We start from the raw sequence: 72,089 nt of genomic DNA, 5'->3' as shown, positions 1-72,089 counted from the left end.
CAAGATGCATTACTGTCTGACCAGCAGGTTAGTGAGGCCTCCTAAGGCCTAATTACATTAGATAAGATTAGATATATCTTTATTGTCTGATATTTGCTCACAGATATTTGCGTCATAAGATGAACGACACATACAAAAGAATGAATAACAAGACAAAAACCACAGCTTAAAGGGTCTGAAAAGTCGACATTAAATGATCCAATTGTGTTTTAAATGGTTCCAATTGTGATTTGTGTCAGAGTATCATTTTAAACATCCACCAAAAATGTTAACCCCCAAAAACATCAATAAGTATGATAAAACACAGTTGCTAAACCTTCAGGTCAGACAGTTCAGAGGGCTGTATGGGTGTGGACTTTGCATGCTTGATTGACAGCTCCCTTTCACAGCCTTCTAGTCGCACAAACAAACAAACACACATGGCTAGCTACAGATGGGGCCAGCAGGGAGAATCGGTCTGATTCAACCATATGTTATGTTATGTTATGTTATGTTAATTTTATTTATAATGCGCCCCCCATCCAACTTTTACATCGGCCCGGGGCGCAGCCCGGGTAAAGGAACAGATAAAGACAAGGACAAGGACAAGGAACACAGAAAGCAAACAGACACAGACGACTTAAACGTACATCTCAAGGGATACAATTCACGACAAATAGGGAGTAGACTTAGGGAACATCATTGACGAAGAGGTGGGATTTTAACTTGGCTCTAAAGGAGTCCAGAGTGGGGGCAGACTTGATGGCGGAAGGGAGCGCGTTCCACAGGGTCGGTGCTATCACCGCAAAGGCACGGTCACCCTTCCTCTTGAGGTTGGTGCGGGGGACCCTCAGGCTGAGTTGGGCGTCGGACCTGAGTCTGGGCCTTGAGGTGGAAGACAGGTCCAGGAGGTCCTTGATGTAGGGTGGGCGAGACTGTTGAGAGCTTTTTAGACAAAGGTGCAGATCTTGAACTTCACTCTCTTCTTTACTGGGAGCCAGTGAAGGGAGATGAGGACAGGGAAGATGTGGTCCCTCATTTTAGTGCCTGACACCAGCCTGGCAGCGGCATTTTGGACTAGCTGCATGCGGTAGATGGTCTTATCAGGAAGTCCAGCATAGAGTGAGTTGCAGTAGTCGAGCCTAGATGAAATTAGCATGAGGACGACCCTCCTCAGGTCACTGGGGGTGAGGAAGGACTTGATCTTGGCTATGATGCGTAGTTGGTAGAAACATGACTTCACGACGGAGCTCACTTGTCGGTTAAGGTTGAGCTCGGAGTCAAAGATGACACCGAGGTTCTTGACATGTGGTCTGACAAGGGTGGACAGGCTTCCCATGTTGGTGCTGAGCTGAGTGATGGCGGTGGTGTTGCCAATGAGGAGGATTTCCCCCTTGCTCTCATTCAGCTGTAGGAAGTTCTGGGCCATCCACTCCTTCACATCGTGGAGGCAGTCCATCAGGCGCATCAGATCGGCGGGGTCGTCAGTGTTGATTGATAAGTAAAGCTGGGTGTCGTCCGCATAGCAGTGGAATGAGATCTGGTAGCGTTGAGGGATTATGCATGAACCTTCTGACTCTGATTTCGAAGAAGAAGTCCTACCCCAACGAAACTTGCATTCTGCACAAATTGTTACCCGATATTGAGTTACCACATCCAACATAGCCTAGCATGTGATGTGAGGGATAGTAAATACTATGATTAGCTAAATAATGTTAGCTAGTGCAGTAGTATGATGTTTTATTCTAAAATGTTAATATATATATAGCTAGCTTGCTGCGTTATAATACATTATATTAATCTATTAGATGTGCTTATAGTTCTATCCTTTAATTACCAATGATTTAGCTACTGTTGAAATGTGTAAATGCTGAGATAATTCAATGATTTATAGATTAGATTAGGTAAATGAGTCGGAAAAAAGTGTGTCTCAGACGTTAAGAAGCATATAAAGAGGGACCGAGGAGTTTTATGACTCCTGTTTTGGGTGGAGGATAATGTGCAGAGACAACTTTCTGCAACTGAAACATGACGATAGGTTTCTCCCTGTGTTGATCCCGCCTAATTTAGGCCGAGGGATTGTATGTGATGGGAAATGTTTAGATTGATATGTGTAGAAATTGCAATGTAATACATTCTCATACCTTTTTGGTGCTTATTATGCATAGTCCCCAAGTAACATAATTACAAGGCAATCAGGCAATTGACTTTCCAGATATTAAAATGTTTGCCATTTAGCAGACGCCTTTATCCAAAGGACTTACAACAAATACATATGTCTAAGTAAGTGAATCATCTATCCATCAGTTATCGCAAGAAAAAGTAATCTATGCTTGGGCCAGAGGCCATTGGCAGTCAAAACCCTTTAAGGGCATTACCCCTTCCTTCCCATAACATAACATAACCATAACACCCCTCCCTCATGTATTCAATATTGCACATCCCCCTTATTGTCCAGGTCCCTGAACATTGCAGATAATGTTATTGCACAATACTAGCTTTCAAAGTCCATGAATCCACATTTCAGTATTGTACGTTCCCAAATGAGCATTGTATTGTATCTTGTGATTTTTTGGTTTGTCACAATGTCCATCACTATGTCACACATACTGTAATAACCATTGCTCTTTGTAGGTGTTAGACCAGGTGGCAAGTCTGCTTGAGGAGAGGGAGAGCTTGAGCACTAAGACAATGGAGCTGGAGGAAAGACTGAAGGCAAACACTGCTGAGCAGAACAGGGTAGCAGAGGATACAGAGACACTGAGGAGTTGGCTGGATGCCTGCCAGGTATTTACATGTTTATATGTACTGTAAGATATTAAGTCACACATGCATTACAGTGCAATTCAATACATACAGAAATGGCAATAGTGACACATCCAAGCAACCAATTGTACAGTTAAGATACTGTAGCTAGTCTTAAGTGTTCTACCACCCAGTATTGAGATTTCATTTTGATCCGAACGTCCCCTTGTTAGCAAACAAGAAACACAATTGGTTCTCTGGTATGTCGATTGTCTACTCAGAGTCGAGCACAGGAGGCATGCTCAGCAGCTCTCCTTGAGAGGGCGATGGCCACACTGCTGGAGGAGAGTGTGCCTCCTTCTCTGGCCTGGGTACAGGCCTCAGCCCTTGCTTTGATGGGTACTCATCTCTCACTGCTGCAGAATGCCACCCAAACCCTGATGGAAGCTGGTATAGATGCTTCAGATGCCACAGAAGGTGAACATGGTGAAATAGTTCAGCTGTTTACACTTTGTTCCATGTCCAGCATGTGGCCCACAGTGATACGAATAGTTACAGTACACACTCACACACAGTAATGCAACCTTGCTCTATTATGTATTTTATGATTATGTACATGATGCAGTATGGAAGATAGTAACAAGAATACAGAGGGGAACTAAAAAAACATAATTTTGAGGGTTAAAATCTCATCTAAGCCATATGACTTATTAGTCTATTATTGTATCCCCCAGGAGTCATAAGTGGCATCAGAACCTTGGGCTGTGCGTACCAGGGATACAAAGATGAGCTTCAGTGTCTGAAGGTAGTCCCATCTCTCTGCTTTTCACTGTCTAGAAAATCATTGTTAAAGATTCAGAATTCAGAACACTTGGGGCCCTATTATGCACTTCATAAGTCTTAAGCAATAAGACGAGGCGGTAGATCTAAACTTAAGACGTGGAGGCGTGGTCAAGGCCACTTTGCTATTATGCGTGCGGTAGTGGGCGCCTAAGACCCGGCGCTAAGCCCAGAAATTAGTCATGGGTGTGTTTTGGGCGTCTTCTCAATCAACCCAATCAGCGTGCCAGGTGCCATTCCCTTTAAGAACCGGCTGCGTTAAGTCATAAGCGCTATGCTATTATGCAGTTCATAGGCGCTAGACTTCATGCACAATTTGAAACACGAGCGCGCCTCCGCGGTTTGCGCATGCGCGCTGACCCACTTCTTAAGAAGTCGGTCGGCGCGCATGCGCAAACCGCGGAGGCGCGCTCGTGTTTCAAAACGTGCATGAAGTCTAGCGCCTAAGAACTTTTCAAACCACTTCTTAGCGCTAGGCGCAAAGTCAGATCGCATAATAGCAGGGGCGCCTAGCGCACTTCATTAACATATGAACACTCCCACAATGAGTAATATATGCACGGGAGTCTTACGTCTTATGTGTGGGCGCCTAGCGACACCTGCATAATAGCAGTAGCGCGTATGAAGCGCATAATAAGGGTGGCGGTAGGTCTTAACCTGGCGGTGCGTCTTAATTAAGACTTAAGACGGCAAGTTAAGAAGTGCATAATAGGGCCCTTGATGTTTAATGTTATTAAAATATGTGTGGGATATAAATTGGGGGAAAATTAGATTCGACCTGGTAGGTTAAGCCTGGTAAGCCACACACACACACTGTCTCTTACTTTTCCATATTTTAAGTGAAACGTTTAGCTCAGGACTGATGAAGTAGGTAGGACTATCACTGCATTACTAAAAATGTAAACATTACATTTACTTAAATGTAATGGAGGCCTTTAGTTTTCCATATAAATTAACATTCAACACTGGTCGTACCATGATACTCAGAGAGGGCACATGTGGAGAGAGAAAGACAGCGATGCTGAGCTGGGAGGTGCATTGCTGGTCAAGGAGGCCTTGTCTTGGCCTGGTCTATCTGGTCCAACCAGGACTTTAACTTGTATCATCGAGGTCCAGCTTACCCTTTTCTAGACATAGCTGAGTCAATCAATTTAATTTTGTAATGAAATCATTTATTAATATTGCAATATCTTTTCAATGCTTAAATATGCTTTATCGGTGAAGTCGGTTTAAAAAGTCTGGATCTTAGCCGCTTGGAACTCAAGATGGGATGTGGCCAGATTTCTGTGCAGCCTCCTCAGCCCACTGGGCCTCCAGCACAGTGGCATCTAGCATGTTGTGGATGGATGAGATGGGACTCTTACCTGGAGGGAGGGAGAGTAAATATCAGTAACAGTAACTAACAGCTAATGGGGATCCATAGAAACAAACAAATAGACTCACATATCATCTGCTTCTGGTCCTCATGGGCAGCGACAGCCAGAATGGAGGCAGGGAGAGGCTCTTGGTCCTGGACATGGACAGCAGGCTGCTGGGCCTGTGGAATGGCAGCCATGAAGAATCCAGGTGGGGGAGCAACCTGGTAGAGGTTGATGTCTGGGTTGGGAACGGTGCAGACGCTGGCCATCCTCTGCATGTGCTGGTTGGTTCTGTGAGTCTGGCCCTCCTTGTTGCGGTGGGCCAGGGCCACGTTCTGTACAGCCTCCTCAGCCCACTGGGCCTCCAGCACAGCGACATCTAGCATGTTGTGGATGGATGAGATGGGACTCTCACCTGGAGGGAGGGAGAGTAAATATCAGTAACATTAACTAACAGCTAATGGGGATCCATAGAAACAAACAAATAGACTCACATATCATCTGCCTCTGGTCCTCATGGGCAGCGACAGCCAGAATGGAGGCAGGGAGAGGCTCTTGGTCCTGGACATGGACAGCAGGCTGCTGGGCCTGTGGAATGGCAGCCATGAAGAATCCAGGTGGGGGAGCAACCTGGTAGAGGTTGATGTCTGGGTTGGGAACGGTGCAGACGCTGGCCATCCTCTGCATGTGCTGGTTGGTTGTGTGAGTCTGGCGCTCCTCCTTGCTCTGGGCCAGGGCCACATACAGGGGCTTGGTGGCCACGATGCGGCCGTTCATCTCAGTCACAGCCTTGGTGGCCGACTCAGGGGAGGAGAAGCACACAAAGCCAAATCCCTTGCTGCGTCCACCCTCCATCATCACCTTTGCACTGGTGATCGTTCCAAAGTGGGAGAACTCTTTGTGCAGCTGCTCATCAGAGAGAGAGTTGACCATACACATAGCTGCAACATTTGCAGGAAAAGCACTATGCAAATAAAAAGTTATTATTATTATTATGATTATTATTATGATTATTATATTTTTTTGGTAATCAGTATTTTATTGAATTTTTCAATTAACACATTTCTTGACTTATACAACTTTTGTATAAAATGGCAACAATATCACCGAATAAGTCTTGCTGTCATCAAACAGAAATAATACAGAGGAAAAAAACTAAATATAAAATAAAAATAAAAATAAATAAAAAAGCACCCCTAGATTACATTCATCACTCATCCAATTTGTCAACTTAAGTCTTACAACCGACTAGCAATATATCTCAAGTAGCCTCCCCATTTTGCTGTGTATTGTTCATTTCTGTCCATAGTCCTGAAGGACATTTGTTCGTATGCTGCCACCTTTGCCAACTCCATAAGCCATTCCTGGAAAGACGGCTCCCCTGCGTTCCTCCAGTGTCTCATAATGATTTGTTTTCCAACCATTATACTGGTCTGAATAAATTCTGCAGCTCCACTGACGACCACATATCTGTCGTCAATGAATAACTGTCTGCCCCCGACAGCAGCACGTGAACCTCCTGCTTAACTTTATTATAAAGCTCCGGAATGGCCGTTTTAGAACAATATTTCCGTCCAGGCAGCTCGTACTGGGGGTCCAGAGTTTGTATCATGGCCTTAAACGATGTCTTATCCACCGTCTGAAAAGAGACCATTTCTTTAGCCAAATACCTGGTCACAGCAACAGTGCAGGTTTTCCATCGCATACTGTCCTTTTTATATTTGCCTTTCCCTGCGAACGCACCCATTATTTTTGGCTGTACCAGTGAAGTGGTAGGTCGCGTGGATGGGCCTGCTTGAGCAGCGTCGGCCTGTGAACACGAGACCATCCTTGCAGCAATAAGCGGGTGATTTGTTTTTAGATGGCGACGTAAATTCGAAGTATTGCCATCTTTGGCTACCACCTTATTCATGCAGTGTCGACACACTGCCTCGTCCACGTTTGCTGGCTCACCTGTGTCATTTGGTACAAAACCAAAATGAGTCCATACAACAGAAGTCGTGTTTTTCTTGAACACCAACTCGTTCACGCTAGCCATTGTTTTTTTTCTCCTCACTCTCTGCTCTGAAGAGAAGCTGTCACGTGACCCGTCTTTTTAGACATGTCATTTATTTGACAAGTTATAACAAAGTTAGTGTTTACAAAATCACTTTTATAGCATCTTCAACCACACACTCTTGTACACACTCTAGGCATGTATTATATAGCAATCTATGATATTTAGATAAAATGTTGAAAATATATATATATATATATATAAATTTTAAAAAACGGTTTTGATAAAAAAAACACGTTTCGGTATAACCGAAAAACCGTCCATCCCTACAGTCAACATGACACCATATATGTCGTTGACGTATCATACAATTACACCCGAGTGGAAACTGGAGTCGAAATGCCTTCAGACCACGTACTTTCCCGAGAGCCACACAGCGGTCAATCTTGCTGACGCGCTCGGAGACGCACTTCGGGAATGGCAACTGGACGAGAACAAACTCTCGGCAATAACCACGGACAATGCTGCCAACATTGCTGCCGCAATCAGGTCCCTGCATTGGCCGTGGCTTAACTGTTTCGGCCACAACCTTAACCTGGCTGTGACAAACGCAGTGCAGGACCAAAGACGGACGACAGACCGTGCCCTTGGACTCTGCCGGGAAATCAACGGGGCATTTTCACACAGCTGGCACCGTAAGAAAGAGCTGCACAAAAAACTGCTGGAATTAGGACTCCCAGAGCATAGTCTCATAACGGTAAGCCAGCATACACCAATTTATTACAGGCCTAATGTGGTGCAGAATGACTAATAAATAATCTTACAGGTTAATACAGTCAGTGCATGATGTTGTTGATCTTGTTGTTCATTATTGCCTACTTCTTAAATCATTGTAATTAATTAAGTAATGAATTAATTTTAAAATGTTTTTTTAATCGACAGGATTGCGCTACTCGCTGGGGTTCTAAACTCTCTAAAATGTAGTGGAGACTTTTGACAGCAAGCACCTCTACGACATGTTCTCTGAGTTTGGGGACATCCTTTCCTGCAAGGTAGCATCTGATGAGAATGGCTCTAAAGGCTTTGGCTTTGTGCAGTATAATACCCAGGAGGCCGCTGAGAGAGCTATTAAGAGATTCAATGGCATGTTATTGAGTGGCAGAAAAGTGTTTATTGGACACTTCAAATCTTGCGATGAACGAGAGACTGAACTTGGATCCAGGGCTCGAGAGTTCACTAATATTTACATCAAAAACTTTGGAGAGGATATGGATGACCAACGCCTTAAGGAGAGGTTTGAAAGATTTGGACCAGCCCTGAGCGTCCGTGTCATGACTGATGGCGCTGGTAAATCCATGGGTTTTGGATTTGTCAACTTCGAAAGGCATGAGGATGCCAAGAGAGCCATTGATGAGATGAATGGGAGATGGATCTACGTGGGCCGTGCCCTGAAGAGAGAAGAGCGCCAGACTGTGCTGAAGCGCCAGTTTGAGCAGATAAAGCAGGGCTGCAGGACCAGATACCAGGTGTGTGTTTATGAAAGAAATATACATATACTGTATAAGTAAAATAAGGTGATAGTCATGGTAAACATTGTTGATGTATTTGAGGGATGCCTTCAGACCACGTACTTTCCCGAGAGCCACACAGCGGTCAATCTTGCTGACGCGCTCGGAGACGCACTTCGGGAATGGCAACTGGACGAGAACAAACTCTCGGCAATAACCACGGACAATGCTGCCAACATTGCTGCCGCAATCAGGTCCCTGCATTGGCCGTGGCTTAACTGTTTCGGCCACAACCTTAACCTGGCTGTGACAAACGCAGTGCAGGACCAAAGACGGACGACAGACCGTGCCCTTGGACTCTGCCGGGAAATCAACGGGGCATTTTCACACAGCTGAGACTTTTGACAGCAAGCACCTCTACGACATGTTCTCTGAGTTTGGGGACATCCTTTCCTGCAAGGTAGCATCTGATGAGAATGGCTCTAAAGGCTTTGGCTTTGTGCAGTATAATACCCAGGAGGCCGCTGAGAGAGCTATTAAGAGACTCAATGGCATGTTATTGAGTGGCAGAAAAGTGTTTATTGGACACTTCAAATCTTGCGATGAAGGAGAGACTGAACTTGGATCCAGGGCTCGAGAGTTCACTAATATTTACATCAAAAACTTTGGAGAGGATATGGATGACCAACGCCTTAAGGAGAGGTTTGAAAGATTTGGACCAGCCCTGAGCGTCCGTGTCATGACTGATGGCGCTGGTAAATCCATGGGTTTTGGATTTGTCAACTTCGAAAGGCATGAGGATGCCAAGAGAACCATTGATGAGATGAATGGCCAGGAGATAAATGGGAGATGGATCTACGTGGGCCGTGCCCTGAAGAGAGAAGAGCGCCAGACTGTGCTGAAGCGCCAGTTTGAGCAGATAAAGCAGGGCTGCAGGACCAGATACCAGGTGTGTGTTTATGAAAGAAATATACATATACTGTATAAGTAAAATAAGGTGATAGTCATGGTAAACATTGTTGATGCATTTGAGGGATGCCTTCAGACCACGTACTTTCCCGAGAGCCACACAGCGGTCAATCTTGCTGACGCGCTCGGAGACGCACTTCGGGAATGGCAACTGGACGAGAACAAACTCTCGGCAATAACCACGGACAATGCTGCCAACATTGCTGCCGCAATCAGGTCCCTGCATTGGCCGTGGCTTAACTGTTTCGGCCACAACCTTAACCTGGCTGTGACAAACGCAGTGCAGGACCAAAGACGGACGACAGACCGTGCCCTTGGACTCTGCCGGGAAATCAACGGGGCATTTTCACACAGCTGAGACTTTTGACAGCAAGCACCTCTACGACATGTTCTCTGAGTTTGGGGACATCCTTTCCTGCAAGGTAGCATCTGATGAGAATGGCTCTAAAGGCTTTGGCTTTGTGCAGTATAATACCCAGGAGGCCGCTGAGAGAGCTATTAAGAGATTCAATGGCATGTTATTGAGTGGCAGAAAAGTATTTATTGGACACTTCAAATCTTGCGATGAACGAGAGACTGAACTTGGATCCAGGGCTCGAGAGTTCACTAATATTTACATCAAAAACTTTGGAGAGGATATGGATGACCAACGCCTTAAGGAGAGGTTTGAAAGATTTGGACCAGCCCTGAGCGTCCGTGTCATGACTGATGGCACTGGTAAATCCATGGGTTTTGGATTTGTCAACTTCGAAAGGCATGAGGATGCCAAGAGAGCCATTGATGAGATGAATGGCCAGGAGATAAATGGGAGATGGATCTACGTGGGCCGTGCCCTGAAGAGAGAAGAGCGCCAGACTGTGCTGAAGCGCCAGTTTGAGCAGATAAAGCAGGGCTGCAGGACCAGATACCAGGTGTGTGTTTATGAAAGAAATATACATATACTGTATAAGTAAAATAAGGTGATAGTCATGGTAAACATTGTTGATGTATTTGAGGGATGCCTTCAGACCACGTACTTTCCCGAGAGCCACACAGCGGTCAATCTTGCTGACGCGCTCGGAGACGCACTTCGGGAATGGCAACTGGACGAGAACAAACTCTCGGCAATAACCACGGACAATGCTGCCAACATTGCTGCCGCAATCAGGTCCCTGCATTGGCCGTGGCTTAACTGTTTCGGCCACAACCTTAACCTGGCTGTGACAAACGCAGTGCAGGACCAAAGACGGACGACAGACCGTGCCCTTGGACTCTGCCGGGAAATCAACGGGGCATTTTCACACAGCTGGCACCGTAAGAAAGAGCTGCACAAAAAACAGCTGGAATTAGGACTCCCAGAGCATAGTCTCATAACGGTAAGCCAGCATACACCAATTTATTACAGGCCTAATGTGGTGCAGAATGACTAATAAATAATCTTACAGGTTAATACAGTGCATGATGTTGTTGATGTTGTTGTTCATTATTGCCTACTTCTTAAATCATTGTAATTAATTAAGTAATTAATTAATTTAAAAAAAAAAAAAAAATCGACAGGATTGCGCTACTCGCTGGGGTTCTAAACTCGCAATGGTTGAGCGCATCCTGGAGCAAGCACAGGCGATCAGGCACGTCCTGTCTGATGACAGAAGGTGCCACCTCCAACTTTCATGGCAGGACACTGATGTCCTGCAGGCTGTGCAGGCTGCTCTCAAGCCAGTCAGTAATTTTACTGACATTTTGTCTGGAGAGAACTATGTCACCAGTTCCTCTCTCCTACCCATGCTCCAGCTCTGCAGGGACGATGTGTTGGCTGTGTCAGATCAGGGATGTCTAGTTGACAAAGTCCATAAAGGCTGGAATTCTTATTAAGCTTCAGGCCAGGTATAATGGTGATGCGGTGCGCGAGCTGATGCGCAAATGCACCTTCCTTGACGCTCGGTACCATGGAGGATACGAGAGGGATGACACTGCTCTGGGTGAGACAAAGTCCGCGTTAGAGACCGAGATGGTGAGACTGGAGAGGCAAGGAGGTGCAGCAGCCGGTTCAGTGGCCATCAGAGTGGAGGAGGAAGAAGGAGAGAGAGATGCGCAGCCTGTACCCCCGAAAAAGAAGAAGACTTTGGGCAGTCTGCTGCAAAAGAAAGTTCGGGCTGCGGCAGGTCCCCACATCACCACAGAGGAGCGAGCAGAAGCAGAGATGACTGCCTATTGTCGCGAGCCTGTGGTTGACGGGGACGAAGACCCTCTTCTGTGGTGGCAATCAAATGGAGCCCGCCGTTTTCCACTGATGTCGCGGGTGGCCCGAAAATATTTGTGCGTGTGTGCCACAAGTTCACCTTCAGAGCGGGTGTTCAGCGCAGCAGGCAAAATTGTAAGTCCGTTCCGAGCGCAGCTGAATCCTGAAAAGGTGAACATGCTCGTGTTTCTTGCGAAGAACCTCGATTAACGGACTATTTAATAGCCTTTAATAGCTTTTATGCTCATTTTTTGTTACTGCCGGTTTTTGTTATTTAGTTATTAGCCATAGGTTGTGAATTAGAATTAGAATGAATGTGATCAGTGATATCTTTGCACAATTGTTTTACCTGCTTGCACTCAATTTGCACTCGTTTGTATTTATATTTATAGATGTTGTTATTTACGTTTGCTATTCTATTCTATATTATTATTATTATTTAATAAGCCGTTGTGAATTAGAATTAATGTGATCCGTGATGTCTTTGCACAATTGTTTTACCTGCTTGCACTCAATTTGCACTCGTTTGTATTTATATTTATAGATGTTTTTGTTTACGTTTTCTATTCTATTGTATATTCTATGTTGTTCAAAGAATAAAACTGGAACATGTCACATGTTTGTCGTGTGTGAAAATAACAATGATACAGTCTGAATCTGCCGCGCAATGAGTGAGAGGTTTGGTCAGTTGTGAAGAATAACTGAGGATTAATATTTAATTGGGATTATATTTAAGGGTAACGAATCACTCTATGGGAAAGATAGTTGCCTTCAGTTATTGGTAGTGTTGTTCCGATACCGATACTGGTATCGGCATGGCCACCGATACGCACAAAAATGCTGGTATCGGTATCGGCGAGTACTAACAAATATATAACACCCGATACCAAACTTTCACTATCGCGGAAAAACAAACACGCAACTGTGGTTGTCGAGGAGAGGAGCGGTGGAGCAGCGAGGCTCACCTCAGGTAACCTGCTGTCCCTTCCAGCTGCTCAGAGCCCAAGCTAAGCTATGCTACCGGGGCAACGTTCGGAAAGTCCCCCTGAGAGCGCCGGAGCGCACACTGGGCTCCGACGTCATAAACGGACCGAGGAATCCGATTGGACAAGAGGCGTTCTACGAGTGCCGATCAGTTTCCCAGAGCGACTTTTACCAACGCAGCCCTCAGACATATAGACTACGCCACTCCGCTTAAAGCGATACAACCCACAGCCAAGATAGGACACATTTTACAGGAAAAACATATCGACCTTAATCGATATTTATTTCGGTTGCACAGTCTAGCACCGCCACCGGCGTGCTGGAGAGAGTTCAAATAATAATAATAATGTCCGCGCGGCCGCTTCTCCGAGTCCCGCCCAGCTGTTCCCCTTTCGGGATAGTTCTCGGCTCCGTCTCCGCGCCACACCCCCTTTCGGGATCTGCTGTTGTGGCTCTCCGTGTCTCTCTCTCTCTCCGTCTCTTTCTCTCTCTCTCTCCGTCTCTCTCTCTCTCTCTCTCTCTCTCTGTCTGTCTCCGTGCGGCAGGTACTTCCTGCCTCCTTCCTTCTCCCGAGGAGAAGTTTTCTCTATGTTTGTTTGAATTGTTTACATATGCAGAACACAGAACACACATGCATTAGTGGTGCAGGAAGGCCTACTGTCACAGCGGAGTGTGTGCGACGCGCTGGCCAATGGGAGAAAGATCATCGGCCACTTCAAGCATTCCCCACTGGCCACTTCACGTCTGCAAACTGTACAGACTGAACTTGGAATGCCTAAAAACTTTTTTTTTTTTTTTTTTTTTCAAACGCGTGGTATCGGATCGGTACTCGGTATCGGCAAGTACTGCACGGTCAGGTATCGGTATCGGGATAAAAAAATGGTATCGGAACAACACTAGTTATTGGTAGATAGGAAAGGTTTTTTACAATTACTCGCTTACATTTAATAAGATCATTTTCGCTGCTCTCTGTAAAGCGCATTGGGTCACTTTTGTGAGAAATGCGCTATAGAAATAAAATGTGATTTGATATCAATCAAACTTTATTTATGTTCTATAGCACAAATCATGCATTGAATGTAACTCCAAGTGCAGTATTTACTATAGTGTTGTTCCGATACCATTTTTTGATCCCGATACCGATACCGATACCTGACCGTGCAGTACTTGCCGATACCGAGTACCGATCCGATACCACGGCGTTTGAACAAACAAAACAAAAAAACATGTTTTTTGAGCCGCATACTCACCTCGATGTAAAATTATTGCTAACACTTAGTCTGGCACTGCTCAAAACCTTTGTAAAACTCATAGGGCCAGTTTCACAGACAAGGCTTAAGCCTAATCCTGGACTAAAAAGCATCTTCAATGGAGATTTTACATTGAAAGTGTGATTTAGTCCAGGACTAGGCTTAAGCCTTGTCTGTGAAACCGGCCCGTAAAGTTTTTGTAAAACTTAAGTAAAAAAAAAAAAAAAAAAAAAAAACTTTTTGTAAAGTACTCGCCGATACCGATACCAGCATTTTTGTGCGTATCGGTGGCCATGCCGATACTAGTATCGGTATCGGAACAACACTAATTTACTAAACCACAATATAATAAAACAAGAGCTATACGGATCAAGAGTGTTTGTGCACAGCGCCACTGTGTGTGAAGGCGCTACTGAAAGTGATGACAGAACGCATGTCTCAGAAGATACGCGGTCACTTAGTGACGCAAAGGTAGTTCTGTATTTATCTCTATCTGTATTAGTACATTTATTTTGAAAGCTCTATTTTGACAGCTCTACCATGGGCACTTTTATTTTGATGGGGCATTCTTTGTTGATTGACTTACGACAGTTCAGGACGAGTCAGTCTCGCGGCATGTGGTTTTTATGAAAAGCTTTAAGTATGTTCACTGCATAATTCTAAGTCTAATATTTCAGTGATTATTGAGCAGTATTCAAATATTTAAATACATTGAGCAGCAGCTGAAACTTTGTCTAAGAACCAAGATATTGAGAAAGCAGTTCATTCAATGAAGACGCTGTTCCAAGAGATGATCTTCCGTGCAGGCGTGCACCCTGGATCAGCGGAGCTGGTGTGTTAAGTGTTCATGTGTTTTCATGTAAGGTGTAGCTTACAAAAGTCTGCCTTTCCACTTATATTTGTGAAACTAAGTAGCCTAAATGTGTTGCGACTGTGCTTACGGTGTTTTAATGGTGTTCGACATGAGTGTATTGTAGCAGTAGGGCTCAATTATTTGAAATTGGCGCTCTTTTTTTTTTTCGGTTAACCGGAAAACCCCGGTTTTAGTCTTTGACGGTTTTTCGGTTTCAATAATTGGAAACCGTCCATCCCTAATACCTAGGCATTTTATACCTTCCATAGGCCACTGAAAAGACCCTGCCTGGAATAAAGTCTTAGGGCAATACGAAGTTAGTGGAAGAGCCTCGGACTTAGACCAATTGACCTTGTACCCTGATAGCTTGGAGAAGGACTCGATGTTGTCTAAAAGTGCTGGGACAGATCTACCTGGGTCCGAGGCAAGCCATATGTCATCCGCATATAACATAAGCTTATGCCTGGACTCATTTATTCTAATTCCTGGAATATTCGGGTTGTTACGAATCATTACTGCAAGGGGTTCGAGGGCTAGACAGAAGAGACCTGGTGACAGCGCCGAGCCCTGCCGAGTGCCTCTACCAAGTGTAAAATAGGATGATATTAGACCGTCTAATAAAGCCCACTTGGTCCGGATGGATAAGTGACCCAAGTGTTTTATCTAATCTATTAGCAAGTATTTTAGATAGTAGTCGACAATCGACTGAGATCAAACTTATCGGACGATAGCTTTTGCAATCAGTCGGATCCTTCTCTTTTTTCAATATAAGTGTAATAATTGCTTGATTTAGAGACTGAGGTAGCCTACCACTTTCAAATGCCTCCGTAAGCATCTTTTCAAACAATGGCAAGAGATCTTCAGCATAACATTTGAAAAATTCAGCTGTAAAGCCGTCATGGCCAGGCGATTTGCCTGCTGGTAGGGCCTTGATTGCTTCAATAATCTCCTGTGAGCTAATAGGTGACTCTAACTCCTGTTGTTGTGCACCACTCAGTTTAGGGAGGTTCAAATTATCAAGGAAAAATACTATCTCGTCATCCGTGGCAGTGCTTTCAGACGTATAGAGGTTTATATAAAAGTCTTTGAAGATGTCATTTATCTTACTAGGTTCAGTTGCCAATGTCCCTTCTGCATCCCTCACTGCTGCTATAATAGATTTAGACTCTTTCTGTTTAATGTATCTAGCCAAGAATTTTCCCGCCTTGTCCCCAGATTCAAAAATAGTCTGCCTAGCTCTAAACAGAAGAAACTCCGTTTTCTTAGATATTATAGTATTATATTCATACTTAAGATGAGTCAGTTTTTTACAAAGCACATCAGATATATTCCTTTTTAATTTATCCTCTATATTCTTAATTTCCCTTTCTAAATCTAGAAGTTTAGCAGTGGAAGCCTTTTTTTTATGAGAGGAGTACTGAATAATGAATCCCCTGAGAAAAGCCTTCATGGCCTCCCATGCTACTATGGCGGAGGGAGCCGTAGGGACATTGGTCTCCAAGTATAGATTGATCTGTGCCCTAAGCTCCTCCCTAAAACCAACGTCCCGTAGCAGCGATGAGTTAAAGCGCCACACTCGTGACCTCATGGTCTCTCGATATGGAGTCATATCTAATCTAACCATAGCATGGTCGGTCAACAGAATGCTGTCAATAGTGCAGGCCAGTATGGAGGGCAATAAGGATCTCGAAATAAGGAAAAAGTCTATTCGCGAGTATACTTTGTGTGCTCCTGAATAGAAAGTATAATCCCTATTCCCTATCCACTGGATGGTTCAGCCTCCATACATCTACAAGGCCCATGGAATGACATATTCTCTTAATAATTCAAACAGAATCAGTCTCTCTACCTCCTGTTGGCTTACTGCGATCCAGGATTTTATCTAGGGCATTATTGAAATCTCCCCCTAAAACTATAGGGTACTGTCCAATATCACACAATTTACTTTCCAAGTCCGCAAAGAAACTAGGATTATCTGCATTCGGTGCATATACATTGGCCAATATCAGGGTCTGACCTTGTATGTCAGCCAATATTATAACTAATCTGCCCTCCTCATCTTTAACCTCCTTCCTTAGCTTAAATTGCAAACCTTTGTTAATTAGTATGGCTACCCCTTTACTGTTAGAAGACCTAGCACTAAAGAATACATGCCCCACCCATTCTCTGCATAGTTTAACTGATTCCTGATGAGAGCAATGTGTTTCCTGCAAAAAAACTATATCCTGTTTTTTAATTTTCAAATGTCTCAAAATCTTTTTTCTCTTAGCTGGACACCCTAATCCATTTACATTCCAGGTGGAATAGCACAAATTCCTCTGATTGCTAGTCATAGATAAATGTTTACGTATTTAACCAGAGAATGAGTGCTGGTTATAATATAATGTAAGACCCCTGGTGCATTAACAAAGTAAATAATAACATGTAACTTATAAGACACAAAACCAAAAACGTGGTGATCTCTATAAGCAGAGAACAATATGACTAAGAACAGTATCATAGTAAAACAAAACAATAACCTTCCTAGGTCCATGACTTAGAACAAGTCAGCCCAAAAGCCCTCTGCTTTGGGTAAATTGTCCAAGATGTGTTCAGATGATGTGTCCATCCGAATTGTACGGGGTTGTACAGTTAGTAAAATAACCCACTGGGGAATTATGGCCATAACAAGCTTACATGTTGGTCACATAGCTTAGAACAAACTCAAATAAACTGTACAAGGTGCCAAGCGGGTAATAGACCAATACGCATATTGCGTTAAATGTTTAAAAATAATCCCCGCACCTATTCCATATCCCAAATTAAGGTTTCTTGAAAACGCACCGTTACAGTAGGCCTACCGTCCTCAGCGATGTTCAATAAACTGTAACGCTGTCTCCGGGTTGTCAAACACCCGTGGGCCATTTCCATCGGTGGAGATCCTCAGACGTGCAGGGTAGAGCAGGCTGAATTTGATCTTGCGCTCATGGAGTGCTCTCTTGCAAAGGTTGAATGCTTCTCTCTTCCGCTGGGTCTCCTTCGAGTAATCTGGGAAGATCATCACCGGTTTGTTGTCCCACGTTATGCGTCTCTTCTTCCGTGCCTCCTCGAGGATGTTCTGGCAATCTTTGTAGCGCAGAAAGCGGGCGACGATGGTTCTCACTTTGCCCTTGTCTCCGGTATCCAAACGTGTTCCAATCCTATGAGCGCGATCCATTTCGATTCCACCTGGGGGAGGGTTGATGTCCAGGGATGTTGAGATGAGTTTGTTCAGGAAGGCAGTCATGTCGTTCTTTTCAGCTCCCTCTGGTATCCCAACGAATCTGAGGTTATTGCGTCTGGATCTGTCTTCAGCGTCAGCTAGCCTGCCTGTTAGTTGTTGCAAGTCCGCTTTAGTGACTGCAGGAACGGCACTCCTGTTAGCTTGTTCGTCCTCCAGCCTACTCACTCGTTCCTCCACCTCAGTAGTGTGTGTGCCGAGTGCGGTCAGTTTAGCGTCCATGGAACACACAGAACGTCGGATTTCTTTCATTTCTGCCGTGTCCTCCGATATCTTATTCAGCATCTCGAGTATTTGAGCCATATCATACTCAGTGGCTCTGCTATCAACAGGAGCTTTGCTAGCTAGTTCTACCTCGTTAGCATCATCCCCGTTAGCTTGCATGTGGAGTTGCGTTTGTGTGGCTGAACGAAGTCTCTGTCTTGACTCCTTCGCCGATTTTTTTGGGTCTTCTGCCATGTCTCCCGTCACTTAAACATTTCCCCCCTCAAATTGTTAACAGTTGAACACTATTAAGGATAATTTAAAGGAGTTTAGTCCCAAAGTCGACGAGAGCACGCTTTAGGCTGCCATCTTGTATTCCTGCGTCACGTGACTCCACCTATTAGTATTATATTAATCACAAGTCATTTCACAGCAATCGGACTGGTTGAATTATGTCTCAAAACCACCAAGGTCATGTCCTCTGTGTGTCTCAATGGGAGCTACAGTCCTGGTCCATCCATGTTGGCAGAGCCTTCTGAAAAATCATTTCATCGAACACTTTGAAAGAAGTTGAAACATTTGAAACAATGTAACTATTTATTGAACTAATATATATTTATTTGTTCATTCTCTAAACAACTGTTCAACTTAAGTTGAATTCAGCACATTGTCAAATGTTTAAATAACTTTAACTTTCCTCCACTTTGCACATAACTGTGTAGACAGAGAGCTTCAGATGTAAAACTGACAAACAGTCAGATATTGCTTCCAGCTGTTTTACTTTTTCTTTTCAGTAAACCTCATTATGGTTTATGGATACCCAAGTATATCAAAGTTAGCGTTGTTTTGGGGCCCAAAATACCATAACTGTCCCATCTCACTGCTGTGTAATACTTATATAACTACATCTCACTGCTGTGTACTACTGATATAACTACAGTAAACTGTGTAATACTGATATAACTAGGGTTGGGTACCAAAAACCGGTACCGGTATGGTACTGGTTACTTTACATTCGGTACCTACCGAACCGAATTGCAACGGAGATTTCGGTTCCTCGTTTCGGTTCCTCTCTCGCCCCCTGGTGTCCGAAATGGACGTTACATGCAACAGTCAACCGCACGTGACATCGCCTGTTAAAGTTCCACTCAGTTCACGTAATCGAGACTGAATTGCTCTCAACATGCGCGAGGCGACGCGCTTGCAAAACAGTTTTGTAATTGGTCAGAATTTAGCGGGAAATTTGGATTTAACAACGACAAAATATTGGCAGGGGAAATTAATTGGAGTCGAATTTTTATAGACAACGGATTTACATGCTGGAAAAACATGCAGCTAAAATTCAGGGAACATTTGGACAATACGAGACACAAGGGAGCTGTGGTCGCATGCTCTTATTACAGGGCAATATGTGCGGTGCAAAAATAATCTAAAATCATCACGAACAGAACGGCGGAGGTACGGGTAAACAGGGCTCATGTCGATGTCATCAAAGGTAAACGTTGTTTTTCTCAGCTGATAATATGCATTACCTTGCTGTTGGTTGTTTACCTAATGCTCCATCTGACTGTCACACTGTGATTTGACTGACGCTGTTGTGTAAACAGTTAATGAGTAACGTTAGCCCATTTTGTGCATGTACTCTCATGTAGGCCTACTTCGTATTGATGAGCTGATAATCTTTCAGTGTGTGTGTGTGTGTGTGTGTGTGTGTGTGTGTGTGTGTGTGTGTGTGTGTGTGTGTGTGTGTGTGTGTGTGTATGTGTGTGTGTGTGTGTGTGTGTGTGTGTGTGTGTGTGTGTGTTCAGACCAATTACAAAACTGTTTTGCAAGCATGTTGAGAGCGATTCAGTCTCGATTACGTGAACTGAGTGGAACTTTAACAGGCGATGTCACGTGCGGTTGACTGTTGCATGTAACGTCCATTTCGGACACCAGGGGGCGAGAGAGGAACCGAAACGAGGAACCGAAATCTCCGTTGCAATTCGGTTCGGTAGGTACCGAATGTAAAGTAACCGGTACCATACCGGTACCGGTTTTCGGTACCCAACCCTAATGTTTAGTGGATGAGGGGTCACAGTTTTGTTTTGGGGCCCTCAGGCAGAGCTAGAACAGCTCCAGGGGAGTGAAGCACAGTCCAAAGAGCTTCAGGACCAGCTGAGCTCTACCAGAGAAGAGCTGGAACAGCAGGTGGTGGCACCCACACACACCCACACACACCCACATACACACATATTATCCAATTGGTATAAATGCACATGGCACATGATGAAATATTATTGAAATATTATTCAATTTATTGAATAACAAAGATGATATGTTGATCATATAGACACCACACACACACACACACACACACACACACACACACACACACACACACACACACACACACACACACACACACACACACACACATACTCCAATAGGTATAAATGCACATGGCCCATGTGATATAAAACATTATTAATAACAAAGATGATATGTTGATGGTATAGATATAGACCAGGAAGTGTCTGTAGCTTGGTCCTCTTCTTATCTCATCTCAGATGGCTGGCGTACAGCATCAAGAGGGGGCCAAAATGAAGGAGATGGAGGAACTGAGGGGGGAGTTGGATGTGCTCAGGCAAGCCCAGGTGAGAGAGGCAGTGACTGGGACTGTGGATGCTTTGCTATTTCACTGAATCTATCGTAAGGTCGAGTGATATACAGTATATACAATATAGCCTGTGGTCTGTGGTCAGCGGTCCCTCATAACCAGGATACAGAATCACTATTACACACTTCCCTTCCGTCAATCCACTTTGTTAACTCCATAACCCAGGCTTCTCTGCATCAAGAAACCCAGACCCAGGAGGCGGGCTGGCGTGCCAAGCTGGAGGAGACAGAGAGGAGAGAGGAGGAGTGGCAGGAGCAGGTGAAGGGGGCCCAGGAGAGGGAGGTGGAGGGGAAGAGGGAGATGGAGCGCCACAGGGTCCAGGAAGAGGAGTACAGGGAACAGGTGTGTTGTGTTTTTATTTTCTTCCACTGTTTTAAGTTATTCTTCAGGTAAAGGGCGTTGTATTGTGTCTCTCGATGAAATGTACTATACACATAAAGTTTTATTTTATTTTATTTGATTTGAGGTGCGTCAGCACGCCCACACCATTGTGGCCATGGAGCAGCGCTGGCTCCAGAGCAGACAGAAGGTCCAGGGTCTGAGGCAGGAGAAGGACACTCTGGAGGAGAGGATAAGAGGTGAGGAGGAGGAGTGAGGCAATTCAGAATGTTGGCTGGCTGGCAGGCTGGCAGGTTGGCTGGCTGGTCTTGATTGGCTGCCTTAGAGTTCTAATAAAGATGTATTGTGCTGGAATATTGCACACAATGTTGCATTTGCCACTGTCTGATTTGCACTACAGTGCTACTTTACACCACTAGATGGTAGTCATGTGTATAGAGATGGGATCAGTGTTGATTAAGGCATCTCTTTTCCTCTTGCATATAGACCAGGGGTGGGCAATTCATTTTCACAATGGGCCACATGAGAAACCGGGACTATTGTGGAGGGCCGGACCAGTAGGCTGAACTTAATTCTGCTCAATATTACTTTTATCACTTTATAAAAAGCAGTAAATTATATGGTTTTGACTAGCTGCTACTGGTAAGAATACATGTTACGATAAGGCTTTGAAAATGTGGAGTAGGTCAAATATAGAAGAGCAAGAGGACTCATTTAAACACAGGGAAGTAAATGCAGCTATAGTTTTGACCTTTTGCAACATCAGTTTGTGCCTATTATTTATTAACATTACATACATACAACATTACGAGGCACAGTGTAGTATTTCTACCTTCTGAAATGATGGCTAGGACTGGTGATATCAAGCGAAAGGTTCTTTATATGCAAATCTGCTGACATACACTTGTGATCACTTTCTTTTTCAATAAAACGAGCTATTAGATATTCACTTTCAATTCAATGTACAATTCACATTTCTAAAAAACAACAAACTGTCAACTTATATGACGTCTTTCTACAAGACATTCTGGAACCTGCTGTTCTTCTTCTTCTTAGCTAATACAACAGAAATGTACTTCTGTCAATCAATCATGTAACATATTTATCAATCTCTTAACTGTGAATCAATCATGTAACATATTAATCAATCTATTTTAACTGTGAATCAATCATGTAACACATTAATCAATCTATTTTAACTGTGAATCAATCATGTAACACATTAATCAATCATGTAACATATTAATCAATCTATTTTAACTGTCTAACTAACTATTAAGTTACAACACACAGAGCTAAGCATCTGAGTAGAAAAAGCAACAAGTGCTTTTGATATTTTTCAGTTCTTTTTTGTGTTCAGTGAGAAAAGTCCAGTCTGCCTTGGGCTTGAACAAGTGCACTGAAGTCTGGTTGAATGTCTGAGGTGGAGATGCGAAGGACAGCTGACAGGTGATCATCAGTGAGAGAGGATCTGCATCTGGATTTGTTTAACTTCATCACTGAGAATGTTTGTTTGTTTGAATGTGTAGGTAGATCCAAAGAGAACTAGCATCCTCTGAGCATGCCTCCTCATGTGTGGAAAGTTCTCCTCTTTGAGAGAAGAGTAAAAGTCCAGCAACGATGCTGACTTAAAGTACTCTGCCAGTAGTGTATCAGACTATAGGTCAATGAGTTCGAGCTGAACGTCGCTGGGTGTATTATCCACACTGCAGAGTAAGGGAGAACAAATCATGTTCATTTAATTCTCAACTGTTTTGAAGTCTTGAAATCGCCTTGAAAACTCACCATGCAGAGCTCCTAACATGGATGAGTACCTGCAGAGGTGATCAGCTGAGGGTGTGACTTGCTTTAGTGTTGGCAAGTGGGTGAGAATGTTGTTCTCAATTTGGCTGGAGAGAAACTGCAACTTTCTCATGAAAGCCTTCACCAAGCTGTACATTTCATGTACAAAAAGGCCCTTGCATTTAAGTTTGGTATTTAGTTCATTCATTAGTGCAGTCACATCTACAGCAAATCCAAAATCTGCCATCCAGTCTGCATCTGAGAGCTCTGGGATGTCCTTCCCTTTCTTCTCACAGAACGCTTGAATCTCTGCTCTGAGGTCCCATACTCTTTTATGCACTTTGCCCAGGCTGAGCCATCTGACAGCTGTGTGGTAGCCTATGTCACGATGTTCAGTCTCATGCTCCTCCAAAAGTGCAACAAACTGTCTGTGATTCAATGCCCTTGCCCTGATAAAGTTAACTATTTTAGTTACAACATACAACATTTCTGTTCAGGGTCCATTTCACTCACTTTGTCTTGCATTCGCTTCAAAAGTCCTAAATGTTTCCCCGTCAGATTTGGACACCCGTCTGTTGTAACACCTGCCAGTTTGTCCCATTTCAGTCCCAGCTTGTCCAAGCATTCATTTACCTCCGTGAACAAATCACTCCCTGTAGTCGTCCCTTTCATTGACCGCATTGCTGCCAGCTCCTCCGTAATGTCCTTCGTTATCAAAGACGAGTAACTGGGCTGTGTCGCGGACATCGCAGTTCTCATCCAAAACCAATGAGAAAAAGTAAAAATTGTCCGCTTTTTTTTGCAACCGAAGTTCCAGATTTCCCGCGATTTCCTCGATATTTTTTCTTTATTAATATATTTTTTTTTTTCTGACTTTTATTCAGAAACTTTTTGGGGGGGGACTTTTATTCAGAAACTATTTTTTTTAAACTTTTATTCAGAAACTATTTTAAATGACTTTTATTCAGATACTTTTGTTTAGGACTTTTATTCAGAAACTTTTTTTTAGGACTTTTATTCTGAAACCTTTTTTTTAGGACTTTTATTCAGAAAAAAGAAATTCAGACTTTTATTCAGAAATCTTTTTACCAGTACGGTATGGTTTGGTACGGCACACATTTGTATCCTACCCGTACCATTATTTTCAGAAACGCCTCTCCATTATACACAACATACCTGGAGCGACCCGGGACAGTAGGAGGAGTACTTCATTTCCAATCATAGTGCAGGTATGATATATGGCATATATATATATATATATATATATATATATATATATATATATATATATATATATATATATATATAGGCTATACAGTACATACAGGTGGAAAGGCTGAGTCAAAACACGAAATTCCCAGCAGAGTCCCAGCAGAGTCAAACTCCCAGCATGAGTCCCAGACGTCAAAACACGAAATTCTGTAATCACTACCTTTTCCAGTTGAACATAAACTAAACTATTTAAATGTTGCTATTGTTTGCGAAAGATACTTACATCCCCCCAAAAATGTTCAGAGGATGCAAAGTTATAATGTAGCGTAGGCTATGGAGATGTTGTAGTTGATCCCAAAGTCTGTTCAAACCCAGGCAGCGAGACCAGCAGGAAAACACAACTAGATCTTCTATAATTCTAACTGGATAGTAGCCTACTTCGTTTCCAATCATAGTTAGCTAGATTACTTACTTAGCTAGCTTACCTTTACTTATCAAATGTACATTTTGTGATATAAACGCAGTGCACACACACCGACAATGCATGTCTAGCAGTGGCGGCTGGTGATAAAAAATGTGGGTGGGGCACAGGTTATGGGGGCATGCTCCACGGGGAAGAATATCAACTACAGTCGATTTTAGCATGAGAATATATATATAACTTAATTATTTTTATATATAACTTATTAAAGGGCAAACTGCAAACACAACAAAAATATAATGCACAACAACTGACAAATCAACTGGAATAGTCTTTGTTAGCAGAGTAGACCTAATGTTAACAGAATGGACTTATACCCTTTGTCTATCTGTGCAGCGGTAAGGTGAATAATTCTAGCAGTACTGTCCAGACTGTCCCGGGTAAACGGGAAAGTGCTGTGTCCCTTGTTGTATGAATAGATCCGAGTCTAAAAAACGATTAAACTGTCATTCTACCGCTGTAGTACACTGGTATTCTGGTGCGGAGAATTTCTGGTTTGGAACCGGAAATTGCAAAACGTCACGTTTGACGTCAGACTTAACAACCGGATATTCAGGGCTCTCAAGTCTCACACATTTTTTTATTTTGACTACCCCTAGTGGTAGTGGCCCTTGGCTGCAGCCTAGGTAAGCCTATAATCTGCGCATGCTCAGGGCGCACTTTTCTGCGCCCCGACCGGGGAATAGGAGACAGCCAATTGGAGAGCTGCTACAGCTCGCGTGTAAGCCAAAAGTATTTGCAGTGCCATAGACTGCCATTCGGCCGGCGTCCCGACTCCTCCCCTATGTATTTTCACAGTGAATTTTACACACACACAGATAAAATGTTTATTGTATTGGAGGATTTTTAATGAATGCTGATAGGCGCCGACAGAATATCAGCCGCATTTTATGAATAAACAATATTTATTTTAAAAAATCTTTTACAAATAGCAACTAGGAAGTGGGGCTGCGTTGGAAGGTGGGGGCGGCGCCCTAGCGCCCTCTATTGGCCAGCCGCCACTGATGTCTAGCATAGGCACAGCACATCGCCATAATAGCGATTTTTTTGTTATGCTTGTTGTAAATAAAAGTTCTATGATGCATTGAAATGATATTAAACTAAGATAATAAGATGGTTATCATAATTTTTCAAATCTTTATTAATAAGTTATTACAGAAACAGTAAGTGACATTTTCCGAGAGCGAAATCTGTTGTGGTATTTAAAAATGGCGGTTAAGGGTGAACTCTGAACATGGGATGACGTCGACGATGTTGTGACGATTTCCATTGACCAATCAACGGTCTGCAGCGTCACACGTCACACACAGCCTGGCAAAAAGTACCTCTCGCTACCCCTCTGAAACGAGAACTAAAACGGCCCGGCCCGGCTCGGTTGGCAGTGTAGAAAGCAAAACAAACCGGGCTCACGGGTACGGCACGGGTCGGCACGGTAGTGGAAAAGCGCCATAACATAGTCATGCACGCACATACGTAAATTGAAAATAAAATTGTCGCCTTCAAAATAAAAGCAATGCAATTGTACTGGATGCATTGCCTACACTTATTTACATGTTATTTCTATTATTATGAAAAAACTTCTTCTTTTTTTACCTCACACAGGGCCGGCCAGGGACAGCCATAGGGCCGCACAATGCCCAGGTCTGATATAGACGCTTCAGATGGTATGATTGATAACACAGTTAAACTGGACTTATTATTTGCCATGTTATGATGAACCCAACAGAGTTGGAGGGAAAGCTGGAGAATAGGACCAGAACAATGGAGACCACTAAAGCTGCAGAAGTAGCAGCCCTGGAGGACATTATCAACTCACTCAGGTAAAGAGTTTCTGTAGGATTTGATGAAAAATTAAACTGCCATCTCAAGTATTGATGGGGCCAAATAATTTCAATTTACTACAATCAACAGACTATTTATAATGCCATCAAGTATTGATGGAGCCAAATAGTTTCAACTTGTTAAAATCAACAGACTATTTATACTATCTCTCTGGGCCCAGCAAACAATCCTTCCCTCCCCCCACACAGTGTGGATAATTAATCAGACCAGAAATATATGCATGACTCATAGTTTTATGATATTACAACTTCGGCTCATAAATTATCCTTATAAGGATTAGTCTGTATTAAATTGCCCCTCTAAATCGGAACTGTCTTAAATAAGCAAAGGATTACCTCTGAGGATTCCTAATTATAATCTTAAATCTTCTTATTCCCATGTGTATGACTGCATTCCTGTTGAAGATAAGCCTACAGTATATTAGGAGAATCTGCAGTGTCCCTGTCCCATTATGGGGGAGAGTTTACATTGAAAGTGTGATTTAGTCCAGGACTAGGCTTAAGCATTGTCTGTGAAACTGGCCCTTAAACTGGCCCTTAGATTAACGATGCAGACATATTTTTGCCAGATACTTAAGAAGTCATATAACTTCAGTCAAAACGTTTCTGATTCATCGTCTAGTTCTCTGGAAGAAGGATTTTGTGTGTGTGTGTGTGTGTGTGTGTGTTTTGTGTGTGTGTGTGTGTGTATGTGTGTGTGTGTGTGTGTGTGTGTGTGTGATACAACCACTAACGCTCCATACTGTACATCTCCTGCTGTTACACAGAGCATCATGAAAGCATCATGAAAGTGTGTGAAGCTGTGCAATAATGACAAAGAAAGTGGATAATACCAAACATGGTCAAAGACCCTAAACACCCAGTTTGCTTCAACTAGTTCTTTGTGTTCTCCCTCATCCTGTCTAGGCCAGACTTGGCCCAGTCTCAGCTGGAAGCACAGAACCACGGTGACATCATCGTTGCCTTGAGTCGTGACTTGGCTACAGCCAACGCCAGGATAACAGACATGACAGGTGCAATCTAACATGCTGCCTCATAAATGTATTAATGTATCGCATATACATGTAGCTAATGTCACCACATTTAAGTTTAGTTTAGTTTATTGGTTTAGAGAAGGACAGTGTAACATGCATTAATTGTCTACAGGAAACAAGAAGATGGGTGCATCAGATTTAGCAAGAAGCTAATTTCCATCTGTCGTCCTAAAAACAGTGAACATAGACACAATAAAATACACAATATCAAATACAGGAAACAACAAACATCTTTCATCAAACAAAGACAGTACAAAGTGCATGTTAGAATACATAATAAAAAGGTCAAATACTATTCACAAATCACAGCCTTACCTACCTAGATACACATTAGAGTCAGTCTGAACGGTATAAAGTGCTTCGGTCCCTACCTAGATACACGTAAAGTGCATGGATACCTACCTAGATACACATAAAAATCAATCGGATCAGTACAAAGTGCATAGTTATCTTCCTCGATACATGTTAGTCAGTCTGATCAGTATAAAGTGCATCGTTACTACCAGTAAAAGGGCCAGATAGTGTACTGTTATAATACATAGTAAACACATAACAAAAATATACTAAGTCTGATAACAATGTTGTGTGTGTGTGTGTGTGTGTGTGTGTGTGTGTGTGTGTGTGTGTGTGCATGTGTGCGTGCGTGCAATGTATGCGTGTGTGGGGGGGTTTTCTGTAGGAGAGCTTAGCGAGCAGCAGAAGCTGGAGTTGGAACAGCACAAGGCTCTGGTGGTTGATCAGAGAGTCCAACTAAGCACGCTCACTCAGAAGCTAACCCAGATGTCACAGCTAGTGGAGCAGAAAGGGGAGGAGCTGAAAAGAGTGAGAGAGGAATTGAGGTAGGACCATAGGCATACATGATGCACATCGGGTGGGACAGTCACATCATAACAACATAATAACCCTAACCCTTTTTTTTTTTTTTTTTTTTGGCATATCTGTAATTTTTCCCATGAATATGTAGATTTAATAATAATCTAATTTCCAAAGCTTTTTATTTTCAATTTAAACAATAGTGTAAAGAACACACAGTTTAGTTGCTGGCAATTGGAACATTCAGTATGCCCATTTTTTCATGTATGTATTGAAAAGTCATAGAAAATGAATACCCTATTTTCAGTTACTATATTGAAATTCAATTCATTTCCAGAATTGATGGAATTTAAAAGGAATTCACAACCCAACCCTGATACACACAAAGCGATTCACAGGCACACTGCTAGCTGTATTTGTGCCATTAAAACAGCAAGGAGTTGGCACATTGCTACAGTCATATGTATTGTGTTCTGCCAGACTGTCCCAGGTGGACCTCGAGAAGAGGGTCAGTGCAGAGAGGGAGATGAAGGAGCAGCAACACCATAACCTGGAGCAGACAGAGTCTGACCACTGCTCTGTCGTTGCCTGTCTACCACAACACTCAAAGGTGAGCGGAACCACTGTCTTCTGACAGGTGGGGTCATTCCTGTGTTACTCTCGCTTCTCAACAAAAAAATCATCTTGCTGTCTGATGTGAAACAATGGAGTACAACTGACTCAGGGGCCGATGTATTTCTGCTGGTTTGACATCAGCTCATCAATATGAATACAGTTCATCAATATGATAAAGGAAGGAATTGAAAGCTAACAGAACTTGAGGACTAGAGCTCCACCTCCCCTCAACAACATACTACTACTACTACTACTACTACTACTACTACTACTACTACTACTACTACTACTACTACTACTACTACTACTACTACTACTACTACTAATAATAATAATAATAATAACCTTTATTTATATAACACCTTTCATACATAAGAATGCAGCTCATAGTGCTGTACAATACAGCGCAAAAGAACAGATTAAAAACGAAAACAGACATCAGCAAAATGCTGTACAATACATTGGAAAAGAAAGAAAATGCAACAGGAATAACAGTAAATGTAATGTAAAAGTAAAATGATTTTTATGAAAACATACATTATCTGGTCAAGACTAACATCAGCTGGTCAACTCGGATTCTATTAGTCATGTCCTGTAATTTTAATCAAACATACACGCTTCCAAATAAGCTTCGTAATTAACCTTTTGTTAATTAAAATACGTTTAGTTTCAATGATGGATTGGAGCAAATATTGCCTACTCACACTATCTCTGTAGATAATGTAACACGGTGATAGACATGGCCTGCATATCACCTCAGACTATTTTGGAAGAGCAGATCACCACTGAGGATTTCTTGTTGCTCGTCTTGGCCACCAGAGAGCACAAGCGTTGTTGGTTTGAGCTGAATTTAACTAAATCAACAACAAAAGGTGCCAAACCTTTTAAAGGTGCAAACTAAAGTAACAGGAACAGCTTACTTTGGAAAGCTTTGTTTTTGGGACCAAGTAAGAGCATTTCAGTTTTGTCCTCATTTAACTTTAAAACGTTATTGTTGAATGAATGGATGGATGAATGGATTATTTGTTATGGATTTGTAATGGATGAATTTGTTCATCCATTGACAGCTAGTGAGGGAACTAATATCATTAGTATAATCTGCTTCAAAAGAGATGTATAATTGGACAAAGTATACATCAATATTCAAACATGGACAAAATACACATGATTAAAAAAATAAAACAAATCCAATATTCAGTCTGATATTTTCTTATTTAGTAAAAGCTGGCTGCTGCCTCTGTTTTCTCTGAGATGAACCAGTCTGAACAGGTTGTGCTGATAATGATCTAGTGCTGCAGCGCCACACCTCAAACTCAATCAATCAATTGTTAGAGAGGAAGAGAGAGAATTTAATATTGCCCCTCCCAAATTGTCATGATGCTCTGTGTAACAGCAGGAGATGTACATTAAGTATACACATACACATACACACACACACACACACACACACACACACACACACACACACACACACACACACACACACACTCATTCACTCACTCACTCAAGGCACTCACTGATGTGCTGAATCTCCCTGGCTTAGAGGTCTGAGAGCTATATAAGGAAGTCCAGATCACCCTTAAACCCAGGGGCCCCCTTCCCTATTCTAGAGTACGTCTCTCTGAGACATCTTTGTTTGTGCACCACAACCAGCAATCCACCCTCTTGTTATAGTAGCCCTCTGTAGAGCGTACTGCAAAGAGGCCTAATAGTGTAATGAGTAACACTGTGTTGTGTCAGGAATAGGGGAAGCATTCCAAGTTCCTGACTCATACTAAAGACCCACATTGACAGCCATTGTGTCCTTGAGTGTGCTTAAATATGATCAGCCACACACACATCAACAAGCCATGGGCAGTCAAGCTGGAATGGAGCCTACAAAATCTGAACACACTGAAAAACAATAATACAACAAACAGGGTTTGTACTCAATGTGCTCTAATTTGCATGAGCTAAAAAGTGAGGAAAGTCCGCCATCTTACCCATAATATTTGTCATAGAAGTGATAAGACATAATCCAAGAGTTTTGAATACTGCAACTAGCATTTGCATGATGTGCAATAATAAAACCATTCTCAAAAACATTGTTAGAGACCAGGTACAAATGTAGAGTATTCTGAATTGTTGCTGTAGGTATGTATTGATCAGTTTAGCACTATTTGCTTAAGCTAATTGGAGCAATATCTGTATGCATTAGATTTACATAATTTCCTGTTATGTAGTTGGTCTGAAATTAGATAAAAAATACATTCATGTGGTTAATATAAAAACCTCTTGGACGTGTGATTGTCAATTACTAGTTTTTCACAACAAAAACATCTTGCTTTAGTTCTGACCCCCAGCCACCTTCCTTTGTGTCCAGGATGTTGCCACAGACAGCAGAAGTGGGGAGCTGACCAAGCAGGGGTCAAACTGTAGAGGTCACCGTCACGAGGAGGTGATCCAGCACCAGAGGGAAGCTCTTTCTGAAATGAGAGCCAGGATCAAAGCTCTGGAGCAAACATGGACCCTGAGTAAGCAAGGCCTGGCTTTAGCCAAGTCCTGTAATTGTCAAGCCATACATGCATTGTACTGTCTGTAGCTGTGTACTTATGGCTCAACAATGACAACAGTTGGTCCTAGCAAATAACAGTATGGAGTCTGTAGGTACCTTGCCAATGATTAGATTAGATTAGATTAGATTCAACTTTATTGTTATTGCAGAGTACAAGTACCAGACAACGAAATGCAGTAAAAACATACAACATAATAACATTGGAAGATAAGCCATGGCAGATAATCATGATATGTGTACCTTACAGTAAGTGTTCCTCTTTGATATTATTTGACACTATGCTATGTTCCTGTATCAGAGCGTTTTGGCCAACAGATGGCATCGAAGAAACAAGCTCGTAGTGCAACCGGCAAACTCGACACCCAGAGGTGTCCAGTGGTCAAGGAGTCTATGACATCTACAGTAAGACAAGCACTTCTATCAGTACCTCAGTAGTCAGAGACTCCCTTCTGTTGATGATTACTCCTCATCTACTGCACCTTAGCTACAGTCGATATGCGGCAGACCACTTAATCCATTGAGAAATGTGATGCCATATGATGCATGTAATGCTGTTGTAGATTGGCTGGCCACTTCCTGGAGCGGTGGGGGAGGAGTCCCTGGAGCGCACAGCTCGACTGGACCTATCAGACGCCCTGGACCTGAGCGAGAGGACAGTGAGTGCCGGGGGGGGTGACTATGGCGGCTCTGTGACTCGTAATAACATCACATCACATTCTCCACTCAAAAAACCACGGCACTGTTATCCTAGTGTTGATTAAATACGATTAAATGATCCCAGAACCCAGACTAAATAAAGCAAGTTGTGGCATATGGATTCTGTGGAGAATGGAACATTTAAGAGAGACTTCTGATCGCCTTTCTTTTTCTTCGTTATTTTAGCCAGATCTCACTTATTCTCTCTTGTCCCCGCACCTTGATATAGCCCTACGTGATTTGCACTCTGTGCGTAACACTAGAATACCAGTTGCGGTGCATTATCGCAGCCAACTGAAAAAAAGCTGGTTCATTCATCAGAGCCATTTCCAGCTCACAGCACATACCATCACAAATGGCCAGTGAGCCTACGATGAGAGAGAGAGGATGTAGAGTGTGTTGCTGTGTGTCCGTGTGCATCCCTGTCCATAGCTTTTTCTTTGTCATTGTTTGTACGTGTGTGCGCTAACTTGTGCATGCTCGCTTCTGTCTGTCTATGCACATGTGTGTTTGTGTGACAGTACCTGGACCTGGTGCGAGCACTGTGCGAGGCCCTGGAGCTGAGTGAGGGCCAGCTGGAGGGGTGTGTGTCCCTGCAGCACCTGCCCCAGGAGGAGGTCATCCGGCTGGGCTCACTGAGACACAGAGACCTGGGGCTGCTCCGGACCCGCATGGCTCTGCAACATAGCCAAACCCAGCGCAGAGAGACATTGCTACAGGAGCAGGCCAGTGAAATCAACACACTCAGGTAGGGAAGGGATAGTCTCTCTTGTCAGACTCTAACCTTAACCTCGTGCTTAAGGTTAATTTATGTTTGGTCAATCAACACTACTAACAACTGTCAATTGACAGAAATGACATCTACTCGACACCTTTGAGTGTCTCCGAGGGGTGCATGCACCTCCTGAACCGTTCATACATGTATGTCATGGATTATCTATGACAAGGTGAGCGACATACTTACGCTTGAAAAATAGCAGGACCTGACCTGCTCAGCCTAGATACTGTATAGCCAGTTAAACATTGCATTTTGTTAATTTAATTATTGGGATTGGAACTGTGTAGCCAACCAAACATTTATTTTATTGTTTGTCATTTCCTCACCTTGGTCTCATCACACACCTCCAGAAGTTGTTTGCTTACAATCCAAAATTCCAAGGTATATACAGTATAATATAACAATCTATTTCACATACTCTAAAATGAGTGGAGGTTGAACGAGTGAACTCCTTTGATGAGTGGACCTCATGAGTGGACACCTGTCCAGTGGATAGTACCAAGGGGATTTGAGGGGCTTGTAATAGGATGTAGTTCAAGGGATTCTTTAAGTGTCTCAATGATGTCTCTCCTGTGTCTGTCTCTCCCATGTCTCTCCCATCACACTCTCTCTCTCTCTCTCTCTCTCTCACACACACACACACACACACACACACACACACACACACACACACACACAACCCAGTAAGAGCCAGGCGGCTGGGCTGCAGCTCCAGGCCAGGCTGGACAGTCTGAGGGCAGAGCTGGAGATGCAGAGTCAGGAGAGCTCCCTGCTCCGCGAGGCCCTGCGCCGCACCCAGAGCCGCCTCGACCAGGAGATAGGCCTCAACACAGCCATAAAGAGCCGCAAGGTAGGAAGTAGGGAGATAGAGTTTCCTGTATGTCCTCAGGGGTCATTTACCTTGTGGCACGTAATGTAAATTCCCCTTGTAAAACTACAGTGGCCTGCAGGGTACAGTAGGAAGTGGTAGAGTTGAGTAAGCAATTGTAGTTCAATCTAGGGAAGTTTTGCTTTGTGCCATATCAACTGACCTACTCAAGTTAGGTAAACTTTGCTTGTTTACGTACACGTTTCCACACTCAACAAGGTCAAGGAGAGACAGACCGGCAGCTAGGCTAAGGTAAACATACTGTAATGCACTAGTATGTATGCTCTAAGTGAAGTGTTACTGAAATGTGCAGTTTAATTTCACTGATAGTGACTGTATAAGAGATATGGTATTACAGGGTTATTAGAAGACCAGGGGGGTATTCCATCAACGTCGCTAAAGGACAATCCAGGCTTATTTTGATAAATATTGCGAGATTTACAAAAGAAATCTGAGACTTATCAAAAATAAGCCTGGACTTTCCTTTAGCAACGTTGATGGAATACCCTCCTGATAGATGAATTAAGGGCTCTTGTTCCAGGTAATGTCATCCCTCAGACTACAAGAGGTAGACTAGAAGAATGTTGACTGGTGAGCAGCCCCTCCAACCAAGCCTACACACAGTTATAGCGTTAGCATTTATTACTGTGTACCAGCTTATCAGCTTTTTGTCCAAGCGCACTGCTAAATGTTATGAGGACTGATACAATCAAATAAGTGTTTTACTGAAGGGAATTTCCTCCAACAACTGTATAATTAAAGCCCATTGCCTTGGGAGACTGCAATAGTGTCTAATTGTGATGCAGATTATGGCAATTAACCAAGCGCAGTAACAATACCCCTTGAGGCCCAGGTTAAAAAACGGTTTTCACAAATAGTCCATAACACCAGTAATAATGTTTATATTACTCATTCAATCTATGTTCAGTATAACTATGTACTGTAAGCTAGGTGTGCGTCATTATTTAATGTTCATTCTGATTGTTAGCCTAGTGTAATTTACAGTAATGTAAGCAAATAGAACCGGGTTTGATGGCTATAATCCAGAGGTAAACTGTACTCCCCTGCCGTCCTCTCACTGTATGTTTAAGGTAATCTCTGATACACATGAGTAAAAAGGACTAAGCTTAATATGTCGTTATTAATCAGCATAGGGGTTGATGTGAGTAACATGTTTTCATATTAGGATGGCTTGGCTGCTCTATCCTTATTGCAAATTAACTGTTTATTAAGTGTGGTGTTATGTTTAGTGTATAGTTAAAGTATATATTAATATTGAGCTTAGAAACCAAATATAGCTACAGTAGACTTCAGCTTTTCACTGTGTCTCTTTTGATCTATGAAGTCCACTGACGTGTAGAAAAGTAGTTTGTTTGGGCTGAGTCCTAGGCATGCATGCAGAGATAGACTTTGTACACCAACACTCGGTCGTAGTCCCTACTCTCTCCTTAGTCTGCTGAACCTCTCCTCCCCCCTCAGACAGTGAGTCTGGACAGACCACAGAGGAAGAGTGGGAGAGTGGTCTCTCATAGCTGTGGACACACTGGGGCCATTGACAAGGTGAGTCACAGTCCGGCCTGGAGAGACAGACAAACATGCACACATTTACGCATTTACGCACAAACACACACGCACACACACACACACAGTCCTTCTGTTGACATGTGCTGGCTCCACTCAACATTATTTCTATACACCCAGTATAGTGTGTGTGTGTGTGTGTGTGTGTGTGTGTGTGTGTGTGTGTGTGTGTGTGTGTGAGAGTGAAATTTACTCCACATGTTGAATGGAAACCATTAACACCCTAGATTTATAACATACTCGTTCATGGCAATCTTCTGGTCTGTTAAATTTCATGGACAATTTAACGCCCAACCTCCTATACTTGCCTGTCAACTTATACTGTATGTAGTTATTTTTATACAGACATTTTCCACCAATTGACTTAAATAAAAAATGTTTTTTAATTTAAGTTTTATAAAGGTTTCACCTTTCTTTCTGCTCTCCTAATACTCCACATAAAAAGAAGATAGTGTCGCATTTGAAGTCGAATTCAAATCACCTCCAGCATGCTCTTTTGATAGTAGCCACCACTATTGCTGCATTAATCAGTCTACCACACCATAACAACTTGAAGATCAATAGTATCTCACTTCTCTCCCTATTAATAATTAATTCACACACACACACCAGCGCCTAGAAGTGTCAATTACACCAGCAAAATGCTAATGGGGTAGGCTAGTTCAAAAAGAGGGGATCCCTTGATGGGAGCCCCCTTGTGTGGAGGGAATCTAGCTTTATAGGATCTGCCCTAGGCACACTGAGACTTGATGGAATCTCAGCCCAGATTGTTATATTGCTGTATTAACACTCTATTTTAGCACAATGCCATAATGCTTCCTACTCATGACTTAATCAGCAATGTAGCTGATGTCATAGTTACTGCTGTTGGTTTATGAAAAATACTGAATTTACTGTGAACTAGTGAAAACCACAACACATCGGTCATTCTACTGTAACTTTGATCTGAATACAAATGGCTGAAGGTGAAATAACCATTACAAAGACAGAGAGAGATTTCACATAATTTCACATTTAGTGACAGTTATCAATAGTATCTAAGAGGGGCAAACATGTCACAGTAATATAATTATTATGACTGCAAAGTATTTCCAATGTCATGAGATTTCAATGATGTTCACCTGCCCAGTTCTCGTCTCTGTTTACCGCCGGACAGGTAGCAGCCAAGACAGCCAGCCTGCAGGAGAAGCTGAAGAAGAGGGAGTACGAGGTGGAGACCCTGAAGAGGCAGCTGGCAGAGAAGGAGAGGGAATTTAGCGACATGGCCACCAAGCTAGTCAGTTTACAGCAGCAGCAGCAGCAGCAGCAACAACAACCACAGCAGGCCTCTACACTGCCAATGTCATTCTAACCAGACCAAAGTTGCAAAGTATCTTCAATGCTGTTAAATACTGTGAGTGTTTGCTTAAGCCTGCCTGGAGTGCCAGATGAGCAGGGTTTGTCCTTTTGGAAGTATTCCATTAGTTCCAGTGTGCCACGGTGAGTCAATCAAGTATTTGAAATGATTTTGGATACTATTTGAACCCACGCCTGATCCTAACATCTTCCTGCCCTGCTACAATAGACTACATGGGCAGGAGGACTGGCTTGAGGGTCATTTGGAACAACAACCATCCATTGTAACAAATACAGTGACCCTCACTGTTGTACTTTTCCCACCCCCTGCAGATAGCACTCAGACACAGTAGGTTATCACAGCTAGCGTGCGTCACACATACGTATGTTCACACTGCTGTCGGTCATATGGTTTTCTGCTGACAGTTGCCTATTATTATTATTACATTGTACACCATATTCAATATTATTGAAATGACTTAGTGAATGCCCAAAGTAATGACATTCAATTATCGATGCCGTGATGATCATGTGGGTGTTCTTAATGATGTCTGTTTCATAGGTCTTCAGAGTGTCCGCTGGATTTCTGCTGGTATAATGTTTTGGTAGATACAGTACACTGCAAAATCTCAGCCATTTTAGGATGGAAAGGATGACTGTTTAGGTGGCTATTTCTGGAGTGTGAGTGCTACACCAACAATAATGAGAGTGCACCTGAACATTGCCCCTGTAGATAAAAGAAAAATGGGGATTGTTATTACTCCTCATCTTTGCTGCACTCTGCCTCCCCCACCCTCATACGCTCCCTGCCTCTGGGTTATTGTGGTGCATTATAGCAGCGAGCAGAGAGAAAAGCTGATTCATTCATCAGACCCCTCAACAGCTCACAGCACACATGCGTCACAAATGGCCACGTGAGCCTAGGAGGAGAGAAAGAGGAAGTAGAGAGAGTGTGTGTGTGTGTGTGTGTGTGTGTGTGTGTGTGTGTGTGTGTGTTGTGTTATTCAGATATTAATCCCCCTGTTGTTCTACATCATGCAGATGCCACAGAAAACAGAGCCAGTATCTGTTTGTTTCATTTGACTTAATTCCCATAGGAGAAAACAAGCACTACTTTTACCAAAGCTTATTGTCTTCCTCAGTGACCCAGATATGTTACTTTTACTGAAAAGAAGCAGATGGTATGATATGTTCATGGTTCTATTCCCATCCAGGCAAATGGTTACATCAGCCAGTTATCAAAGAAGCTAGTGTGCCTGCCTGTGTGCAGGCAAGCATTTTCTATCAATTTGACAACATGGTGATTTTTCATAGTAGTGTTGGGAGATAGATTGACAGATTGAACCTGAGAACCTTACCATACAGTATAAATCATATACGGTATATACAGTATAAGTCATCAATACACATCAGCTATTTATTCCAGAGTGGTTCAGCCATTGCTACCTCACACTTAAGACTATATTATGCACTTTTGTTTTTAGCATGCTTGTATAATCCCTGAAAGCCACAATTCACAAAGTTGGCCCTGCTAGCATTAGTGAAGACTAGTGCTGTCTGTCTTTGGTAGTCAGTGCTTACCCTCACTGGCCTTGGTATGCCTTTCATTTCAACCAAAGGTCTACTACAGTGCTCGGTTGAGTTACTCACTGTAATGAGGATATAAAGAGGTAGGACCGGGGTGACATCAGTAATTACTGCACTTCAGCCAGCTCTACTGAGTGGACCCAAGCAGCTAATTGGCACTGTGACACCAATGTGCTTTCCTTAGTATTTCCTTAGTATTTTTTATAATAATAATAATATATGCCATTTAGCTGATGCTTTATCCAAAGCGACTCATTGCAATGAGTGCATACATTTCAGTATATACAGTGGGGGGAAATAAGTATTGAACACATGAACATTACATGACATGAATTAGCACAGATTGGAGGTAGATTGGCCTCCTATAGTTATGTTTTTCAGCTTTCCTTGCTGTGGTGTTGTGCTTTCCTTAGTGTGTTCAATACTTTTTTTCCAGTTTCATTCCACGTTATTACACATAACTTTATTTACATATGGACTTTAATGTTTAGATTTTTTTGTCTGGTTTGAGTTAATACCGAAGTCTGGTGCAAATTTCACTTGAATAGGCTCATTGGAAATACATTTACTGGACAAAATGTTGATGTGCTCAATACTTATTTATACTTAATACCCCACTGTATCAGCAGAGCCCGCTACCTAAGTTGGCTCAACTACAGTAATGGTGGGTTTCATCAGCAGCAGCCCTGAGTTCTTCTACCTGCTCTTTGAAACACCGTGTTCTCCTTGTGTTTTGTTATAATTGTGATTATATCTGTGTTCAAGGAAGAGAATTGTGTTAGTATTGTTTTGTTTGACAGTAAAAAGAATGAAGATGATCTAGTGATTAATGAACCAGTGATAATGGTATCCTAATGTTTGGGTGTGTATTTCTTTGATTGCTTGTTTGTTTTCAACCAAAGACCACAAATAGTGTCGTTCTTATGAGTGCTTTTAGTTCTCACCAAATTGTCTGAGATGAAATTTAAAAAAAAATCTTTATCCATCTTAGTCTTCAAATAATAATATTGCTCTAAATCAATGTTATCCTCCTCAGTTCAAGTCATACAGACTACATCGTATTTCTCATCTGTGCATCTGTGCTTTGTAAGACAAAAGAAAAATATGATCAGTGTCTTTATTGAGATCAATTGTTTAGATGTTGTTGTGTTTTTGTTTCAAATTCATTTATCTCTGTCACAGCATTGGATCACTTCTGTACTTCTTAATTGTCTTGCCAGTTTATTATTATTATTATTATTATTATTATTATATCTTGCTTGATGGATGATGATATATTATCTTTGTCTGTTTGCTTGAACAGAACCAATCCTTTTTGTTGGTTCATCTGATCTCGTCTTTGACAAGCAATTGGAGAATATTTCAGGAAAAGCAATGATAATTAATAAAATATCTTTACAACATGTCAATAAAATATGTATTACCGTAGTAAGATGTTTTACATGGCTAATTATACTTTCGAGATGTCGATGCCATATGAAGAGCTTTGATCTCCTCTCCGCCTCCCCTCCCTCTGTTCGACAGTCTCTCTCCATATATGGTGTGACCCAGGTAGAATGGGCGTGGTTTATTAGAGTAGCCCCTCCCTGAGAGAGAGAGAGAGAGAGAGAGAGAGAGAGAGAGAGAGAGAGAGAGAGAGAGAGAGAGAGAGAGAGAGAGAGAGAGAGAGAGAGAGAGAGAGAGAGAGAGAGAGAGAGAGAGAGAGAGAGAGAGAGAGAGAGAGAGAGAGAGAGAGAGAGAGAGAGAGAGAGAGAGAGAGCCACTCTCTGGCTTGTGATTCACAGGCTACACTAACTCACCCTGTCACCTTGCTCCAAGTCACCTGCACAAAAAAAGTAGCCATTAAAAGTAGATACAGTATAATGACAGGCATAACAGTCACCATATGTTTTCTGTGCTGCTGAATTGTAGTTGTACAACATAACTTCAAAGAAAAAGTGATTGAGTTGTTTAAACTTTAAACGTTATGCTCTTGGCAGAGAGACTTCAATATAAATCTCTAAGACTGCTTCACTACACCATGCTCCCATAATGCTGACAGTGAAGCTAACTGTTAATGCATTATAATATACAGTAGGCTACCCATTTATAGGTTTGCATATTACAATAAAGCCATTTTATATCATTTAGAAATTGAAACATCTCCAAACAGGAATGTCCATGCCAAGCTAGTATTTTAAGTAATTTGAGCGAGTTCAGTGAAAACTGAACAAATATGTCAAATTGTGTGTGTGTGTGTGTGTGTGTGTGTGTGTGTGTGTGTGTGTGTGTGTGTGTGTGTGTGTGTGAGTGAGACGTCTGTGTGTCTTTGTGTTACTTTGACCGTGTGTTTGTACTTCTGAGGGAAATTAAAACAGGCTGCTCTGACCACAGTGCTGACATGCAAAGTATTTCAGGCTTTGGTTGTAACTTTTATGCTTGAGTTTTGCATACTGACAGTGACTGGTACTTACACTCATTGACTCAGTGGTCAGTGCTTACACTAGTGATAATCTCTCCAACTGGTTTTCTTGGTTCTATGGCACTGACATTATCAAATATATTGTACACGTTTCATATTAGAAATATATAATTTGATGTGGGGCCCTTATTGTGTGACTGGTGAAGACCTACACTCTTAGAAAGGAGGGTTGATCGGCTGTCCCTGTGGAGAACCCTGTTGGATTTTCATGTAGAACCTATGAGGAAAGGGCTCTACATGGAAACCAAATGGGTCTTTCAAAGGGTTCCCCCACAGGGACAGCAAGAACCCTTTTTGGTTCAGGTTAGGCCTGGTCTTTTCTTCTAACAGTACAGTTAGATTCTCCGTCATCATCATTTATGTCTGGCTAATATTTTTGGCACAGCTGGTTTAAAAGGAATACACGATGAATGAATATAATTGTGGCAAAGAGCCATACTTCAAAAAGATGCAATAACCTACGTTTGATGACGTCGAACACAACCCATATGAGTCCCTTTAAAAGGCGTGGTGACCGTTGACAGCCTACGTAGCTGATGAACTACGCAGTGTACACTACTATAGTGGAGATATTCGTTCGTTCGTGCTGTCTCTGTTTGCTGGAAGACTTTTCTAACATATTTTAGGGAAATCCTTTTTCGGTTGATCATTTGCATTCGGGACGGGAACCCCATACGAATCCATACGTTTTACTTCCCTGGACTGGAGTAACCCAGAGTTAAACACTCAGCGAACGGACGGGCGGATGCCTATGGACCGCAGATATTGCCGTGGTTTACGCGCTCACGCTGTCTTCTTATCTGTTTTGTAGTTAGATAACAGTAGCATTTGAAATAACGTTATTAAAATGGCCACAGACGAGCTGTCGTCGAAGCTCAGCCGACGGCTGCAGATCGAGGAGGGTGGTGCGGAGGAGACAGCGGTCGTGGATGAGACGCAGGAGAACGGGGGGGCAGAGAAGTCCACCACGGCGAACGCAGACACGGAGCTGGGGGCCAAGCTCACGCGACGGGGGGAGCTGAACGACGGAGTGGGCGACCACCATCAACCGAGCATGAAGGTCTTCAACCCTTACACCGAGTTCAAGGAATTCTCCAGGAAACAAATCAAAGACATGGAGAGAATGTTCAAAGAGTGAGTGCAGTGTCATAATAATAAATCGATATGATCAGTAGGCAGACAGACATCAAGCATAGCTTTATTTCTCCTGTAATCATTGGAATCACATCCTGCCTGCAATATGAGTTTATGCCGGAGCTGGATGGTCATGACTCATAGAAATCAATTATGTGTGCGGAATTCATAGGATAGTAAGGTTGATGAGGAGATTATCAGTCACTTCCAGCAATTTTTTTCTAGGTGTTGATGGGCAAATAATGTCAATGAACAATACACTTGTTGGTCAGTTGATAATCGTTAATGATACAATGACACAAATGTAAACAGGACATTCCAGCTGTAACCCACGTTTATGCAGAGGGTTTATGCTGAATTTATGCAGCTCAATTCTTGAATATAATGTGTTTGTGACAAGTTCCAGGAATTCTTGATAGCGAGCTCAATACTGTTCAGTGATGCTGCCCCACCCAACCAGTCTGTCTGTCTGTGTGTCTCTCTCTCTCTCTCTCTCTCTCTCTCTCTCTCTCTCTCTCTCTCTCTCTCTCTCTCTCTCTCTCTCTCTCTCTCTCTCTCTCTCTCTCTCTCTCTCTCTCTCTCTCTCTTCTCTCTCTCTCTCTCTCTCTCTCTCTCTCTCTCTCTCTCTCTCTCTCTCTCTCTCTCTCTCTCTCTCTCTCTCTCTCTCTCTCTCTCTCTCTCTCTCTCTCTCTCAGCCCACTAGGCATGACAGCCTGGGAAGCCCAATCATGGCTGTAGTAAGGCATGAATTACTTAACATATTTTTTGTTTTCTGAATGAATAACATACTAATTTTCCGCTTGGCTGGTAGTTCCTGTAAAATGCATGCACATTGAAAGCCACAGCATGAGTAATTGGTTCATGGGTCATGTACAGTGTAGTTCCCTGTATCGTCATGTCAGCTTACGCCTCACAACCTTTGTTCCGGCCAAATCTGCACAACTGAGTGCATTATCATAAACACACCCTTTAAGGGTTTTCAGATGTGTGAGGGTTTGTCACAATGCAGTGTGGACTCAAGAGGTATGTCAGAGTAATTCCATTTGAAAAACCCCCATAAATGTCCAGCAGAGAGTTCAGAGCTGAAAAGGGGAAAGCGGGTGAGGGGAGAGGAGGGGTTGTCAAAGCCATTCTGGAGTTGTGCCCAATACCTCTTGTTTAGTTAATGGTTTCCAGTGCCAAGCATAGTGATAGATTCTCCTTTTTTACAAAGAGCAGGCACTGTGGGAGAGGGGTGCTAGTCAGGGAGAGCCTGAGTAGAATATTGCTTTTCCATGCCAACACCAAAGACAAAACAAAAAACCTTTGTAGATTGAGCAATGTTGAATGAACCCAACCCCAAAACAACAGAACTTAATGAAGAGACAAGAAACTGAGTGTCATGGGAATCTTTTTCATTACTCATCCCTGACAAATGCAATTTACATGATTACAATTGACACCGTTGCTCCAGACATTTACTGTGTACATTTACAAATACTGTGAACTGCTACATTTGACTTTTAAAAACAGCATTTTTGCTATGTCACGTGGCTCTGTTGTTCAGTGCTTAATTTTAACACCCCCACTTTTTCTCACGCATTGTGGCTTAGACAGCGTTATGCTATTGTGCTTAATTATTGCTGAATCAGCAAACGAGATTTTGAGTTTAGGGGCACATTTTGAACTGTTTTCACAGCTGCTCCATACAACCTAAAGTTTTGCCCTGTTATTACTTTCAACATGTTCTTACTTCACACTAAGTGTAGGCCATAACGAGGACATGAGTGTGTCCTGGTCAGGTCAAGAGGTCAGGAAAAACTCCCAGACCTAGTTATGCATAGGCATACTCTTTCCAGCAATATATCATCACTTTTTTTTTTTTTTTACACAACTCAAAACCAGTTACTGTTCCCAACTCACAGTCATTCTCTCAAACAAAGCTCACGTGAGGCCTGTGTATGCAGGCCTACTGACTGGCTGAGCAGAGCCTTGACAGCATCTGTCAGGAGGAGTCAGGACTCAACAGTAGCTTAGGGACCTATTTGGTTTAGAGTGTCACGGTGGACCCAGCACTTGTTGGTTTGAATTTCAGACACCATTCAATTGGCCTGTAAATCAAAACATTTAATGCCTGGCTCATGTTAGTTGTAGAGTTACTTGCAAGTAATTGAGTCCAAGTAGGAAGGATTTTGAAGGGACTGTACCAAGTAGTCAACCAAACCATGCAGTAGTTGTCCGTATCTTATACAGATCAGACAAGGAAGGATGTTACCTATATCATGAGAACATACAGTACCATTGAAGTGTGTGGGGTTCTTCTACCCAACTGTTGTGGTAATGGAAAAGCTAGAAATGTCTCAGGTCACACACACACTACCCTAGCAGGATGGCACACTGCCCTAAGGGTATGTTCTCTACTCACTACACTCACTATTGAACATTGTCAGTCCAATCACTTTCAATACAGTATGCTGTTGTTATATTGATCAATATAACTTAATAGGTGACATTCATTCAGTCTTATCTGTGTTTTTGGCTGCATTCCACTCCATTGTCCTTGACTTGAAGTGACCGATAATACAGTTGGGTGGATATGCGTTGGTGATTCTTGATAATAACTTAAGAGAACCTTTTAAAAACCATGCTTTCAACACAGTGACGTTTAGAGTTACACAGTTCCTTTTTGATATTGCTGGAATTTACGTGGTTGCCTCAGGCACTGCGATACACTCTACTTGGGTGTGACTGACACAAAGGCTTCTCTCTCTTCCAGCATTGCTGTACAGTGTTATAAAACCCTCCCTTTTACTTGTCCCCTGCCTTCTCTTAGAAGATAAATAGGACCAGCTCATTATTAGGCAATATGAAATGGATATGAAATATCTATCACTGAAATTGCAGAGATGTGACAATGTGCTTTTCAATCCTATGTGTAACTTTGCAATAAGATACAGTAGGCCTATATGCCAATAGGGATTAAGTATCATACATTAACATTTATTATGCATTTCATGGCATTGGTTCTGTTCCTGTTTTCTATACAGCCTACAGCCCTCAATGTTTGGCAGGTAATTCATAGCAGGATTTATCTTGTGTCTGCCGCACAAAATGTCTCTGCTTTCTTACTGCCTGAGGTTATGATTATAGACAGGGACAGAAGAGAAGACTGCCTTGGTTGGTTTTGCAAAACTGACTCCAAGAGCTTTGCCAAAACAATGCTTTATCCTATCAGGTGGAGTCAACACCCAAGATTATAGTTATTGTGTTTTTTAGTGCAGCAACATAATTAGACGCCATCTTGAATTACAGCACACACAGCTACAGAGAACGTATGTGTTTATCCTTTATTTAGAAAATGTTCTGTTATTTTCTTACCTTAGTAAAAGTGAACCACACAAAATAACAGTGCATCCATCTAAAGATAAGCATGTTGTTATTACACCCACTCTACCCAGTAACACTGAGATAATGGCCTTGTGTTGACCCTGCCCAGCCTCAGACCTGTGCTGAGCTGCTGTCTATCCACATACAGTATCTGTGAGGGATTACAGAGGTGAAGCTAGACTGTCCGCTAGGTAGATAGCATTAAGTACCTTAGCAGAGGGTAGATAATAAGAAGAGGGAGGGCAGAAAAATACTGGGTGGCAGATTGAGAATAGGCTTAAGGGAAAGGGATTCAAGCTTTGTCATTGAGTATAACGAAATGTATTTATTCTCTAGGCAAGGGGTCAGAGCCATTGAAGGTAGCAGTTTGGGATTCAGTGCCTCGCTCAAGGACACTTCGACACGTGGCCAGCCGGGATTCAAACCGCTGCGAGCTGACGACCTTGCAATCATTAGATGCCGAATCTACCGGCTGAGCCACAGCCACCCCTCAAGTCAGTAGGAATGGATTAGCTACTGTAATAGTGGGATATATGCAGATACATGGCCAAGAATTATATGTGTATTGATATAGCTGCAGAGAAGATACTGTACCTCCAACAAAAAGCACATCACACAATGTTTTTGTGGAGGAGGAGGTCTCAGAGTATGAGTAATTGAAGGTGGGCCTACTCATCATACTGTTCGAACAGAGGGTAGAGACAGACTGAGACTTTAGCTATGCCATCTCTGAAAGGCTACCTACGGTACTTTCTCACTCCAAAACAAGAGACAGACCCTCAGCTTTTGTCAAACTGGCACCTCCCTAAGTGTCCCAATCCTCAATTGACACCAATAATATCTGTTTTCTGTTAAATAAAAACAAATGCCCTCCAATACTTCTGGTTAATGAGCCATTGCATTGGAATTGTATCTCCATTTCATTTGTGTCTTAAGGGGTATAGCTGGTGTTGCCTTCTGGCTGGGCTAATGGGGTCTTGCCCGTAGCCCCTGCTGTGCCCACATATGAGACAGAGGGGCTTAGTGGATGTTTGGAGGAGAACCTGCTGGTTTTATCCCATACCCCGTTAATGAAGTGGGAGTCCCTAGAGAGATTAGATCAATTCTGTCTTCTGCCTAATACTGTTTCCTTAAACTGTCTTTTCTCCAAACTCCCTCAAGTCCCGATTATATCCTCACTAGGCTTACCTAAGGTCAGATCGCCAGTTAGCCTATGGTGTATGCTAGAAGGTTGTTGGGTTAGCATTATATTAAGTTAGGGATGCAGTGTTTGTTTGATTGCCCCAATTGGAGTTGGATGTTCTAATGTAACATTTTAATCCAAAAGGCCAGAAAGTATCTTCTGTGTTTATTGAGCTTTAGTTATTTCAGTACTTTTCCACACACACACACACACACACAGTGAGGGGTTGTTTGTGATAGACTAACGCCGAGTGCACACAGGGCCATTGGGTTGCGTCGTTCTGGCGCAACCTGTTGGGATGGACTTGACGTACTTCAACGTGCGATGCAGACGCAACAACTCTACTCGTGTTGCTAGTGAAGTTTCCCACAGAAGTGGGGAAAAAAGATATATAAACGGGTTATTTTGATAAACTGGACACATTTTGTGAATATATATGGTTACTTTCTCGCCTGAAAACATATTAAAACTTCATAAAATGACATTAACACTTGTAGAGCCAAATTACAGATTTTAGCCAATGGCGGCCAAAATTGAGGATTTAAAATCTGAGGCGAGAGCTCCGGGCAAGAAAGTACTTCCGGTTTACTTCCGGATCCAACGCAACGCAAAAAGCTGAAATTTTTTGACTGATTGCCGCACCCTGACGGTCAAGAAACGCAATGCAGAGCAAGGCAACTGATCAACGCAACGGCCCCATTGAGATGAATGACTTCCGGTGCAACGCAATGGCCCTGTGTGCACGCAGCTTTACACCTACTTCCCTTCTGAGTTTCCTTATGAGGGAGGATGCAGTGAACTAAGTGCAATGCCCACAGCCCCTGACTGTCACATCCCACACTGCCCCACTCTCTGCCCCTACGCTCTCCTAGACCAGCCTGCACTATGCCACCACTGCTAAAAATAACAACTCTCACAGTCTATCTATAACCACATAGGGCTGATCCAATCGGGATGCTTAACAGTAACAGATTAGTCACCTAATCCCCTCCCTACCGGAGAGAGCTGGTACACAGGAATACCACAGAGGTATGTGCCATTCCTGCATATTATCCAAACAAAATCTCTCCCTACTCTCATACTGTAAATGGTCTCTCTCATATCGGATGTCCAGCTGTGAGAGAGGAGCATCTGTCGTAAATGGAAACCGACCCAGGAACCACTTTCTGAGGTGTATTTTGATTTCCATGGGGGACCATCCTGTCTCAAAACATTCATACACTACTCTGAAGCACAGGTTCCAGATCAGTCTCCACAATCTGGTCTCACCTTTGATGATTATGTGATGAAGGTGAAACAGTGCAGTGACCACCCACACAGTACACTGTATTCTGATGGTTCTATGTTTCAAAGGCAGGTTCTCTTATCAGTGTACAGGAATGCTGTAATATTTTCACTGGGCTAATGATCAACACCCTGCAACTGCCAGTGGTTATCTTGGCCTCAGAGTTGACAAAGGCTGACCATCTTATACATTTAAACAAGTTATCTAGCCTATTACTTCAGAAAACTAATCTGGGGTCCTAGAGATGATCTGGGACAGATCTGATCTGATTATATTTTGAGAGCAAATCCAGCTTGAGAGCTCTCTGATCGATTGGCTCTCAGGCCTATTATGCATTTACAGGAAGTGTCTGGTGAGGCCTTATCAAATACAAAATCCCAATGTAAATCAGTAATGCCAGAGGTACTTCAGGGAGTAAAGGTCAATCTTGAACATGATTGTGACACTAAATAAGATTTCCCTTCCCTTTAGTTACATAAATATGTTCAACATTGACCAACTGAGGTTGAACTGACTCTTAAATCCAGGAGTAACACGGATCATGCATTTTGGCAATACCTGAAGTAGTAAATTGCATTTGATTTGATTACATAATAATTACAGAGGAATCTCAGAGGAAACACAAAGACTATCATCTAGGAAACTGTTGGGAGTACTTTGCTTAAACAAACCGTGTCGATAAACCAAAAAGCCCAGTTCCAAGTTTGTCTTTCAGCCCCATTTCATCCATCCTATCACACTAGGTTAGAGGCAGGCTGAGAGAAGCTCTGTTTGACTCTTAGCAGATGCTGCTGTGGAGCGGAGGCCAATGTCGAGCAGGCTCTCTTGTTTCCCATGACCCTGACCCAGCCTACTATGACCTCACAGCGGCACACATCTGGGCGGAAGTCCCACTGTCACTGGACAGGGCCTCAGCAACGAAGAGGGGCTGCATCCCAATACAAAAACATTCTCCCTTCCAAGTACTTGTGAGGTGGAAGCCTCAATATGGGAGACACTCCATTTAGACTTACGGTTATACTAGCCAGTGTTTTCAGATTGAAACACAACCAGTCTTTTGTCAATACGGTCTTTAAGTGCGCTCATTCTCAATAATGCATTCAGTAGTGATGTCATGCGGAGCTCTAAAGGACTCTCTGTTGGCATCTTGAGTTCATGCCCCAGTTGGCAGCCCCAAGGGCTCCGAGTAGATGAGACTTTTCTGGCAGCTGGGCATTTAAACACTGGTACATGAGGATTGTCCTTTTCAGTTTACTGTCATGGCAGTGTAGCACTGTTTCTTCATGTAGTGTTTTTGTTGTCCTTTTGTTGTTGTCATTCCCCACCTGCTATGGCTGGTGCTCTTCATTTAAAGTTGTTGGTGAAACATAGCACAGTGTGTACAAGGGGCGGCTGTGGCACAGGAGGTAGAGCCACCGTCTAATGATTGCAAGATTGGCAGATCGGCGGTTCGAGCCCCGGCTGGCCACATGTCGAAGTATCCTTGGGCAAGACACTGAACCCCAAATTGCTCCCAGTGAGCGGGCCTTGCATGTTAGCTTGCCGCCATTGGTGTGTGAATGCGTGTGTGAATGGGTGAATGAGAGGCCGTTGTAAAGCGCTTTGGATAAAGGCGCTATATAAGTGCAGTCCATTTACCATTTACCATGTGTATAGGGACTTGAGTCACTATATGGTTTTACAGATCATGAGGTTTAAATTATCTTGCAAAATCAGTCGCATTCTAAGTATGTAGCAGTAGTATGACAGCTAATTGTGTGACAATAACAATCTGCCACATAAGTGATGTCATTGCCTCATGCTCACTGGAACAACATGATACCTAGGTTAAGCCGCTCTACATATTTCTCAATGGCCAGTAGCAGCACAGCCAATCTCCCAACCTCTAGCTCTCTCTCACACACAAACACACATGGTGTGTCTGAACAACTGAGCATGCTTTGTGTGGAGGCTGTCAGGCTGCTAGTAGTGTGGCATGTGAGAGAGAGAGGGTTTTCCCCATGCCTGCTCTGGGTAGCTGTTGCCTAGCAACCAAGATTAAGCCCCCAGGTCTAGAGGAGATTGGCAGACAGTAGACAGAGAGAAGGTGTGGCCTGGAATAAAGTCTGCCTGTCGCTGTTGTGAGTAGCTTGCTGTTCAGGGGTAGTGGGAAGGAATTAATGCTTTGTTGTAGTGAGGGATATAATGAGCTGGTACAGGTTTGAATAGACATCGGCATTTTCTTGATTGTTAGAAATTGGATTAATTGCGTCCTGTCCTCTGTCCTCCACTTGCTTCTTCTTAAAAACTCTGAACAACTGACTGACTATCTCCGTCAGAACAACCTCCTGGACCCCCACCAATAAGGCTGGGCACTCCACTGAGACTGCTCTCCTTGCTGTCATGGTGGCCCTCCACTCTGCTCAAGCTTGCTCCCTCTCCTCTGTTCTCATTCTCTTGGACCTGTCTGCTGCCTTCGACACAGTAAACCACCAGATCCTTCTCTCCATCCTCTCAGAACTGGGCATCTCTGGCACTGCACACTCCTGGTTTGCTTCCTACCTGACTGGTTGCTCCTTCCAGGTGACTTGGAGAGGATCGCTGTCTCCTCCACGAACCCTCACCACTGGGTTACCCCAGGGCTCTGTCCTACTGTTCTCCCTCTATACCAAGTCTCTTGGCTCGGTAATGTCCTCACATGGGTTCTCCTACCACAGCTACGCAGATGACACTCAGCTCTTCCTGTCGTCGTCGTCCCCCTCGACCTACATGTGGCAACACGTGTCTCTGCATGTCTCGCTGACATCTCTACATGGATTTCAGCCCACCACTTCAAGCTCAACCTTAACAAGACTGAGCTACTCTTCCTCCCTGGGAAAGCCTGCCCTCTCCAAGACGTCTCCATCACAGTTGAGCACTCTACTGTAACCTCCTCCCAGTCAGCCAAGAATCTTGGAGTGATCCTGGACAACCGCTTATCCTGTGCGGAGAACATCGCAGCAACAGCACGCTTCTGCAGATTCTTCCTCTACAACATCAGAAGGATACGTCCATTCCTCACCAGAGAAGCAGCTCAACTCTTTATCCAGTCACTGGTCATCTCCCGCCTTGACTACTGCAATGCACTCCTGGTCGGGCTCCCCGCCTCCGCCATCAGATCTCTGCAGCTCATCCAGAATGCTGCTGCCCGTCTGGTCTTCAGCCTCCCGAAATTCTCGGCAAAAGGGACAGCCCCAGCCGACCTGCGAGGGTTAACCCTAACCCTGCTTCCTCCCTTATACGGTTTCTCCTGAGATATCTACTACCCCCTTGTACTGTTTCTCCAGTGTCTGTTAAAAATGTTTTATAATCGTTCTCCTTCTAGCACGACGACTGCCAATGGCCACTGGCCTGAGCTAGATTACTTTTCCTGCTACGACTGGTGGATTGATGATTCACTTACTACTTACGCTTTGGAATAAGGCATCTGCTAAATGCCAAAAATGTAAATGTAATGTGAAAAGTATTGGAGGAGAATATTTAAGGGGAAGAACCTAGATCTGGACCTAGATCTCTGTGTTTTGAATAGGATGTGAGATGTAGTTGTAACCACCAAACCCTTAAAGGAGTAGTGACAGTCAATGATTTAATGTTTTATTTAATATATATATATGTGTATATATATATATATATATATTATTTTTTTATCTCCCTGGTGCAGAAACCCAGAACAATACATTTGCCTTGTTGGTCTCTTTCTCTGAATAGCTATTAGTATTGAATAGTATTTGGCCTTACTCTTTTGTCTGACTGTCTTATGGCCTGGCAGAGCACTGCATCAGAGGGAGCAGCACTGATTACCATGGGCTCCCTGACAGCCCATCTGTCCTACACAGCTGGCCCAGGGTTTACCCCTAACTCCAGACAGACGGACCCCACTGGGCAGGAAATCCTTACACAGGTTAACACCGCTCATTAGAGCCCCAGATATACACACACACGCACACGCACACACACACACACACACACACACACACACACACACACACACACACACATAAATACAATTCCAGATATTCCCCCAACATACCTCACACGCACACACTCCCCATCCCAACTAATCTTAAATCTCTGACAATGTGTTTCTTTATTTATTCATACCCACCTGAGGTGTATGTTTGTATAAAACCTGTGTCAAAATAGTAGGCCCTATTAATTATGTCATTCCTCCATTGCCATTTCAAGCCAGCCAGAATCCTAAGTATGGGAACATCACATTGTTCACAGTTACCAGGGTCTGAATTTTTCTGGATTTACTCAAATGACTGCTTCCTCTGTTTGTCGCAACTCATTGGCGTGGTAGACCGTTCCCTTAAGCTTAGACTCTAGCTTCTCTGAGTTTTGGATTTGGATTTAAGGGCCTTGAGCGAGGTAGGCTAAATGTTTTGCAATGTTTTGCAAGTGTTGACTAGCCAAATCTGTTATGACCAAATAGGGATATTCTTCTTACCTCCTACATTTGCCAGAAATATCTCTGTGATTGAGGAAGTTGGGTCAATTTGCACTTCCTCTTTGGCTAAGGACAAGTCATGTCCTGAGTTATTCATTCCTTCCTGAAAACTGAGACACGTCTCACTAAACTTCCCCATGTTGTGCAGATATCAGCAATATGTTGCTTTGCCACCTTGTCAACATCTTATTTTCACTGGTTATTCTTTGTATGCTGGCAAGATCCCATGTAGCAAAATTCTTCCTTCATAGAATACATATATACATTCAGGTTTGACCAAACTCATATAGGCCCTATTTAGACTTTGAGTCACGATGATACACAAAGGAGTGTGAACTCTAATTTCAAGACAGACTTTACACAGAACAAGCATGGACATGAATGGAAGTTTAAGAATCTGAACAGGTATCTTTAGATGTCTTTTCATGTGTCTCTTCAACAAAAAGAGCATTCGGACCAACTAAAAACTTAACTGTCAGACTAAGCCATAACTTCTCATGGTTAATGCTCTGGAGGAAAGTGTAATAAGTGAGTGTTTAGTTTTGCTGCGGCTACCCCTGAGGGGAGTAAGAGAATGTACGGAATGTTTCCTGTGCCATGAAGATGGGCCAGATTGCTTTGAGTGGAAGAGAGAGTGAGCAAAAAGAAAGACGAAGAGGCAGTTGAGAGAGCGAAAATAAATGTGATAAGGGAGAGGGGGGCAAGGAATCTAAGCTTCCCTAGGAATCAAAAATGTCTTCCATAGGTTCAAATTTGAAGGCTCGTTTGTGCCATTCACTGTAACCAAACTAAAGAGCATGTTTGTTTTTTTGGTCTATTTGGACTGCACAACTGCACAACTATTTCAATTGTTGTTAACATACAACACAGTTCTACCTATGTTAAGGTTGTGGTTTAAATGTTCAGTCCTATATATTGCTTGGCCTGTATATTTAAAGAGAGAGACTTAAGTCAAATTGTCAGGGGGCGGTCGTCACAGGAAGTGAGAGGTGGTTTCTATGTCTATCTATGTCCTCTCTTCCTGATCACACTCCTGATACTGATCACGTCACAATAGACAAACAAACAATAGACAGGTTTCTCTTGGTCGTCCAACTTTACAACCCTGAGGCAGAGCCATTATTATAGGATGCGTTTGAACTTCCCCATTAATGCTCTGTCAGTTAACACCCCATTAACCAGCCATGCAACTGTTTAAATGGAACATAGTAGAGTCCCACACACCCATGAGAGAACTAACTTCCTTAGCGTTCAAGACACTGCAATTGTGATACTAGAGCAGCAAAGTAGCAGAGTTCAAAAGAAAGTCCATGTGGACCTGAAATTGGCTCATGTCCAGGGCTTTGGCTGTGAACACAATAGAGGTGATGGGGTGTGTGTGTGTGTGTGTGTGTGTGTGTGTGTGTGTGTGTGTGTGTGAGGGGGGGGGGGGTCATTACTGTGATGGGGTAATTTTCTTCTACGAGACAGAGAGGTCACTGTGATGTGCTGCCGTGGCTACTGTAGCATTGTGGTCAAGATCCTGACAATAGTCGAAATGCCAAAGTGCAGAGGCTCTGAATGAAAGGTCTTGTATGTAGTTAGTGGTTTGAGGCTATCATTGGACTAGAGAGTGAGCGAGAGAGGTAGATGGGGGGGAAGTGAAAGAAAGCTGCGAGCGTGACTGTTTGGGAGGGCCTCACACCAGACTGCCGCGGTCTTCAATAAAAGGTGCCCGTTGCCATGACGACACCGTCTCAGAGCAAGGGAGCGGAGGAGAATAGAGAGAGAGTGAACGTAAAGGAAGTGGTTTCAGACATAATGACCGAGGGGAAACGGGAAGCCAGTGCTTTAGCTGGAGTGCTTCCTCATTCACTTACTGCCAGAACTTGTTTACTCTGGTTCACTCTGGGCTCACCATGCACACACACACACACACACACACACACACACACACACACACACACACACACACACACACACACACACACACACACACACTGCACTCACATTTACATGTACACATACACACACTGCAATACACAGACACTCTCCACACACACACACACACACACACACACACACACACACACACACACACACACACAGTCAACCCACTCTGCCTTCCTTGGCATGATCCCAGACCTACCCTAGCCCAGCACACAAGCCTGTCCTCAGGCTTTTGGGTCAGAGGGGCTGCCAGTGCCCGCCTGTCTGCACAGATAAATAACTGTTGGTCTAGCTGCTGTCTAACTCCCCTTTTGTTTTAAGGCTTGGTTTGGGACAGGTTTTTTCTCTCTCTAAAGCTGTGCTCAGATGCACACTGGTCCCATTGGTGTGTTTCAATACATCCTGGTTTTATGTTTTGTGCCAATGCAATCACATAGAGTACATAGCACAAAAGCATCAAAAAGGTGTATAATTATATACTGACACTGGAAAACTGTATTTTGAATGAAGTTAGAAGACACCAAGACTGAAGAAAACGAAGTAAGGATTGGTGTCATAATGCAGAATACTTATCTCACGTATCAATTTCCACTTTCAGCAGTTGCTCTGCTTCTTATCAACACACAGTCAGGGATGGGTGGGAAACTATGGTTTACGTTTACTTTGTATAAGCCACCTTAGTCAAACAGATTCCTGTAAAATTCTGACTCAAACAGGATGAAATGCATCTGTGCAATGCGTGTGTGTGTGTGTGTGTGTGCATTTCAGATAGGATGACTCAGAATGCTGCGTGGACAAGACAGCTCCAGAGGTCTTTCTCACACACACCCCTTTATCGCTCTCTCCTCATCTCCCTCTCCCTGGAGCCACCTGCAGTGAGACAAGTAGACTACATGCCTCCCTTCAGAATAAATAGACTTACTGATGAATTTGACACAGCTGGCTAGTCACCACTAGCACAGACACAACGTTTTTAAAGATGACTATGACCATTCTTTTAAAGACGGTGTATTTTGGCATGACTGTTCTGATGAACTCTTTATGCCTTTATGAAGATATCAAGCTTACATTTTTGGACAAAGGAGGAATTGTAAGGGAAGGAACATTTGAAAATGCTCAGGAAGAGGCAGTCATACAACAAATGTATGTGCAGTCTCTCTACCATTTTATGATTATCTGCCACCCTCTAGTGGTCCTTTACACTCAACAAGGAGTCTTTTGTTTCCGACCGCAGAGCACCCCTATGAAATCCACAACTGTCATTTCAGTGCGTCCGAGTCAACGTTAATTGTTCCCTCTCTTTCTCTCTGTCTCTGTTCAGGTTCGATGCGGGGAAGGACAACTTCATCGATCTGATGGAGCTTAAACTGATGATGGAGAAATTGGGGGCTCCCCAGACCCACTTGGGCCTGAAGAACATGATCAAAGAGGTGGACGAGGACCTGGACAACAAGCTCAGCTTCAGAGAGGTGAGGCGAGACTGATAGTTTGCCTTAGACCTGTGCCAAATACACTTTTAAATACCTGAACTGCGCTTCAAGTTGCACTTCATGTGTCTGTTACGATGGAATAGGCCCAAAAGTGCAAACTCTGATGTGTCCAGCAGATTTCACAGGTGTAAAGGGACATTACATGTGAAGAGAATACCCAAATACCGTTAAGGTTCCCCCAGAGTTTTCATGTACAGTATTAGCCAATTAACAGAAATTTAAAAAAAAAATCTGCACTGTATGTTCTTGTATCTGTGAGTTCTGGTCTGTGCTATTCTGACATTTGTCTCCCTCCACTCTTCTCTTTCTCTCACTTTCTACCTATATATAATTCCCTGTATGTCTCCCTCTCTCTCCCCCTCACTTTCTTCCTCCCTGTCTGTCTCCCTCTCTCTCCCCCTCAAGTTCCTGCTGATCTTCAGGAAGGCAGCAGCAGGGGAGCTACCAGAGGACAGTGGCCTCAGTGTTCTGGCCCGGCTCTCAGAGATCGATGTGTCCACCGAAGGAGTGAAAGGAGCCAAGACCTTCTTTGAAGCGAAAGTAACTACTCTTATTTTCCCCCCACTGCTGAAGCCTCACTTTCATCCAAATAGTAGCAGCAGTATTTGTATTTTAATGAAGTTACTCTCCTAACTCATGGCTTCATTTGTATATAAATGTTTTCTTTCACCCACCATCCCATCTGTGCAACAAAAGCTTCCCACCAATCTTTTTATTTTCAAACTCACAGTATATGGTTATTTTATTGTTACGTGAATGGGTTAGGCTAAGTTACCCTGGATAAGGGCATCTGCTAAATGTCATAAATATAATTTAAAGTGAAGTTACAGGCGTCTCTACCGCGACTCACTAGGTTCCTTCTCCGGCAGGTCCAGGCCATCAACGAGGGCAACCGCTTTGAGGCGGAGATCCGTCAGGAGCAGGAGGACAAGAAGAAGCAGGCAGAAGACAGGAAGCAGAGACAGGCTGCCTTCAAGGAGCTGCAGTCGGCCTTCAAGTGACCTCTATAGCCCCTAGCTCCACCTTCACTGTCTGTCTATCTCTCTGTTTGTTTGTCTGTTCATCAGTGTCTCTGTGTGAAACCTCCTCCATTTTGAAAACCATAACTACTGTAATGTATATGCAAGGCAGTGGGGGCCTGTTTGGAGTTAGCACCTGAGAGAGGAGCAACTGCTATTTGTTCTTAATTTGTTTTGGGAAGCTGCAACCAAACTTCTTTGGTTGACGCAGATCATGCATTGACATCAATTGGAGATCTGCAGCAATATCTGAGTTATGCACACATACCTCAGGTTAAGGTATGTCAACAAAGACAGTTTTACTGTATTATATATTCTTAATGTAATACATGATATTACTGTCTCCATTAAGAGTTCTGTTGCTCCTCTCTAGTCAGGTGTTCACGCCAGACAATGGTCTGTAAAACAATGGATTGGATACATGCTGGAGAAACATTCCCTGTATCAGTGAGAATACATATACGTATCTTTGTATTGTTAAGCAATGTTCTATTGTTATGTCATGACTAGGTGACTCATCATGTTCCATGGCAACTTAATGCTGTTGATGCTTTTTCTGTTATGTTTGTTACTGATGACAACCAGAACTGATTACTGTATCTGAATCCAAATGGTTTAGTATAGGGCTCTGCACACAGCGTGCGATTTCTGTTGCGCGTCAACGTTCCATTTTGAAGTTTGAATGGAAGTCTATGAGAACATCGCATCGCAATGCACACGGCCCCGCACGGCGAAAATTCGATTCCATTCATAACAACAATGGAAATTATGGAACGTTGACGCGCAACAGAAATCGCACGCTGTGTGCAGAGCCCTTATGAGTTATTTTTAGTAATATAAGGTTATTAACAATAGAATTGCATTTTAGCTCAACATTATTGATACCAATGAGTTGTTAAACTTTGTTTTGAATAAGTCTTATCCAATCCATTGTGTTAGCTGCTGCCAGTGGCAATTGTGCACTATACATGATGTCACTTCCTGTAGGGAGTAGGAAACGCTTTCTCAAAGACATGAAAGTTTCACTGTACCCTGGCTGTAGTGTGACACCAAGCTACCCAGAGCTGCATACCCAATACTGTGAGAGAAAATACATCAGTGCACATTTCTTTCCAGACACCGGATTCCATTCAAAACGTAGAGTAGTTCAATGTTTCAATGCCTAAAATAGCTCTATATTTTTAATGTTTGTTGGGGTGGGCGATGATTGGGATATGGTTGTGGAATAGATGTACTTGCATGCATGGTGGTGGTCATTTTTGTGCAGTGTGTTTTGCATGGGCACTGTGAAGTTCTGACAATCTTAATTAACCCCCAAAATGGTACCCTAGCTTGAGTCTCGGCTGCCACCTGCCACCCAGGCCAACCAATCAAACTACTGACTTGCCATGTCCTAACGCTATTTGTAATACCCCCTATCACCATCAGAGGTAACTGGAACTCAATGGCAAATGCCTAATAGTTTGTGGGTTTGCACCATGCGCTTATAAAATGTCGACGCAACATATCATTACTAATAATAATGGCCAGGTGTGGAGCACCACTGAAATGACAAGAAAATATTATCGGACAGAAACTGTGGTACTTCCATACATGCATACTGTTCTTGTCCAGGACCAGAACCATGAATTAATGTGAATTATCCTCAAAATGGCTGTGTGGATCCAAAATGGCTCCTACTGTATATCCAATGGTTGGGACTGGATGGCTTGTGTGGAGAAACGAGAAGGCTTGGGGAACCAGCTGCTGTGCCACTGGAGTTGCTGAACAGTGCTTTCTGTTGTATGGTATCATGTGACTGTGAGATGTCTGTAGGGAGGGCGGGAGGGGAAGGTGGTCAAGACCTGTGTTCCCCAAATCTGGTCCTGGAGGACCCCTTAGATGCTGATTTTCATTACTTTGTTCATATCATTGTCAATTAATGGTGAAGCTAGTTTAATTCCAAAACCAGCATGTACAGAGGTACTTGAAGACCTGGAGTTGGAAACGGTGGTCCCAGACCACTTACCCCTGCTCAGTTCTACTGCATGAGCTGCCCTGTGTGTGACCAGTCCAATATTTGCAAAGCTTTGTGTATGTGGCATGGAAGCAAAGTCGTGCATTGACATCAAGATCACTTTAGATCAAAGCCACAACAAGGGCCGCAAACTAGATCCAAACCCTGTGAGTACAAGGCAATACTGTAAGGTGCAAAGATGCTGTCTTTAGATCTGCATATTGTACATTTACTCTCAACCTGTAGATTTAGGGAGCAATTGCAATATACAGTGTGGCGCTCTCTTATTCTCAGTAGTACAGTCAATTTCCGTCTTTGTTTCAGAATATAGTTGGAGAGGCGCACTCATTTGGTGTTTTAGAAGAGTGACTGATAGCTTTGAAAAAGTTAATTTGCTTCAATTTAACAGTTTATTGCAAAAGTAGCTGCAGCTCTATTAAACACATGGTATTAATTTATAGGGTGATTTATTGGAAGGGGCATAAATATAATATGTTATCATATCACTAATATTAGCCCCCTTCTGGGAAATAAAATGCATTTTAACTGAACCCAGCTTCTTTAACGAGAGTAGAATGGGAGTTAAACGTAAAATGAGGGATATTGTTGTTTTGTAAACCTTACTGTACATTTTCAGCATATGATAGTTTGCGAGCTTCCAACGTAGTGTTATAAAGTGGTATCGACAACTGATATCCAGCAGTACATCTTGGCACAGTACAATGTGTATAAAGAATATAATATTTTTTCATGATAATAGAATTTTAAAAATGCTTTTAGTTTTGTATGGTGAGGGGCTCTGTGAAATGTTCTACATATGGGTGTTGTCCACAAGCTGGTCTCCTGGTAAACAAAAAAGAAAGAAGAAACACTGCTCCCACTGGTTTCTCAACTTCCTGGTGGTGGTGATTGACCAGTTGTTATTCTGTGAGTGATAAAATACTATTTGTTTTCCTTTCCGATTTGGAGACTAATTTGTGAACAGTAATTTTGGCAATTGTCAAAATCTTGGTTTCCTGTTTGACATGCAGTTTTGTCTAATAAGTGTATCCTGTGAAAACTAGAGGACAGATCTAAATGCATTATTGCATTGCATCACTCCTCTCTCTCCATTGATGATACCTTCACCGTTTCCTTTGATGGAAAGAGGTGTTGCTATTCCAGAAAGGAGAGTGTATACATAGTGAGACCATGCTTCTTCCTGTCATTCCTCTTTTTCATTTTCTCTCATGTCTTTATTCGTATGTATTCATCATTCCCTGGGGAAACTTGTGCCAAATGTTTTTACTTGTCTACATCCCAGTTCACACTCTTATTCCAAAGCAAAGTCACAGAACATTTAAGGAAACAATTCTATTGGCCATAGAGGAGGAGATTTAGATGTAGTATGGTGATATGATAATGCTCAGGGTACAATACAGTAATGCTAAAATGTACCATATCTTAGGTATGGTGACATATTAACAATGTAAATTTGGCTACATTAAACAACAAAAACATCATTATATATTTACATGCAGAAGTACTATGAATCATTGCCAAGACTGTAAAATCAACTGGGACTGAGCCTTGGTTTGAGAACGCATCACTTTTACAGGTTAAGTGGAGAAACCTTGCCGTAGTTTGAAGATTTGGCTCAGTTTTCCACCATGTTTTGTCTGTTTGTTTTCACTTCTTTTCTCAAGGTTCTGTTTCTATCCATATCCGTTTTTATTTGTTATCTTACTTGCAAAGTCTGTTTCACTTTTTGTCATCGTATAGTATAGGCTGATGATAATAATAAAAAAGAAATTAAAAAAAGAAATGTGGCTGCTCTATAATACACCTTTATTTTAGATTTTCTTACTAAAATGCTATGATTATTCTTGTGGCAATAAAAAAAGCATTTAATTTGAAATATGGTTATGTGTGTATTGTATTCAGTGTTTGTTTAGAATTACTCAAACTTTTTCTCACTAATTCCAAGATGTGTGTAAGCTCACATACTGTACATGACATGACAGACAACATATAAGTGATGTATGATTTATCATGCACAATTCACCAGTAAGTACATTTTTATTTCAACATTAACCTCTTTACAGAAAACACCCAGTATACCACAGACTTGGTGCTCAAATTTGAATGCATTTCATTGCTTCTAAAATAATGTGATATTGAGGCAGCTCTAGCCACAGTTTGAGTCCTACATGTGTGAAACAGGCCACTCGTGTGGTGGCAATGATGAAGTGCAGATTGAGGACAGGGCCGTACATGAAAGAGGCACGTTCTGTCCTCTCAGGTGACGACGACACAGTCAATAGTATCGTTGTCTATCAGGTGCAGGTGATGGTTCATGTTTTCAGACGAAGGCTTATTCATGAAGGAGTGGCACAGTCCAGGTAGGTGGGAAACACACACTTTATCCTCTTTCTCGATGTCAATACTATTTCTAGGTGCTGGTGCAGTGGTTCTTGGTATGTGGCATCATAAATGACACCCAAATGCTAGAATGCTGTGGAGGATAATGTAAATTGGTGGATCTAAAAACATTGGAAAGGCAATAAAGAACACCAAAGAGAGTTGTATAGAGTTATCATAATTTATCATCATCATTATTTATATCATATTTGTAAAACAACATGACTATTTCACTTTTTGGTGATTTTTCTCTTCTTTTCTTCTTTTTTTATTGAAATCTGTTGAATGTTTACCAAAATAGTAATCTACAATGATGAAATCTATGCAATTAAAATGGATCAAGGATTTACACATTCATATTTGTGTGTAGGCGTGTCAGTAAAGAAAGTTATAGTCCTGCTGTCTTGAATTGTGATGTCAGTTATTATGTTCTTCTGATTATCTAAACTATTATTTTTACCTCAGATTTACTCTATCCCAGTTCTCCATTTCTATTTCAGCAGTTATACAGTATATTCCAGTTCAGTCATCATAACTCAGTCATAATGTTACTGTTATACAGTATGCTCCTCTCTGACCAGTGAATGGGTCGTGCTTTTGCCCACTAGATGGAATGAATTATAGATTTCCACTTTAGGGATACCCTATCTCCTTCCACCCCCTATCTCTCTCTCTCTGTCCCTCTTTCATTTCAATCTGTCTTCCCTCTCTACACCCACCCATCATCACCTCATCACCCGCCCGGAGGGGCCTCCTGCAGGTTCCCAGCATGCAGCAGGAGCTGTGGCTGCGTGCCAAATCTCAGGTGCTGTCTTCCCTCAAGCCTGTGTGTGCCCTGAGAGCTGCAACCACACCACCCTCCTCGACCTTTGCTCACACCGTCGCCAGAGCCGTTGACTGCAACCCCCCTGCCAGGATGTCCAACAGTGCCCCATCTACCAGCCATAGCAACAACATGCCCCCCCATCCTCCAGCCCTCCCCAGAACACCCAACCTCGGTCTCAGAACCAGGACACTCAATAACACCAATTCACAGACCCTCTATCACACCAGAGGTTAGTTTTCCACAAAGATGTACAGTGTATAGAAGTTTGACTTACAGGTAGAAAGACATCTAGAAATGTAGTACTGTAGTCAAATGACCGGCCCTATAATACATGCATCATTGCCTGTTATAAGTATGTTTTACTTTAGCTCAGTTGCAAGTACAGTACACACAGTATATTTGTGTTTCATCATGACCATCTCGTGACCAAATCTCATGTCAAAACTGTATCACAGTTCACATGATATGGTCAGATTAACTGCAAATGAATTGATGAAGTGAACTGGAAATGAATAGGTTGACCAAGCCTGTATTCCACAGATAATGGGGTTAGAGCTGAGTTCAACCGCAGCAGCTCAGCAGAGGGAGGCCAGGCCAATCCTATCAAGACCTCCAGGACCCATCAGGAGCTTCACAAGGAGCTGCTACTGGCCCACAAAAAGTAAGTACCATAGAAGTATAGAACTCTATGGTAGAGACCGCTAACTAAAGCATGGTATAAAGGAGACATGAGTTCAAGACCATATCATTATAAAGTATTTATTATAGTTATACAAAGCTTGACTATAATTAGTTGTAGTTGATTGAAGGACAATTAACAAAACATGTCTGCAGCATATAACTATTTAATTTTAACAAAAGAGTTGTCTAAGCCAGAAACCACTCACTCTGAGGTCTCGAGTCATGTGAGGATTGTCAGAGAGTTTGGCCACCACTAGAAAGCACAGCTACATTACCTTTCACCTGAGTCTCCCTTCTCTATGCTTAGCTTATAAAATATGAATGAGGGTCTCTCTCTTTCTCTTGCTTGTGCTCTCACAAAGACTGCAATCGTACACCCTCTCTCTGGGGTGCTCTATTTCTTTCTAGGCCATCGGGAGAGCAAAGCAGAGTAAAGTGATATTAACATTAACAATGATTGAACCAAGCCTATCACTTGCATCCTGAGAGCACTTTAAGCTTGAATCAATCACTGTAGGATTGGTACAAATTAGTTATGAACAGGACCTCAATCATTACAATTAGTTATGTACATTTGAACCAATACTGTAAGAGTGTAGTCACGTAATACGTTTTCCACAAATGTTTGTTTGTATTAAGCACCTGTCAAGGGATTTGATGGCGCAAATAGTGCTGAGCAGAGAAAAAAATACTCAAAATACTCTCCAGCATGAATTTTATTATATTCAGAAACAATGTTTCAGAAAAAAAACATTAATTATTCAACCAGTTTTAGTAAAAAGTTTGAAAATGCATTTGCATATCATGGAAATCCTAGACGCAGTATTCAAAACTCCCATTGGATTATTTCTCATTGCATTTATTAGAAATATTAAGTCTTTACCATTGTTTTGCACATGTAAATAGGAGCCCTCTGTGTACAAGGCCACAGATACTACTCATTCTAATTACCACAGTCCTCTCCCTCTTCCCTATGGGCACAGGGGGCTGGGGCTGTACAGTAAGCCTGAGCTGCAGCAGGTCCTGGAGAGGCGCAAGAGGGAGCAGACCGAAAGAGAGGAGGGTGAGCAATGCAGGACTCCCCTGGAGGAGGTGCTCCTTAAACGTCAGGAGAAAGACAAGGAGGTAAGCGCTGCTAGACTGCAGTACCCCACCTCTCTCACACAACCCACAGAAGACACACAAAACTCCCAGATGACATGACACACACAACCCCGACCAGGCACACACATCCCACAGACAACACACACAATTCACAACCTATAGAGGAAACACACAACTCAAAACCTGCACCTGACAGTCATGACCCACCTGACAGGCGTGTCAGGCAGCCAAGTTGTCTGACAACGGCACCTAGGTAGTATATAGCCACCTAGGAGCTCAACTAATCCCTGGCTCCGCCGGTCAGCACTGCCCGCTCTTCCGTGGTCCCCCATGACTGCCAAACAGAAAAAAACAAAACTGGCCAGTGGCAATGCTCACACAACAGAAAGAAATCCAACCTAGAAAGTAATCCAACGTCACAGGGCCATATCAAGGCTAGGTGTAACGTGATCCCTTATGGGGGCCTACTACATCCGCTCTGCCCGGGCATGAGAGACGCACAGCCAACACTCTCTCTTGCTCGGTACACCCATAGCAAATACACGACACACAGAAGCTCTGTGCTCTGTGAACAGTGGTCAGGCTCTCCGGTCAGCGTCCATACTGTTTGCCTTTATCCAGGTTGCTTCGGTTGCTCTCGGTTACACGCTCAGAGTTCACAACAGTGGGGCGGGGTGAAGAGGCACAGCCGTCAACAATAATCAAATCATAGCAAGAAAACAACACTGACACAATCGCGAGATATAATAATAAGAGATATAATTCATAGCGAACCAAGTCACACCACACAAACACAAAACAGTTTGAGTCCAACCTGTGACATATGCAGCACACTGCAAGGGATGATGGTGAACAGGGTTTGAATTGCATACAGTGTTGCCTCTTTCGGGTAGGGAACTGGACCTACATTTGAAGGGTATACCGCCGTCCACTAGGTGGCAGTATTTCGCTTGTTATGCTGTGCGGCTCGCGACTTTGCGAAACCTAGGATGGTAGGGGAAGGCAGGGCAATACCGCTACCTGATTGGTTGGCGAAGCACTCGTGAAGAGCCCCCTCATTGGCTGGCGAGTCTACCATCTAATTAGCCAGACTCTTTGCTATAAGCTAGCAATATTGGGCTAACGGCGTGTGAACGGGTTGAAATGCGTGTGTCTCACGCCCAGAGAAGTTAGAAGTCATAAGGAAACATGTTTATTGACTGGGCAACACAGTGTAAATACAGAGTTCAAGTTTAAACAACTCCTAAAGTTCTGAAATGTATTTTTGTGACATTACTGCTCCTTTGATACTGTATTTCCCCTGTGTGGTTGCTTATGCAGTAATATGGTTTGTGGGTATACAATGTGACAAATTGAATGTTAACAAGCTGGTTATTATCAGAATAAACAGCCTGGTCTCACACATCACACATAGAGATTACAGGGACAGTCTAACCCTAACCCTAACCCTAACCCACATAACAGAGAACGAGCTACCCCAATGTCACGTCGGAATTCGACGTTTTGCAGAATGAGTGTTTCTGGTTTCGCCAACCAATCAGGTAGCGGTATTGCCCTGCCTTCCCCTACCATCCTAGGTTTCGCAAATTCGCGTCCGGCTCAGTTGGAGTCGGCCATTTTATTTGTTGATTAGTTTCAGACGTTCATGTTACGGTGGTTGTCTATTAAGCTGTCCACCTAATTCCTGTAAGTCTGTTATTCGAATGTTTATGGTTAAGTTACATATTATACATTTACCCTGCTTATACTTTATACATTATATATATATATATATATAGTTATATTATCATTAGTGTGTTATGTTCAGATGTGAGAGTGTGTACTGTCTCAGTTCATGCTTCTATTGTTTGTATCACTGCAGGGCTTCTTCATCTTTTTAAATTATTGATTGACATTGAGGAGCGTATTTCTTCATGAAGAAGCCAGGCAGCCATGGTCGTCGTTGTATGCGCTGTCCCTGGCTGCGCTTTTGGAACTGAAGACGTGTCTGAAGCACTCGCCATTGCCCTGTTGACTAATCATGGATTTGCCCATCAAAGCACATCGCCTGTCACAGCCGCGCCGGCCCCCCGAGGCCCGAAACTGGATCGACGTAGGCGTATCAATTGAGGAATGGAACGTGTTCATCCGTCGTTGGGACGTCTTCTGCACTGGCTCAGGCATAGGAGCCGCCGAGGCCCCTTTCCAGTTGTTTCAGTGCGCTGGGCCTGAACTTGGTGACAGCCTGTTGAAAGTCAACCCCAACGCCGCTTCCGAACCTTTGCTACACCTAATTGCCGCCTTGCGTTCACTAGCAGTCATTCCAGTCGCCACATGTGTCCTGCGCACCGAGCTGCTCCAGTTACGCCAGGAGCGTGATGAGACATTCCGCGCCTTCACTGCCAGAGTGCGGGGGAAAGCGGAGACATGCGCCTATGTTACAGTATGTGGGTGTGGCGAGGATGTGGACTATACCGACCACATCATCCGCGACGTTCTAGTCAATGGTATCTCTGATTCGGACATTCGCCGAGAGATACTAGGGACGCCAGACATCCTTAAAATGCCAGTGAATCTCACCAAGAGATGGCCCGCAATGCTCTCCCGTCATCCGCCCTTTCGGCCATGTCGTCATTCCAGCGCTTAAAAAAGAGTCCACAGGCGAGCCCCACCCCGACCCCAGGCCCAGCGGACGTGGCGAAACGAGCCCCGTGCCCAGAGTGTAAGAGAACCTTTAATGTCTTCACAGAGGGATCTCGCGGATGGAATACCAAGCCCCACCAGCTTTGTATCGACTGTTATAGGGCCCGCCGACGCAAGGGGCGACCGCAGCCATCTGCCAGCAGTCAACAGGCCGCCGTGGAGTCAGAACCGATCTCCCAGATTTCGTCGGTTCAGTCTGATGCCCGCCCTGGCCGACGTCGTGGGAGTCACCACCAACGCCACGCCCCCACGCCCATCAGACTTGAGCACCACCTTTTCTCCAAGGGCGAATGGAGAAGGGCCAGGCTGAGAGACCATCCCCGAGCGCTGATCACTATCTCGGTTGACATGCCTGTCGGACCGAGTGCAGGCACCGGCGACCGTGGCTCGGTCAACGGGGCGAGGGTATCCGCCATCGCGGACACTGGTGCACAGTCGGACCTTTGGTCCCTAGAGGAGTTCATTGCCTGCGGATTCTCACGTGACGACCTGCATCCCGTCCATCTCAGCATGTCGGCCGCCAACCGCTCCCCCATAGCTGTCGAAGGCGCATTCTTCGCTAGACTCTCGACAGCCTCCAGCAGCGGTGGTGTGGCGTCCTGCCGCTCCATGGTGTACGTGAGCAGCTCAGTCCGGGCCATGTCCTACGAGTCGCTGCTCAACCTCGGCCTCTTGTCTATGGACTTCCCATCAGGTGACATCGTAGGGGGGCCCAACGACAAGCGTGGGTCTTACACGCCAAACCAGCCCCTGTCCGTCAATGCTACGAGGTCCACCAACGGCGGCTGCGGCGACCCGAGTAACCCCCACAGCGCCCAGTGCTCATGTCCCCAGCGTATGGTCCCTCCGGAACGCCCTACGGCGCTACCTTTCCCTGTCACACCAGAGAACAACAGCCGGATGAAGGATTGGCTATTCGGGAGATACGCCTCATCCACATTCAACACTTGCCCTCATCGGGCGCTGCCGTGCATGGAAGGGCCACCCATTGAAATGCATGTGGACCCCGCAGCCACGCCAAGAGCATGCCACACCGCGGCCGTTGTGCCTCTACACTGGCAGCAGAGAGTCCACGATGACCTTCTCCGGGATGAGGCCCTTGGTGTCATTGAACGTGTGCCATACGGCGAACCAGTGACATGGTGCCATCGTATGGTGGTCACTCGGAAGCACAATGGCTCCCCCCGCAGGACCGTGGACCTCTCACCTCTCAACAAGTTCTGCCTACATGACACTTTCGCCACCGAGTCCCCATTCCACCTCGCACGTCGTATCCCAAAGGACACCTGGAAGACTGTCACGGACGCCTGGAATGACTACCACAGTGTGCCCCTGCGTGAATCGGATCGTCATCTGACCACATTCATCACGCCCTTTGGCCGCTGGCGTTACACCAGGGCGCCACAAGGTTTCCTATCGTCGGGGGATGGCTACAACCGCCGTTTCGATGCGGTCCTCTCGGACTATGAGCGTAAGGAACGTTGTGTGGATGACACCATCCACTATGACACCGACCTGGAGCAGCACTGGTGGAGGACCATCGACTTCCTTACTCGTGTCGGCCGGGCAGGCATCGTGTTGAACCCGGACAAGTTTCAGTTTGCGGAGAGGAACGTCGAGTTCGCTGGCTTCAGGGTGTCGGACACTACTATCGAGCCACTCCCCAAGTACTTGGACGCTATCCGAGACTTCCCCACCCCGGACTCCACGACGGATGTCAGGAGCTGGTTCGGCCTTGTCAACCAGGTGTCGAACTATGCCCAGCTGCGCGACACGATGGCTCCATTCAAGCCATTCCTCAGCCCACGCTGTAAATTCTCATGGTCACCCGAACTGGAGGAAGCCTTTCAAACGTCCAAAAGTGCTATTGTTGGGGCCATCCGTGAGGGCGTGGAGATCTACGACATGCAGAAGCGCACCTGCCTCCGCCCTGACTGGTCCAAGCGCGGTATTGGTTACTTCCTGCTCCAACAACATTGTAGCTGCGCCTCGGGCATACCAGACTGCTGCCCGGGAGGATGGAGGATCACCCTCGCTGGTTCACGCTTCCTGTCCCCGGCCGAACAGTGCTTTGCGGCCATCGAAGGAGAGGCCCTAGCCGTGGCCTGGGGTCTGGAGCAAGCACGGTACTTCACGCAGGGGAGCGACAACCTCGTTGTAGTTACCGACCATAAGCCCCTGGTGAAGATCTTTGGCGACCGTACACTAGATAACAAACTCACGCCTGTTTAGACTCAAGCAGCGTACCCTCCCATGGCGCTTCGACATTGTGCACCTGCCTGGAAAGAGCAACTATGCCGCTGACGCAACCTCAAGACATCCGTCTCCATCAGGCTCAGCGAACGGCCTCTCACGCCGTGGAGTCAGCACTTATGGCTTCCATCCGCGCCGATGCACAAGAGCTCGGAGCCGTCTCTTGGACCCTCCTTGCATGAGAAACAGCAAGTGATGCATGCCTCAGCCACCTTCTGCACCTGATCGAACATGGAGACAGGGTTGATATGAACGACCCCGCCCTGGCGAGTCTATCACCAGTCTGTGAGTCCATTTACGCACAGGACGGCGTCCTGCTATATCATGACCGCGTCGTGGTCCCTCCATCCCTCCGCGACAGTGTCCTTCGACACCTCCATGCCGCCCACCAAGGGATCTCGGCGATGGGGCAACAGGCCCGTGCCATAGTCTACTGGCCAGGGATGTCAGAGGACATCCGAGCCGCCAGGTACGGATGTGCGGACTGTAACCGGAACGCTCCGTCACAAGCAGCCACGCCCCCCCTACCATCCTCGCCACCGTCCACCCCATTCGAGGCGGTGTTTGCTGACTTCTTTGACTATGGAGGTCGTCACTACCTAGTTATCGGAGATCGACTATCGGGCTGGGTGGAGGTCCTATGCTCCACAGTAGGCACTGATATGGGAGGCTCAGCTGGGCTGGTTCGCCACCTCCGTGCGTTCTTTGGCTCATTTGGCGTGCCGGAGGAACTTTCGAGCGACGGTGGTCCGGAGTTCACAGCAGGCCAGACACAGGACTTCCTCCGCTTGTGGGGCGTCAAACACCATGTGTCCTCTGTTGCTTTCCCACAGTCAAACGGAAGAGCGGAAGTTGCAGTGAAGTCTGCGAAGCGCCTCCTGATGTCCAACACTGGATGTCCCGTACCACCGAGTCCCTGCAGGCTCACTCGAAGCCACTCCGCCCATTGGCACTTGGTGAGAGGGTGTTCCTCCAGAATCAGCAGGGCCCTAGCCCTAACAAGTGGGACAGGTCAGGGGTGGTGGTGGAGTCACGTGATCACGATCAGTATCGGGTTAAGGTTGATGGGTCTGGACGCCTGACTTAACGTAACCGGCGGTTCCTCCGTGGCTACACCCCCTATGCTCCTCAGCAGCCAGCTGCTATGTCCCCTCCACCTACGCCCCTGGTACACCGCTCCCTACCTGTCCAACCGGTGGTGCCCCAGGGGATCGTCCAGCAGCTGGCGGATGGACCCTGTGGCGCGGCTCTGGGTTCCTCCTTGCCGGCGCCTGCTGGTGAGGCGCGCCTGGCCTCGGGTCCCAGGGCGACCCTGTCCCCACTGATGCCACCCCGAACGCTTCGCTTCCAGTGTCGCAGTCGCCACTGTCGCTGCCCCGTCCTACGCGGCCTAGCCGTACAAGGGAGCCACCCAAGCACTACGAGCCCGAAACAGGCCGTTGGACGCGGGACTGAGTCCGGTTACCTATTTCAGTTTATATGCGCTATACAAATACAATTTGATTTGATTTGATTTGATAGCTTTCCGGACTCGGGGGGATGAAGGGTATACCGCCGTCCACTAGGTGGCAGTATTTCGCTTGTTATGCTGTCCGGCTCAGTTAGGAGTCGGCCATTTTATTTGTTGATTAGTTTCAGACGTTCATGTTACGGTGGTTGTCTATTAAGCTGTCCACCTAATTCCTGTAAGTCTGTTATTCTAATGTTTATGGTTAAGTTACATATTATACATTTACCCTGCTTATACTTTATACATTATATATATATTGTTATATTATCATTAGTGTATTATGTTCAGAGGTGAGAGTTAGCGTACTGTCTCAGTTCATGCTTCTATTGTTTGTATCACTGCAGGGCTTCTTCATCTTTGTCATTAAATTATTGATTGACATTGAGGAGCGTATTTCTTCAACATTGATATTTCAACATTTGTAGTGCATCTGATAATAATAAGACTGATTTGTTATGTAAAAGCCTATGCTTTTAACTGGGAACCTTGGGATGGCCCGATGCTGTTAAAGTCAGTAAAGATGGTAAGGTGAGGGTTGTGTAGGGTTATGGTTAGGATAAGAGTTATGGTTAGAGTTGTCCCCAGAATCCCATTTATCATCTAACAATTTAATATTGGAGTGCCTTGCACCCTGAGCATCTCTGTAACTCGAGAACCCTGGTAGTAACATCTCAGAGGTGTACCATTATATTCTATATTCAAGGGTTAGTATATGATGGCAATGATAGTGGAAGGAGGAGAAATCTAGGTAATGATGATGATAGCCAAAGGAGCACCTGTAGTACAAGTCACTGACGTCAAAATGAGTAACACTAGCAGTCGAGGTAACTGTAGGAGGAGGTTGAAGTAGTACAAACACACATGGTGAAGCAGTACTACTAGCACTGGTTGGTTTACAGTGTAGCAGCAGTACAATAATGATGTGATGATAATGTTATCCTTCCCCTCCCTCCTTCCCCAGAGACAGAAGCAGCAGGAGGACAAAGTACGGGAGGATGCCCAGCTGTTGGAGTTTGTGCGCGTCCGACAGAACCTGAAAAAGATCCACACAGCATTCCAAAAGGCCACCAATTCCAAAAGCATGGAGGACTCAGAATAAACGGACTCTGAAAGAACTGACTATGGTTTGTTGCCTGGGAAAGGACATGAGCACATAAGCATTGGCCCTCTCCCAGCTTCTGCAAATGGCTGCCTTCAATTTCCTTTGATCTACCCTACAATGCTGCATCTGTGTGTGAACTCATTTAAATACAAATGAATATAGGCCTATTTAACACACATGTAAACCTGAGTGAATTTGAGATCACAGAAAAAATATATAGATCTTTCTTTCTTCTTTTAACCAAGGATACATTATATTCACATTGAACCAATTAAGTAAATACAAATAAAGAATCGCTGTAACTGCTATTTAATGGTTTGTGTGTGGATCTATGGTTGCCAAGGTGATAATTCATGATTTAAAAAAGATATAAAGATCCCAAACTGAAAGTCATATGCAAAAAAAGACAAATGTTGGCACATAAGTAATCAAATATAGTATGCCTGCCTACAAAGACCCACTTGTAGATATGTTGTAGATATTGCCTTAACTGTATTCGATAACATATTTCAGTAAAGTAATACCTTGTTTTGTTAAGATAGTCATGTAATAAAGCTACTTTATTAAATGCTGCATGAGGACTCTTTTTGCTGTTGAGGTTAATTTAACCGTGTGTAGGTATATTTATGTTTTTGGATGCACTATAGCTTAAATGTAGAGTTACATAATGCATGATTTATTTTTCTATGCACGACACGTATGTGTTTACATGTAATACTGTAGTAGACACACATTAAGCTAAATGTAATATAAGGAATATGATTTGCAAATGCTAGAAATCAATGTAATTTAATAAATGTTTGAACTGATGGTGATCAGAGCCATTGCTTTTATTGGTTAGTTGGTATTGGCTTTCAAGGCC

At 43.7% G+C, this 72,089-nt stretch overlaps 2 protein-coding genes across 2 annotated transcripts; both read left to right on the top strand.

The window, feature by feature from the left end:
• Positions 1-41,369: 41,369 nt before the first annotated feature.
• Positions 41,370-60,546, top strand: efhd2 (EF-hand domain family, member D2). Its single transcript, XM_080535247.1, has 5 exons — positions 41,370-41,933; positions 55,486-55,633; positions 56,060-56,194; positions 56,524-57,286; positions 57,484-60,546. Exons 1-4 carry the CDS (start codon positions 41,647-41,649, stop codon positions 56,653-56,655), a joined length of 702 nt encoding a protein of 233 aa, XP_080391373.1. The 5' UTR covers positions 41,370-41,646; the 3' UTR covers positions 56,656-57,286; positions 57,484-60,546.
• A 1,292-nt stretch (positions 60,547-61,838) lies between these two features.
• On the top strand, positions 61,839-71,224 carry LOC308160581 (uncharacterized protein; the record flags this gene model as incomplete). Its single annotated transcript, XM_080534524.1, has 4 exons — positions 61,839-62,124; positions 62,436-62,556; positions 63,560-63,701; positions 71,087-71,224. 4 exons carry the CDS (start codon positions 61,839-61,841, stop codon positions 71,222-71,224), a joined length of 687 nt encoding a protein of 228 aa, XP_080390650.1.
• Positions 71,225-72,089: the final 865 nt, after the last annotated feature.

Source organism: Nansenia antarctica, assembly GCF_963989245.1.
Source record: "Nansenia antarctica genome assembly, chromosome: 6".
NCBI lineage: Eukaryota > Metazoa > Chordata > Actinopteri > Argentiniformes > Microstomatidae > Nansenia > Nansenia antarctica.
The sequence above is the reverse complement of the archived record's forward strand: the minus strand, read 5'-3'. Positions and strand labels throughout refer to the sequence as shown.

What these genes read in the sequence shown, in the direction of transcription:
- efhd2 (XM_080535247.1), top strand. Translation starts at nt 41,647, where the DNA reads ATGGCCACAGACGAGCTGTCGTCGAAGCTCAGCCGACGGCTGCAGATC. An exon ending in ACAAGCTCAGCTTCAGAGAG is followed by an intron (nt 55,634 to 56,059) that starts GTGAGGCGAGAC and finishes CTCCCCCTCAAG; the next exon opens with TTCCTGCTGATCTTCAGGAA. An exon ending in AGACCTTCTTTGAAGCGAAA is followed by an intron (nt 56,195 to 56,523) that starts GTAACTACTCTT and finishes CTTCTCCGGCAG; the next exon opens with GTCCAGGCCATCAACGAGGG.